The sequence below is a fragment of the Heloderma suspectum genome, chromosome 4, assembly GCF_057233095.1.
Source record: "Heloderma suspectum isolate Gila_16-S chromosome 4, 16-S_ref, whole genome shotgun sequence".
Taxonomy (NCBI): Eukaryota; Metazoa; Chordata; class Lepidosauria; order Squamata; family Helodermatidae; genus Heloderma; species Heloderma suspectum.
Genome location: NC_139461.1, coordinates 65,782,041 through 65,843,541, shown reverse-complemented (window position 1 = coordinate 65,843,541; position 61,501 = coordinate 65,782,041). Strand labels below are relative to the sequence as shown.

At 46.8% G+C, this 61,501-nt stretch overlaps 1 long non-coding RNA gene and 1 pseudogene across 2 annotated transcripts; both read left to right on the top strand.

The window, feature by feature from the left end:
- Positions 1-12,283: 12,283 nt before the first annotated feature.
- LOC146346958 (DGAT1/2-independent enzyme synthesizing storage lipids-like) lies at positions 12,284-27,417 on the top strand (annotated as a pseudogene).
- An 8,129-nt stretch (positions 27,418-35,546) lies between these two features.
- On the top strand, positions 35,547-48,743 carry LOC146346957 (uncharacterized). Of its 2 annotated transcripts, XR_014790111.1 has the most exons (3): positions 35,547-36,124; positions 44,820-44,880; positions 47,654-48,743. It is a non-coding gene; the product is annotated as an uncharacterized LOC146346957 (long non-coding RNA). The 2 variants fall into 2 exon arrangements; XR_014790112.1 differs by lacking the exons at positions 35,547-36,124; positions 47,654-48,743 and adding an exon at positions 46,694-46,841 and having other exon boundaries at positions 44,847-44,880.
- The last annotated feature ends 12,758 nt before the right edge of the window (positions 48,744-61,501 follow it).

Here is a 61,501-nt window from a genome sequence, read left to right as displayed (position 1 = left end):
CTGTTCCTTATTTGGTCGCTGTAGTCTACATAAAGATTTACGTAGACTACGGCGAAAATAAGGGCAACGCAAATAGCGGAGAATTTCTCCCCGAACAACCTTCAGAGGACTGAATGCGTTGGCACTCGGCCCCCCGAAGTTTCGGGGAGAAATTCTCCCCCATCCCTAATGCCAGCGTATTAGGGATAATGAGTTACAAGACCATGTAAAAGTAGCTACTCCATATTCCAAATTCAGAGATACAGGGCAGGCTTTCTTACCTGCAACCTATTTAACTGCTCTAACCATTCCAAAATACAGGAGAGCGATCACGCTGGCCAAGTTCAATGTGTCAACTTCTGCGCTTTTGGAGAGTAGATATAATGGTACTTTATACTCTGACTGTTTATGCCCCTGTGAAGCTGGCATGGTGGAGACTGTGGGCCATGTGCTGCTCCGTTGTTCCTTCTATCATGATTTTCGGCATATTCTTATTACTCCTATTTTACAAGGAATATCTGGGGGGTCTGATGTGGTCTATACATATTATCTGTTGGCTGACCAGAATTCTCAGGTAACCTCTAAGGTGGCTAGATTCTGCGCTGCTGCAATTGTCTGTCGGCGTCGGATGTTATCAGTTGTTTGATATTCTCTGAGTGCTGAGGGGTGCAGCTCTTGTATCTGTTTGGTTTCTTTTGGAATGAAGTCTCTGGAGCTTACTGGTGTTTTGTAATACTTCTGTTTGTTTCCAGATTTGCAGCTTGTGCATAAGTAGAGGCACACAGCTTAGCACACACTTCGAAGTGTACTGCTCATCTTCCAGCTGAGATATGCCCCAGCTCCAGCTCAGCTCCCTGATGCTGTCTTCACTACTTTCTGATGGACAATGCAGTCTCTAGCCATCTCTTGCCCTGCCTGGTGTTCCCCTGAACTCTCCTTGGACCCCAGCAGCACTCAAGTGACGTCATGGTGGAAATGGGGCTCCCTGGGTCAGCCTTCCCCACTGCCATGGTGCTAGAGGGGGAGAATGCCATGGGTGTGCTGTGGCGCCTCCTGTTGTCCTCTTGCAGCTTGTGCTGGGCCTCTGTAGGTGGAGACCACCTGTGTGGCTTTGGCTTTCTTCCCTGTTACAGCAAGACGTGAATGCATGGTTAGACAGCAGCCTCAGTGGTTGGAGTGGAGTACCTGGTCATGGGCCACAGAGAGCTGTGCAATACCCTTTTGGCCCTGAGACTGCAGAAAAAGCAAACCTTGCTGGCAGCTTGCAGTGCCATAGCATCAGTGTGGACGCACACGGGAAAGGATGGTGCTTCAGCAGTTATCTGTGGTGGCATGTGTTCCCCCTCCCACCAGGGTCAGCTGCTGAGGGTCCCGCTTCCGAGAGTAGAAGGTTGCCGTTTTTGGCTGTGATTCTGGTGGGATCAGCCGGTAGGTATCCTAAACAGAAAGGTGTTAGCAGAATGGATGATCACCCACGTGTGTAGTGACAAGGGCTTTTCTTTTGTTTCTCTTTTGCCAAGTCTGGATTTTGAGTGTAAATTGTTCCCCTGTCTTATTCAGGGCACTCTTTCTTCAATAGTTTCCCATCACAAGACTTCCCCCTTGTGAGCTCCAACTGTGAGTGGCATGAGGCCAGGGAGATGCAGCTTCATGCTATGCAACCTATCATCTGAGTTAAGATCTTCCTGTGTGGGTTTCATATACGTATTGTGATTGGGTCCAGATGTACAAGGCAATTTTTCTGAATTTCTCATTGAACTCGATAGGAGATGAACACAATGAAGCAAGAGAGAAGGGAGTTAGAATGTAGGTGGAGGAAGACTTGTGCTGAGTCCAACAAAACACAAATTAAAGCTTATTATTGAACGTAAGCTGTAGTGGTGAGGGTGGCAAAAAGGGGGTCCTTTCCCACCAGGATTGCATGTTCTCACTGTCATCCAGCAGAGCTCTTCCGAGTGGTTGTTGGCCTTTTGCAATTTGGGAGAGGGAGTGAGATGGTGGAAATTAGGCCTGTGCAAGGATCCCCTGCTCTGCTTTGGATGTTGCTTCTGATATTCTGAAGCAGTCCTGCTCTGCTTTGGACCGATTCAGACCCCCTTTGGTTCAACTCGGATCCAAATCCGAAGAGAGTTTCGGACATCCGAATCACTCGTTTTTGAAATTTTCCCATTGATTTGCACGGGAAAACACAAATGGCCATGACTTGTTCACTTTTCGTGATACATACATTAAATTTGCAGACCACGCAGCCCTGATGGAGGGGACTCCAACTGCCAAAGTTCAGACAGTTTGGCCCAGTAGTTTTTGTGCTAGGTGCAGGTAAATTAGATTAAAAAAAAAAAATCTCTTAAAGCAAAGAGCTATAACTTTTCACTGTTTCCAAAGAAGTGCTTGAAATCTGGACCCCTCTCAGCCCCCTGGACTGCATCTGACCTACAAAATCTCAGACAGTTTGGCCCACTAGGTTTTGTGGAAGGCGCAGGTAAAATGTGCTGTTCTAAGAAACTCAAACCAAAGTTCATAAAGGGATAATCAAGTTAGGTGTTAAAGCGGTGAGGAAGTCACTGTCCCTAAACTCTGCTGTAGTTTTGTTTGAAGTGGAAATAGTACTATTTTCCTATTTATAGTCAATAACCCCCAGGGTCTCTTTGGCTGAATTGCCTGGGAAAATACTGGCTGGTAGGCAGGAAGCAAACAAAGACAGCAACCCTGCCAGGTAGGCCCATTGATCTGAACGAAGAGCAACGACAGCTGTCTGCTGGAGTGATAGAGGCAGGAAGCAACACACCAACCCTGCCAGGAGGGCACAGCAACACCTCGCCCACCTCTGACCCTGCCAAGACCCGAAGATGCCTCATATTGGGCTGGCTTGCTTTGCAGCACAGTGTAATATTATATTATTTAAATAATAGCTGTTAATGTGTGTAGTGCTTTGCACACTGTTTTTGGATATGTGGACTGTGTGTACTCCTTTGACACACACTGTTTGCTTGTCCACACAGCACAAGCACGTGCGCACGCACACACACACATGCACAAGTAGGGATGGCAGAGAATTCCGCCACGGATCTTGGTGAGGCCAAATGCCAGTGCATTTGGCCCCCTGAAATCTGTGGTGGAACGGCCTGCCCCCCCGCCCCCCTGCAGATCCCCCCCAGGGCCAGACTTACCTGGGGTGGATCTTCTGGGCGGCGGCAGCTTCGGCGGCGGCTCCAGCTGCAGCGGCGGCAGCTGCGGCGGCTGGTCTTCCGACTGGCTGCCGCCACCGCCATTTGTCTTGTAAAAACAACAACAACAAAAAACGACGTGATAGGCTATGTAAAGATTTACATAGCCTATCATGGCTGGGTTAAAAAACAAAACAAAAAACCGCATATGCAAATGGCGGCGGCTACGGCCACCGCCATTTGCATTCTTTATTTTTGCCGTCTTAATCTATGTAAATATTTACGTAGACTATGACGGCGAAAATAAAGGGGAATGCAAATAGAGTAGCGGGTGCTATTTGCGTCCCTTTTTGATTCGCTGTTTTAACCTATGTAAATATTTACGTAGGCAAAAACGTCAAATCAAAAAGGGATGCAAATAGCGTCCACTACGCTATTTGCGTTCCCCTTTATTTTCGCCATCATAGTCTATGTAAATATTTACGTAGATTAAGACGGCAAAAATAAGGAACGCAAATGCGTACGCGGTTTTGTTTTTTCCCCAGAACCCTAAGCAGCCGGAAATCCGGCTGCGGGAGGCTCTGGCCTGACTGGGCCTGGCCGGCTGTTCTGCGGAGCTGCCGTGGAGCACAGCCGGCCACGGAAGATTCCGGGGGGAGGAACGGATCGCCTACCCCCTGTCGCGGATTCTGGGGGGAGGGACGGAACGCCTCCCCCCCCATCAACATAATCCGCGAAAGGTAAGTGACTTTCATACATCCCTACGCACGAGCAAAAGAAAAGCAAACACTAAAGTACAAGCAAAAGGGGTGGGGACTAATGATAATCCTAACAGAGGAGAAAGTGTTTTTAATCATTCAATCAATCATTTAATTCTTTAGGGAAAAGAGATCAAAAATGGGAAGGGAAGGAATACTGGAACTGAGAAGGGGAGGTGGAGGGGAGCCAAGAACAAGGATATTTATAAAAAAAAAACTAGACAGAATCAAAGTAAAGGCAAAGTAATGGTTGAGAGATAATTGAAAGGGGGGACAGGGAGATAAGCAACTACAGTGGAAGTTTCTGGATTTTTAAATGAACTAACAAGAATGATTGGTAAACCTATTACAGAAAGGTGGGGTGGGGAGACACTAACTTAGCTGTCATAGCATGGGAAGAAAGTAAAACAAGGATCCATAAAATAAAAAAGGGATCCTCATGATTTCAAATAATTTTTAAAGGTGAGACACCCCCCAAACCACCATCCAATCACAGAGCACATCTGCCTCCATGGACTGAACCAGAAAAACTTGTGGGCGCTGCTACGGCACAAGAACAAGGGTCCGAGGCAGGGATCCTCATGATTTTTACAAGAAAGATACCCCCAAACACCATCATATCACAGAGCACATCGATGCCTATGGATTGAGTGACAAAAAACACAGATTTGGGCTTCTTAGCACCATCATGCTATAAAGCCATGGGTAAGATGTTCAATTCAATATGAATCCTCTGAATTTTTACATTGCGTCCCCCCCAACCCCCCCTTCAAAGCACAGAACTCATCTTTGTCCAAGTATGCACACTAAGAATCCCAGATCTCCTGCTTCCCAGCAGATCCCAGATCTTCTGCTTCACCTCAAATAGTGTGAACCATTTATGCAAGGCGTGGATCCTGATAGATCATCTGGATTTTGTGGTGCAGCCAAAATTATAGCTGAATCACAAAATAAGTCCATGTTAGGGGCATAGATCCTATATTTCTCAGATCCAGGATGGCAAGAAAAAAAATGGATTCAAGATGCAGTTACTTATGGGTTCTCTGGTTTTTAATATAGTGTCCTCACAAATGGATGTGATCTGTTATTACATCACAGATAACTTCCATGGCCACAGAGGAAAGTATTAAAATTATTGATCTGGTACTTCATGGAGCAAGTATGATGTAAAAACATGAATCCATGAGAATGACACTCCCATGCTTCATGGGAACCACCATGGCATAAAAACATGGATTAGATTTAGTGCATGGGCATCTGTGTGATCTATGATTTGACCCTGGTTTCATGTGGATCACATATAAATGTCTGATCCATGTTTTTGTACTGTACCTGTGCCCACAAGCGGCGGATCTGCAATTTTTCTGGTTCAGTCCATGAAGGCAAATGTGCTCTGTGCTATGACAATGTTTTGGGGTAGCTTCTTGTAAAAAGCATGAGGATCCCTAAGGATCCCTTCCCCGAATCCAAGTTTTTCCACCGTGGCTATACCCACGAGTGGCGTATCCATGATTTTTCTGGTTCAATCCATGGAGGCAGATGTGCTCTGTGACTGGATGGTAGTTTGGGGAATCTGCTCTGTAAAAATCATATGAAATCAACAGGATCCCTGTTTTTGCACCGTGGCTGTGCCTGTGAGTGGTAGATCCATGATTTTTCAGGTTCAGTCCATGGAAGCAGATGCACTCTGTGATATGATGGTGGTTTGGGGGATTTGCTCTGCAAAAATCATATGAAATCAAGAGATATCCAGATCTGAATCTGAAGCAAAGCGGATTGGGTCTAAATTGGTCTGAAGTAAAGCGGGGCTGCTTCAGAAGGTCTGAATTGGCATCCAAAGTGAAGTGGGGGGTCCATGTACAGCCCTACTATTTTAAGACATTTTATTAACCATATACATTACATTAATCCTGCCAATATTTAAGCCTTGATTCTTTAACTTTTAATGGAATGTTTATTAACAAATACAAAACTTTTGGGAGCATGTTCATTTTAATTGTAGAGATCCTTCCCATTCAGGACAAATGTATAGGGGATAAACCAATATCCTCCATTATTTCTTGACAGAGTTTCCTATGATTTGGTTCTACTATTGAATCTATAACTTCCATTGGTCATATGCCCAAATCTTTAACCTATGCTGTTTTACATTGTATGTTGTACTGTGCAACAATACTGTCCCTACTCTGACTTGCCATATTAAACCCCATCCAAACTGATTTGGTCAAGTTAACATTATAGTAGGGCTGTGCACCGCTTTGGTAAAAACTCCAAATAATGAAGCGGGCTGATTCAGCGGTGCCTCGTTGTGATATGAAGCCGATCAGAACAGCACCGAGGTGCCCCAAGGCCTGCCAAGAGGGCATATTCCTTTATAGGGGACAATAGTGAGGGGTGACTGGGGTTAACTGCCCTAGGTCAAACAGCATGAGCAAATGAAAGACAGTCAGATACAGAAAGAAGTAAAGGAGTAACAGTGCGTCACTCATTGGGCCTTGAAACTGGAGAACGTGTAACACTCTTGTGCTGAGTAGGGATGGCAGAGAATTCTGCCACGGATTCCAGTTTAGAATCTGGCCCCCCAGAATCCGTGGTGGAACGACCTCCTGACCCCCCACCCCCCAAACGGAATCCCCCGGGATGGAACTTACCTGGGGTGGATACGGCAGATTCGGCGGTGGTGGCAGCGGTTCTGGCAGCAGCAGCGGTGGCGGCTGGTCTCCTGGCCAGCCGCGGCCAGGCTGCTGTGGCCGCCATTGCCGTTCTTCAAGCTGTGATAGGCTACGTAAGAATTTACGTAGCCTATGACGGCTAACCCCCCCCCCCCAAACTAGCGTATGCAAATGGTGATGGCTACGGCGGCTGCCATTTGCGTTCTCTATTTTTCGCCATTTTATCCTACGTAAATATTTACGTAGGCTTTTACAGCGAAAAAAAAGAAAAGAAACGCAAATAGCGCCCATTACACTATTTGCAGTTCCCTTTTTTCTGCCGCAATTGCCTACGAAAATATTTATGTAGGCTAGAATGGCAAAAAATAGGGAATGCAAATGGCGGGCGCCATAGCCGCCGCCATTTGCGTACGCCTTTTTTGGGGGGAGATGCTGTGATAGGCTACGTAAATACTTACGTAGCCTCTCACAGCAGCCTGGAAGGATGCAAATGGCGGCCACTATGGCGGACGCCATTTGCGTCCGCAGCAGTCCGTCCGCAGCTGGAAGTCCAGCTGCGGACGGACCTGGCCGGCTGCTCCGCAGAGCTGCTGTGGAGCAGAGCCGGCCGGGCGGGATTCTGTGGGAGAGGACCGGATCACCTCCCCCCCATCAAGGATTCCGGGGGGAGGGACGGAGCACCTCTCCCCCCAGTGGATGTCCCAACCAGAACCAGGCAAGTGATTCATACATCCCTAGTGCTGAGGACATCAGACACTTCTGACTTGTCATCCACCTGCCTGGAAGGAGAGATCCAGCTATGCCAGGAGGCCACATTGATTGGGCAACAAAGATGATAGCTGTCTTGATGGACTGAGGCAAGGGCACTGGCACATGGCTGGCAGGGAGAGGGACACACCCATGAGTGCAGCTAGGGATGTACGAAAGTCACTTACCTTTTCACTGGGGTGATTCGTGGTTGTGGGGAGGCGCCCCGCACCTCCCCCCGAAATCCTAATCCGGCTGGCTCCACTCCACGGAGATTCCGCAGAGCCGCCGGCCAGGGCCGCCCACAGCCAGACATCCGGCCGCTGGGCAGCCTTCCGGAAAAAAACAAAAAAACAACAACAGCATACGCAAATGGTGGCAGCTACGGCGGCCGCCATTTGCGTTCCCTTTTTTTCGCTGTTTTAGCCTATGTAAATATTTATGTAAGCTATTATGGCAAAAAGAAAGGGGAACGCAAATAGCGTAGTGGGCGCCATTTGCGTTCCTTCCCCCCCCCCCCCGCCGTTTTAGCCTACGTAAATATTTACGTAAGCTATTACGGCGGGAAAAAAAGGAACGCAAATAGCACCCACTACACTATTTGCGTTCCCCTTTTTTTCACCGTAATAACTTAAGTAAATATTTACGTAGGCTAAAACAGCAAAAAAAAAAGGGAACGCAAATGGCGGCCGCTGTAGCAGCTGCCATTTGCGTACATGGTTTTTTTTTTGCTTGCCGTGATAGGCTACGTAAGTATTTATGTAGTCTATCATGGCAGCCTGGCCGGACGCAAATGGCAGCCGCTACGGTGGCCACCATTTGAGTCCGCAGCAGCCGGACGAGAGACTAGCTGCCGTTGCCACCACCGGTGCCGCTGGAACATTCGCCCCAAGTAAGCTTTGTCCCGGGGGGGATTCCGCGGGGGGGGGCAGGGGGTGGGAGGCTGTATCGCCATGGGTTTCGGGGGGGGCCGAATGCCAGTAGCTTCTACGCTATTTGCGTTCCCCTTATTTTCGCTGTCGTAGTCTACGTAAATGTTTACATAGACTAAGACGTGCCAAAATAAGGAACGCAAATGGCGGCGCCCATGGGCGCTGCCATTTGTGTACGCGCGTTGTTTTTTTTTTTTAATCAGCCGTGATAGGCTATGTAAACATTTACATAGCCTATCATGGTGGTTTTTTTGCGTTTCCAGATGCAAATGGTGTAGTGGACGCCATTTGCAGCCGTAAAGCTGGTAGATTAGCCTAAATGCAGCCATTTATGGCTGCATTTAGGCTAATCCACCAGCTTTACGGCTGCAAATGACGTCCACTATGCCATTTGCGGCCCTGTTTTTTGACACGAGCTTTACAGCAGCTAATCCACCAGCTTTACAGCCACAAATGTCATCCACTAAACCATTTGTGTCCCTCCCTGTTTTTCCCCACGATAGGCTATTCAAATATTTGCGTAGCCTATCGCATGAACAGGGATGCAAATGGTGTCCACAACACCATTTGCGTCCCTGTTCACGTTATAGGCTACGCAAATATTTGTGTAGCCTATCATGGGGAAAAACAGGGAAGGACGCAAATGGTTTAGTGGATGACATTTGCGGCTGTAAAGCTGGTGGATTAGCCTAAATGCAGCCATAAATGGCTGCATTTAGGCTAATCTACCAGGTTTATGGCCGCAAATGGCATCCACTATGCCATTTGCATCTGGAGACTCACTTACCCTACCCCAGTGATACGGCACGGCAATGGCGGCTGGCTGTATCACCAGCAGAGCGGAGCCAGCGGCCAGCTCCACAGAATCAACACAACAAGGGAGCCGACCTGCATGGATTCTGGGGGGAGCCAGAGGTGAGTTCTCCATTCTTCCAAGGGCCCCAAAGGGGCCAGATTCTTGGAATCCAGTCTCATTGTGTCCGTGGCGGAATTCTCCCCCTTCCCTAACGTCCATAGCCTCAGCTGAAGGAGATGAAAAGGAGAAATAGAGCTGTGTATCATCAGCATACTGATGACAGTGTACTCCAAAACTCCAGATGACTGCACCCCACAGTTTCACATAGATGTTGAATAACATGGGGGACAAAACTGACCCCTGCAGAACCCCATACTGGAGAGTCCACGAGGCCAAGCAATATCCCCCAAGGATTTTAAATGGGCTTGAATTCTGACAAATCCAGTCCGTGGAATCCTCCTCAGAATGGGGTAGCCAGGTCAACTTGGACCAGAGCTCACGTGGACTCAAATTTTTTTTCTCTGCCAAAGGGAGGATTTTTCGAAAATAATTACGAAAATAAAAATGTAAATCGGAAATGGAGGAAGAAAGACCGTGAGCAGCTTTACCCTTTTTACGAGGCATTTTCCAGAGGGTTTCTTTCACTCGTGCTGAGTCATCCATGGAAATCCTCCATCTTTTCTGTTTATTATCTGTGGAGGTGAGGTGAGCTGAGGTGAGGTCAGGACAGCTTCAGTGAGGTCAGAACAGCTCCAGTGAGGTCAGGTGAGGTGAGGTCAGGTGAGGTGAGGTCAGGACAGCTCCAGTGAGGTCAGGTCAAGTGAGGTCAGCTGACCGGAAGTTACGCGGGGAATCCCTGCAAAGGGCTTTACTCTTACGGAGACCAAGGGTGCATGGAAAGGATTTTCCGGCAGGAATTACGAACGTATTTACATAAGTTCCGGAACTGAAAAAAATGGTGGGGGGGAATCCTGGGCAGGTAGATGGTGGAACAGGGCGGCCCTCGGCTCTGCGGCATTCTTGTGGAGCGGAGCTGCTCCACGAGGATTCTGGGGGGGAGGAACAGATCGCCTCTCCCCCCCCCCACAGATTCTCCACCGGGACGGACAGTGGGAAATCCATACACCCCTACTCCCTACGCCATTGTTTAAAGTGAATCCCTTTCCCTCCCTCCTGGATATAGCAAGCTCACAGCCACTGTGCTGTCCTTGTCTTGTGCCACAGCTCCCAGATCCCTTAAGGGGATCCACCATGGGGGAGCAGGGTGCCCAATCCCTCCTCCACTCCCAAATTGATCTAGCCCAATGCCTATCACACTCCACAAAGTTGTGACTTAATACAATTCTTAATTGACTGGAGAAGGGGTAATGTTGTTCCTATCTTCAAAAAGGGCAAACAGGAAGAACCCGGGAACTACAGACCAGTCAGTCTGACATCAACCCCTGGGAACATTCTGGAGCAGATTATAAAGCAATCAGTCTGTAAGTACTTTGAAAACAATGCAGTGATTACTCAAAGCCAAACGAATCAGATCTCATTTTTTGGTCAGGTCACCTCCCTTGTGGACTGTGGGAATTCTGTGGACATAATATACCTCGACTTCAGTAAAGCTTTCAACAAAGTTACCCATGATATCCTGATTAGCAAACTAGCTAAAGGTGGGCTAGTTGAAACAACTCTCAGGTGGATCCACAGTTGCCTATGGAATTGGACTCAAAGAGTGCTTACCAATGGGATCTTCTCAAACTGGGCAGAGGTAATGAGCGGGGTACTGCAGGGCTCAGTCCTGGGCCCAGTGCTCTTCAACATTTTTATTAATGACTTGCAGGAGGAGATGCAGGGAATGCTGATCAAATTTGCAGATGACACAAAATTGGGCAAGATAGCTAATACCCTGGAAAACAGAAACAGAATTCAAAGTGATCTTGATAGGTTGGAGATCTGAGCAGAAAACAATAGAATGAAATTTAATAGGGATAAATGCCAAGTTCTGCACCTAGGAAAAAGAAACCAAAGGCACAGTTACAAGATGGGGATACTTGGCTCAACAATACTACAAGTCAGAAGGATCTTGGAATTGTTGTAGATCACAAGCTGCTCTTTTGGGTTGCATGATATAGCTTCCAAATCCCATGAAGTACTAGTTCTCTTCTACTCAGCCCTGGTTAGGCATCCTCTTGAGTATTGTGTCCAGTTCAGGGCACCACACTTTAAGAAGGATGCAGACAAACTGGAGAGGGTTCAGAGGAGGGCAACAAAGACGATCAGGGGACTGGAAACAAAGGCCTATGAGGAGAGACTGAAAGAACTGGGCATGTTTAGCCTTGAGAAGAGAAGATTGGGGGGAGATATGATAGCGCTCTTCAAGTACTTGAAAGGTTGTCACAGAGAGGGGGGCCAGGATCTCTTCTTGATAATCCCAGAGTGCCGGACATGAAATAATGGGCTCAAGTTACAGGAAGCAGATTCTGGTTGAACATCAGGAAAAAAATTCCTGACAGAGCAATACGACAATGGAACCAATGACCTAGGGAGGTGGTGGGCTCTCCCACACCGGAGGCATTCAAGACAAGGCTGGACAGCCATCTGTCAGGGATGCTTTGACTTAGATTCCTGCATTGAGCAGGGGGTTGGACTCGATGGTCTTATATGCCCCTTCCAACCATACTATTCTATGATTCTATGAAGCTGGTGAACAGTGCAATGCTATGTATGCCTCCTTTGAAGTACGTCCCAGTGAATTAGAAGCCTGAGGCTGCAATCCTACACACACATACCTGAAAAGCCCATTGGACTCAATGATTATATGGACATGCAGTACAACCCAATATGTGTCTACTCAGAAGTGAGTAGACATGCATTGGATTTCACGGCACATCTGTATAATCAACTTCATATGAAGATGTTTTGGAAAGCATCTGAGAGTTATCACAAATGACTGCCCATGCTCTAAATGGAAAATTATCGTTATTTGCCTGCACTGGGAATACCCTTTGTATATTTATATCATGATGAATTTTGGAACAACATTATGTCCAAATGGAGTGCTGTATCACATCAAGAATGAGGGAAATGAGGATAATATTAAATAGCACGGCATTTCAGGTAATGAATGCTCCAGTATGATAATTCAGATTGCTGAACTGCATCTTCTGTTTTCCAGGTAAATAGTGAAAAATAACTTCACTTCTGAGGTGGGAAAAACATCACTTGATATCTTTGTTCCATTGATATGATAGCTACAACTACACCTGATGTTTCAGGACAGGAAAACATGACCTGGTTTATTCATGTGCTGGGAGACTGGACTGATTTTGCTCATCTACAAGAATATCTGAGCTATCTGATTTACCTTTTGTGGTTACTAGTGCCTCTGATATTGCTTTATCCAATCTATATGGGTGTATATGCTATTGCCTGTGTTACTTCATTTCTGCTCTATATTTACAAAAAATGGAATAACATACTTGAAGAAGATCTTTATACTCAATGTTGGGATAAGCCAAGGCAAGTGATGGCATGAATTGCCAGTTCATTTGGAAAGATATGGCATGGTAAGTGATATTTCCTTAAATACCAAAGATTCCAATCCTAAGAACCACTATAATTTCATACGATTGAGCTTTAGAAACTCAGGTCTGAAGCAAGGGTACAAGTGTTGCCACTGTGCACCAAGACCGGAACTCTAGCCCCAGTGCTGGTATCATAGCAGCCACAAGTTGGAGCTGGCTCCAGTGCAATCAGAAGGAAGCCAGCCATGTGACTTTCTGCGAATCTGCTGTAGTAATGAGGTCCAGAGTGTGGGACTTGCCCCGACGTATAATGAACAGCTAATTAACTGTCATGTATTGGGGGGGGGGGGCTATGGTGGCTTAGGTATTGTTTTGAACCTTGGCAGCTCCTGTAGAGTTGGGCGTAGCAACAGCGGGTGGAGCTTCTGCTAAGTTCTGCAGTTCTGTGTGTGATAACAAAAGGACAGTTGTGTTCAGAAAAATTAAAAACCTAAAATACAACATGATAAAACGTAAAATTGTTGAACATATAAAACAGAATAAAACCAGAGGAAAAACAAGCAGCAGCAGGATAAAGATCTAAAAATACAGCTTGTCTGTCTGAGGATGTTAATCGCTGTATCTACTTTTAGTTTAATCACAGAATTAAGATAGTGTAGAAAAGCTTACAATGACACATTTAAAACAAAACTGAAGAACTAAAAAGCTTGGGAAATTAAAAAGGTCTGCACCTGGCACCAAAAAGAGCACAATGTAGGCACCAAGTGAACCTCTCTGGGCAGGGCATTCCGCAGACAAGGTGCCACCATTGAAAAGGCCCTCTTCTTCATAGCCACCTGCCCTGCTGCATTTAGGGATGTATGAAAGTCCCTTACCTGAACCCAAAGCTTGATTTGCAGTAGGGGGGAGGCGCTCTGACCCTCCCCCTGAAATTCTGGCCGGGGGGGAGGTGCCCCGTCCCTCCCCCCCAAATTCTGGCCGGGGGGGGAGGCGCCCCATCCCTCCAACCGTGAATCCTCCTGTCCTGCCGGGACGCAAATGGAGGTGGCTGTAGCCACTGCCGTTTGCATCCCTGCAGTCAGCCGTGATAGGTTACGTAAATGTTTACGTAGCCTATCACGGCTGAGTGGGAAAAAAAACCCGCGCGTATGGAAATGGCGGTGCCCATGGGCGCCGCCATTTGTGTTCCTTATTTTGGCATGTGTAGTCTGCGTAAACATTTACGTAGACTACAGCAAAAATAAGGGCAACGCTATTTGCGTTCCCCTTATTTTCGCCGTAGTCTACGTAAATGTTTACGTAGACTACACGTGCCAAAATAAGGAATGGAAATGGCAGCGCCCATGGGCACTGCCATTTGTGTACGCACGTTTCCCCCCCCCCCACTCAGCCGTGATAGGCTATGTAAACATTTACGTAGCCTATCATGGTGTTTTTTAACATAGCCTATCATGTTTGTTTTTTGTTAGTTTTTTCAACTTGGAAATGCCGCCTCCGCACCACTGCCAAACTGCTGCTGGAGCCGCTGCTGCCAGGGACATTCGCACAAGGTAAGTCCCATCCCGGGGGGGGGCAGACTGTTTCTCCACCAATTTCGGGGGGCCGAATGCGCTGGCATTCAGCCTCCCAGAGATTCGTGGAGAAATTCTCTGACATCCCTAGTTTGGGGGCGGTACTTGGAGATGATCTTAGAGTCTGAGCAGGGATATATGGGAGGAGACAGTCCTTCAGATAACCTGGCCCAAGCTGTTTAGGGCTTTAAAAGTTAATACCAGCACCTTAAGTTAGGACCTGAAACAGACTAGTAGCCAGTGCAGATCACAAAGCACTGGCATAAGATGATCACATTGATCAGTGCCTGTTAACAGTCTCACTGCCCTGTTTTGGAACAATTGAAGGCAACTCCATATAGGGATGTCAGAGAATTTCTCCACGAATCTCGGGGAGGCCGAATGCCAGCGCATTCGGCCCCCCAAAATTGGTGGAGAAACGGTCTGCCCCCCCGCCCCCCCGGGACGGGACTTACCTTGTTCGAATATCCCTGGCGGCGGCGGTGGCGGCAGCTCCAGCGGCGGTTCAGTGGCGGCGGCGGTTCGGTGGCAGTGGCGGCGGCCGCTCTTCCGATCGGCTGCTGCCGCTGCCATTTCCAAGTAAAAAAACCACCACCAACAAACAAATGTGATAGGCTACGTAAAGATTTACATAGCCTATCACGGCTAGATTTTTAAAAAACACCGTGATAGGCTACATAAATCTTTACGTAGCCTATCACGGCTGACTTTGGGGGGGGGAAAGCACGTATGCAAATGGCGGCGTCCATGGGCGCTGCCATTTGCGTACGCGCTTTTTTTTTTTCAAAGTCAGCTGTGATAGGCTATGGAAACATTTACGTAGCCTATCACGGCTGACTGCAGGGATGCAAACAGCGGCGGCTACGGCCGCCGCCATTTGCGTCCCAGCAGGAGAGGAGGTTTTGCAGCTGGAGGTACGGGGCGCCTCCCCCCTGGCCAGAATTTCAGGGGGGAGGGGTGGTCCGCCTCCCCCCCGGCCAGAGTTTCGGGGGGGAGGGACGGAGCACCTCCCCCCCACCGCGAAGCAAGCTGCGGGATGAGGTAAGGGACTTTCGTTCATCCCTAACTCCACATGTAATGCGTTGTAGCAATCCAAATGAGAGGTTTCTAGAGCATGAATAGCTGTAGCCAGGCTATCTCTGTCCAGACAGGGTCATAGTTGGTATATCAGGCTATGCTGAGAAAAGTTGCTCTGCACCAGCGAGGCCACTGAGGCCATCTGTGACCATGACAGTGACAGTGCTGGATCCAAGACCAGCCCCAAACTATGAACCTGCTCCTTTAGGGGAGGGGAACACCTTCCAGAACAGGTTGAACACCATTAGCCAGGACCTTCATCTTGTACTGATTGAGACTCAGTTTATTAGCCCTCATCTAGTCCATTACCACATCCAGGCACTGATTCAGAAAGTCCACTGCTTCACCTAGATTTGATGAAAATGAGAGGCAGAGCTGGGTCTCACCCACATATCGGTGACACATTTCAGCCCACATCTCTGGATAATCTCCCCAAGCTGTTCCCTGTAGATGTCAAACAGCATGAGGGATAAAATAGGGCCCTGCAGAACCATGGCACAGAGCAATAATTCCCCGGCATCACTTTGTGGAATTGGATATCCAAGCAGGGGCAACACAGTTCCTCAAGCACCTAACCCATACAGCCTACCCAGAAGGATACCATAGTCGATGATACTGAACGCTGCTGACAGAGCCAAGAGAATCAACAAGAGAGGATCCCCCGTCCCTCTCTCAGCAAAGGTCATTCCATAAGCCAACCAAAGCTGTTTCCAACACCTGGCCTGAGGCTTGATTAAAATAAATCCAGATAATCAGTTTCATTCAAGAGGGTCTGGAGTTGACTAGCAACCACCCACTTGAGCACCTTGCCCAGGAAAGGGATGTTTCCCCAACCGTTAGCCTTCCCAAAGTGCGCTTTGGTCCATATGAATTGTGCAGTCACAGGGCTGCAGTGACAACAGAAGCCATGACTGACAGGGCTCTAGATATAGCAATCTTACATCCACTTTGCTTCTGGATTTCCAGTCCCCAGCCCTTCAGTTAAGTTACTGCTCTTCAGTTAAAAAAGTTTCCCAAACAGACTTACAAAATAGTTTGGAACAACCCAAAGACTTTAACCCATCTTAAATCAGATGAAAGTAGCAAAATACAGAGCATAAAATGATTGAGCTCTAAAAGGATATTCTCACCTCCTTAAAAGGATAGGAGGGGGTAAACCAAGTGGATATGCCAGGGTACGGTGTTCCATTATCCTGGGACTATGACAGATAATGTCAAGCTCCTACTGGATACCAGCCTAGCATCCAAAAGGGATGGAACCTATAGTAATGCCGTATTATCTGATCTTAAACTTCTGTTCTCTACCATTCTGTTTTCCTCTGCTGAAAGATTCTTAAATCCTTGCATAATTTTCATCAAGGCGATATTAATTTTTTGAGCTTTGTACTCTTTTCAGGCTATGAGGTTATTGGCATGGAACATCTACCTGAAGGACCTGGGCTTATTGTTTATTACCATGGAGCTGTTGTTCTCGACTACGCCTTACTTGTAGTTCAAATCTTTCAAAAGATGGGGAGATTTTGCTTTTCTGTAACTGACTATTCTGTGTGGAAACTACCAGGCAAATAATTTGTTATTTAAATTTACATCCCACCTTTCCACAGAATGGTGTCCACAGCAGCTAACGACAAATAAGATAAAATATTTTTTTAAATAATCGTATAAAATATAAAACAGTGGTTTAGATTAAAAAAATGAGTCATACTTAGAGTAGACCCATTGAAATCAATGGAACTTAAGTCATGACTAATTTAAGTTCCAGTGATGTCAGTGGGCCTATTCTAAGTATAACTATGAATCAAACCCATTATATAAAACAAGCAGATAAAAACTGAGAAATTAAAAGCCAGTTAAAAACAATAGCAGCAGGAATTATAACAGATCAACTCGATAGGCCAAATGTCTGTCTAAATAAAAGAGACCTTACCTGTCATCTGAGCACCAGAGAGGAGGCTTCTTTAGGAAGGGAGTTTCAGAACCTGGGTGCATCCACCAAAACGTCCCCACCAAATGCGCTTCAGACATTGTGGAGATAGAGGACCAAAGTAAACATTCCCCTAATCATGCATAGTGGAGCTATGCATAATTGTTTTCCCTACTTTCCTGCAAATGCGCATGGCCCCAACTTAGATTGGGACAGTAGTGATTTGGGAGAGGAGAGTTTAACCTTCCTTCCCCCAGTGTTTTTGTCCCAAAATTCCATATCCCCCATCAGGAATCAGTGGAGGCTTCCGCCCCCTTTAACCCCCATGTTATAAAACTTCGATTGATTCCAATGGAGGCTTTTGCCCCCCTTTTAACCTTCATTTTTAAAACCTCCATTGATTCCAACTGAGACTTGTTTTCTTTAAAAAAAATATCATGGAGGCCCACAGCAACAGAGAGCTGGTGACGGTGGCTTCTGTGAACAGCCCCACAGGCCGCTTTGTCGCTGTGGGCTCTTGGGGCTGGGGGCAGGGGAGGGGCACATTTTGCTGCTGGAGGTAGCAGTGGGCTTACTGGGGAGGGGGAGTGGCATAATTTGCTGCTTTTTCAGCTCTGCCGCCTCATGCTGGCCCCTCAGCCTGATTAATGGGTTGGCCGATTCTGGTGGTCCTTCAGGTAATCTGGTCCCAAACTGATTAGGGCTTTGCAGATCATGATAATTGACACTTTGAACAGAAGCATGCCTGGAAATGGACCTGTAGCCACTAAAGTTGTAACAAGGGAGTGACATGGTGATGAGATTTACTTGGTTTTGCTGTCCCCTGTTAAAAAGGCAGTTAGCAGAGAAAAACAAAAGGCAGAACAGAATGAGCATTTACCAGTCCCACATGCAAACACAAGGCTAAAAATAAGAGTCCACACCTTCTTTAGTGAAGAAAGAACACAGCTTTACTCACAAGTATTCTTGGACATGAGATGCAGGTACAGTGTAGGGTTTTGAAAGGCATTTGTTCAGTACATTTAGTCTTCCTTTGCAGAGGCAGGAATGAGAGCCATGAGCTCCCAGCAATGGAGGAAGGTTGAGAGAGTGAGAGAGAGAAAGAAGGGGAGGGACAGCGAGGAACCACACTGCAGGCTATAGAGATCCTAAGGCTATCTATACCCATGCATTAACTAACTGCAACACTGCCCCCCTCCTGTAACTTGCAGACTAAGTTTCAATATTCCCAAATACGGCTCCCTATAACAGTCCTCAGAGAACAGTCGGACTGCAGCATTCTGAACCAGCTAAAGTTTAAACCCTCGTCCGATGCAGCTCCACACAGAGCATGTCACAGTGAGATATAATTAAGGCATGTGTCACCGTGGCAAGATTTGACATCTGCAGGAGATGTGAAAGTAGTTTTACTCTACATTTAGGCTTAGAGCATGGCAAACTATCCTAATGACGTGAAGGGCAGCTAGCCACCAGCTGTGAAAAAGCTCAGAGATTTGCCAGTTCACAAGAAAAGGCATGTCCTGGAAGGGGTACGAGAGATTTTTATTGGGCAGGCAGTGGCCAGTTCTGGTCTGCGTGCACCAAGCTGAGTGCAGCTGACCAGCCATGAGAACTCCCACTTTGGAAGAAAGAAGAGGAGGTTTGTTAAGCCATACATGGCTGACGAGTTGCATTCAGTATAGTCTGTTACAAGGCAGTCTGATGGAAGCACATCAACTATTTTCCCAAGTGCTCAAGCTCTCTTCACAGCTGTTGAAGAATGCCTGGAATCAGCTCTGCCAGGACGGAAAGTCTGATCATGCCACTGGATGTTGGAGTTGACGCTTTGATGATGGTGCCACCAATCTTGTATGCTGCTTTCCCAGATGGACAGGCCTAAACTGACTCACAACACAAAAAACGGCAATACAGAAAAGAGGAATACATATCAAAACAATAAACTGGCAACTACCAATTTCTTTCAAGACATAATACGGCAATAGAAAGAAACACTTTCAACCTGAGAATGTTTCAAATTCTGTAAAAAGGTAAAGGTAAAGGTGTCCCCAACCAGTCGTGTCCGACTCTAGGGTGCGGTGCTCATCCCCGTTTCTAAGCCGAAGAGTTAGTGCTGTCCGAAGACGCTTCCATGGTCATGTGGCCGGCATGACTGAACACCGAGGTGCACGGAACGCTGTCACCTTTAACAGGAAATACCAATCTTTAAAAGATAATATCAATTGGTTGTATTGATTGATTGTTAACGTACATAAGCCAAAGCTGGATATGCTAAACTGTCTCATGCAGACAGGTATAAATAAGTATTATGAGCAGCAGCCAGTTCCTCTAAAGTGCAACATGCAGGAAATAGCCACCAGGCTTTTTATGGTTCCAGGAGAAAAAGTGGAGCTGTGCACCAGCCCCAAGCTTTGGCTCAGACCCTGATTTAGTGCTTTGGGAAATGGCCTGATTCAGCTCCATTCAGTTTGGAGTCTGTCTGCTTCAGCTCAGTACTGCACCTGAGTCAAGATTCAGAAACTCGAGGCTTCATGCCTCCCATTGACTATCATGGGAAATAAAGAAAAATGGCTATAACTTTTTTCTCTTTGAAGAACTGGAGGAAAGTTGCAGGCATAGTACCCCCATAGGAGGGAATTATGCCTTCCAAAATTAAGAAAAACTGGGTGCAGAAACTTTGGGCCTGTACACTTTTATATATTGATTTTTTTTGTTAAGGGAAATGCCAATAACATTGTTATTCCTTGGTGGTATTGGACAACATTTTGAGGAATAGTTGCCCCTTCTAAGGGGAGTTAGCCTGCCAGTTCTCAGATGAAGAAACATATGGGTGTGTGCAAAAGAAGTCTTGACATTCTGAGGCTCTCGAAAAGAGGATGCACTTATCCCTCCATGTTCCTTGTGGACCATTGTTTGGAAAATGACAGACAGCCTAGAGGTATCTATCAGTAACAAACCTGCAAAGTTTCAGAGGGAAAAGGTGTGGCAGTTCCTATGGAAGGGGAGTCCTCCAACTGCAGGGGGGGTTGGTCTCCCTCCCCCCCCCCCAGTTTGGGGGCAATTTGTATGAAACAGCACATATTACAGAGGTGTCTCCAGGGAAGAAACCTGCAAAGTTTCAAAGGAATGGTGCAGGGGCTAGGGAGTTATGGGGATTGCTCTCCTCCAAAGCAGAGTGATTGGACAGCTTCCAGTAAAATGTAACCTATGATTTTGAGTGACTGACAGGTGGACCTGTCTCTGTCAGTCACTCAACAGTACAGCACTCCCTGCCCTTGCTCAATCAGCCTGGTTGTTGTTGTTTATTCGTTCAGTCGCTTCCGACTCTTCACGACTTCATGGACCAGCCCACGCCAGAGCTTCCTGTCAGCCATCACCACCCCCAGCTCCCCCAAGGTCCAGTCCAGTCAACCTGGTAGCTTTAGACAAATGAAAGTCAAATATGCGCATGGGGGCAGGGGGGAGAGACAGCACCTGCCCCTCTGAAGCAGAATTGCGAACCAAGCCTCTTGGAGGGTCCAGTGTCAGTTCTGCACACTTCGGAGGCAAGCCAGCTTCACTCTGTGAAGCACCAGAATTGGTCCAAAAGGGTCCAATCCAGCTCAGGCTTTGACTGAATCTGATGCACATCGCTAGTAGAAAGCGCTAGATGCAGCAGTATCAAAACTCCAGAAGGCTTCCATCAGAAAGATGGAAATGCAAAAGTAGCTGCAAGTTTATTTGCTCGGCTTGTCACACCCATCACAAAGCCTCTCAGTGGGCTACACTGTAGTTTGACCATCTATGGCATCAGTGCAGCAAGTGGCTCAGGGAGCAGGAGTTTGTGGTATACCTGTGCAGGCTTAACCTGGAGTCAGACATATACTCTTGCCTGCCCTTCGGGCACTGTGCTCTGCCTGTGCTCTGGATCAGTAGACCAAAGGGAAACCACTCCAAGGCATTAAGGACTGAATTTCCATTGGAAATATCCACCAGAAGGACATTGTATCGTGCTTGGCACTTGACTTAGGGAACATTTGTCAAAAAGCAGGGAAGCAACCATTCCTGAGGTCCTTAAAGGTATGATGTCTGTGGAACAGTGTCACCTGTACGATACATAAAATGTGCTATTCTCTTCTGTGCATATTTCGACAGGTTTGCACCTGTGTCTTGATGTTGTTGGTTGCAACAGTTACAATAGGGGTCAGTGTGTGGAAGTTCTTAAGCAAGGGCATTTTTTGGGGATCTCACCTGGTGGACTGAAAGAAGGAAACTTCAGCGGTGAGTAGGGTTGGTGGAGAATTTCTCCCCGAAACTTTGGGGGGCCGAGCGCCAACGTGTTCGGCCCCCCGAACAGGTTTCGGGGAGAAATTCTCCGCACCCCCACCCCCCGCACCCCCCCCCGGGATGGGACTTACCTTTCCTGAATGTCCCTCCCGGCGGCGGGTCCCGGCGGCGGTTCATCGGGTCTTCGTCAGGGGCGGGGGCGGCAGCCGATCTTTCGACCGGCTGCCGCCGCCGCCATTCCAATAAAACTAAAAAAAACCCCCCACCCCCGTGATAGGCTACGTGACGATTAACGTAGCCTATCACGGCTAGATTTGCAAAGTCAGCCGTGATAGGCTACGTAAATCGTCACGTAGCTTATCACGGGTGACTTAAAAAAAAAAAAAGCGCGTACGGATAATGGCGGCCCCCATAGGGAGCCGCCATTCGCGTTCCTTATTTGGTTGCTGTAGTCTACGTAAAGATTTACGTAGACTACAGCGACCAAATAAGGAACGCGAATGGCGGCTCCCTATGGGGGCCGCCATTAGCGTACGCGCTTTTTTTTTTTTTTTAAAGTCACCCGTGATAGGCTACGTGACGATTTACATAGTCTATCATGGCTGACTTTGCAGATCTAGCCATGATAGGCTACGTTAATCGTCACGTAGCCTATCACGGGGGTGTTTTTTTTTTTTTTTTTAAACTTTGGAGTTCGCGGCCGGACGAGGCGGGAAGCCTCCTCCCCGGCCTGAATTTCGGCCGGGCGAGGCGGGAAGCCTCCCCCCCGGCTTGAACTTCACGGGGGGAGCAGCGAAGCGCCTCCCCCCCACCGTGAACAAGCTTCGAGGACAGGTAAGTGACTTTCGTCCACCCCTAAAGAAGAGGGGAAATGTCATATATTACAATCCTGGATAATAAAATCGTCTTGACCTGGTACTAGGGATGGCGGAGAATTTCTCTACGAATCTTTGGGAGGCTGAGCGCTGAGGCATTCGGCCCCCCGAAAGTGTTAGGGAAATTCTCCGCCAGCCCCCCGCCCCCCCCCCGGGATGGGACTTACCTTCAGCGAATGTCCCTCTTGGCGGTGGGTCCCGGCGGCGTTTCGGCGGCGTTTCGTCAGGGGTGGGGGCGGCGGCTGGTCTCCCGACCGGCTGTCGCCGCTGCCATTACAAAATAAAAAAGTAAAAAACAAACAAACACACACACCTGTGATAGGCTATGTGACGATTTATGTAGCCTATCACGGCTAGATTTCCAAAGTCAGCCGTGATAGGCTACGTAAATCGTCACATAGCCTATCACAGGTGACTTTGGAAAAAAAAAAAAAGCACGTACGCAAGTGGCGGCGGCCTATGGGCGCCGCCATTGGCGTTCCTTATTTTGGCACGTCTAGTCTACGTAAAGATTTACGTAGACTACAGCAAAAATAAGGGCAACGCAAATAGCATTCCCTTATTTTTGCCGTAGTCAACGTAAATGTTTACGTAGACTAGACGTGCCAAAATAAGGAACGCAAATGGCGGTGCCCATGGGCCGCCGCCATTTGCGTACGCGCTTTTTTTTTTTCCCCAAAGTCACCCGTGATTGGCTACATGACGATGAACATAGCCTATCACGGCTGACTTTGGAAATCTAGCCGTGATAGGCTACGTTAATTGTTACGTTGCCTATCACGTTTTTTTTTTTTTTAACTTTTTCTTTCGCGGCCGGGGAGATGGGGCGCTTCTCCCCAGGCTGAATTTCGGCCAGGCGAGGCGGGGTGCCTCCCGCCCTGGCCTGAATTTCGGCCTGGTGAGGCGGGATGCCTCCCCCCACTCGCCTGAACTTCGGGGGGGAGAAGCGAAGCACCTCCCCCCCACCGTGAATCACCCCTGCGAAAAGGTAAGTGACTTTCGTACATCCCTACCTGGTACCCAAAAGGTCAACAAAGCTGGTGCCATGAGAATGGCTCTATGAAGTGTAATTTACAACTGGACACCATAACAGAAAACACCTTTTCTTTGGTTGACATCCACTCAAATCAGCCCAGAAATGCCACTCTACTGGGCAACAAAAAAGGTTTTTTTGCTAACTTTTCAGGGTGTGGAGAAAATTTGCTCCAATTATGGGAGGCAATGGTGATGGTGGCGGCAGCACTAGCTTCTTTCCAGATGCATTTTTAAAAAACATAATTTTGCCTTCAAAAATAGCGGAAGCAACAGTAGACTTTTCCACTTGGTGGCCTGTCCACCATTTTATTTCCCTCTTAATGCCTAAGATGTAGTATTGTTCTGGGACACCGTGCAAATAGTGCCTGCAAGAAATGACAGCCCCCCCCACTGAAGACCCCTGGCATCACAAAACACAAGACCCCACCCCCCAAGAATCAAAGGTTCTGAACAGTATTTTCTGTGTCAGAAGGGGAGAAGTTGAAAAAAATAGATTTATCTGTGAATAAGAAATATTAGGAATTATTTGTCTCTTTAATGCCCATTCCCCCAGCTTGGAGAGAACCCTTGGGAGATCTACGCAATCCCTTTGTTTCAATTAGCCTAAACAACTTAATGCCATCAAAAATCTGGCTACCTCACTGCTCACCCCTCACTCCCAGGGAGTTTTCAATCGAGGCTTTTATGGTGCTATTCACCCACTTCATTTGCTGAATTTTTAAGGGATCCAGATGACATCATCTTTAACTTCTAACCCTCTCATGCATTTTCATTGCTTCTTCTATCTTTCCTCCTACTACAGAAAATCCATTTAGAAAGAAAAGATGGAGCAGATGCACAATCCCATCACAATGGTAGTGCTAGGAGCCCTCCCTCTAGAAGCACCACATCTCATTGATGAACTAGTTGAAAAGCACCAGTCCCAGTACATATCCTTGTCAGCCCCTTGATTATGAACCCATAGCATTTATTTCTATTCTTCGCTTTTTGTTCTTTAAACAGTAATGATCCACTAGAAGACCTCCCCTCCATGATTACCAAGTTTGCTTAGGAGTCATTGGTGAGGGACTTTGTCAAAAGCCTTTTAGAAATCCATGTAAACAACGGCGGGTTTGCATGTCACCTGCGAATACGCAATGGTGGGGTGGTTGTTTGCTGACCATCAGGCTTGCCATGGCTTATTCTCCTCCTCCTTCCCACCCGGTCTTCCAGCCAGCTCGGGCACACCATTGTGGCAGAACTCACCTTGTCTCCTCATCCTGGCCGCCTCCCCGCTCCGATCACTACCCCTTTTCTTTCACACCTTACTTTCCCCCCAGTGCTTTGGGAGTGTGCAAATGTGTTCATTTTTAAAAAATTCTTATTCCCCCCCCTCCCCCTGCTCTTTCGCAAATGCACAAGAGCACGCTTTTGCCTGTCCAATATGTGGTCTTGCCTTGTATGTTGCAGCTGTCAATGGCAGCACCAGTGGAGTAGGTAACATACAAGGAAATTGGCAAGGCAAGACTGCAGATAAGCTAATTTGTGCACAGTTGGCAAGCACCAGGGAGAAAACAATACTAAGGAAGAGGAAGAACCCATCTGCACCGTCGAGAAGCACCAAAAAGGGGGGGGCGGAGATGTGAGAACAATAGGTTTGTCAAGGGGGGGGGCAATATGTCCCACTTGGCAATGTAATCCTCTCGCTTTTAAGTGCTCTACTGACACTTGCAACTGTCCTCTTCCCATTCAACACCTCCTGGAGTCTCCAGCAAGTCCAAAAAGGTGAGCCATTGGCTGTTCCCCCTTTTCATGGCTCCTTTTTGGAGCAATTACTGCAGTAACTGCAGCAGTAACTGTCCATTCACCAGTTTTGTTTTGTTTTGTTTTTAAAAAAGCTTACTGTCTCTCTTGCAGAAGTGGTCTGGATTGACTGACAGGAGCTGGGGACATCATGCTAAATTCCCCCACATTCTACTGCTCTGCCATGATTCTTGCCTAATTCCCCCATTCTGTCAATGTCCTGCTCTATGTCATCATCTTCCACTTTTGGCTCCCGCCCACCACTTTCTGTGCCCCCTTTCTCTGCCCTGAAAAGCCCCTTAGGCAAATTAGCCTATCTCCAGTCTCACCTTGTCAATTTCCTTGTATGTTACCTACTCCCCTTAGGTGCTCCCATTGACAGCTGCAACATACAAGGACATTGACAAGGCAAGACAACACATATTGGACAGGTGAAAGTGCGCACTTGGGCAATTGTGAAAGCCCAGGGGGGAAATACTAAAAAAAGAATTATGAACACATCTGCATACTCGTGAACACTGAATTATTTTTTTATAAAAGAAGCGAACAAGTGGCGTTCTCTCTGAAGGGCTGTTTCAGCATTGGTGGAGGGGCAGACACTGGCGAGGGAGGCTTGGGACAGGCAAGATCGCTGGAAATGGCCACAGGGCTCAGGAGGAATTCCTGCCCCCCATCCACCACCTGAGGAGGCTGCCTCAATGAATTGCAGAGCCAGCCTTGGCAGCTGTCATATTTGCTTGGCTGCACCACTCTGAAGAAGAACAAATGTGCCTCTTAATTCCTGACAGTTTTTTTTAAAAAAATGGTGTAGAAATAAATTAAATGAATAAACACAAATATAGCCATCATATTTCTCAAGTGTGGATGTGTCTAGTGCTGTGCTGAAAATCCCTTCAACATTTTTTTAATGCTTCTCATTCAATTTAATAGAAATGGTTTTCAAAAACAAATTCAAAGGAGAAGACCATTTCATCGACATTCTTGTGGGTGGGAGTCAGGGTTCTTCTGCTTACCTTACTTGTGCGGTGGTTGAGGAGTGTGTGAGGGTGTCCTGTCTTTCATTGTGCCATCACCTCTCCAGCAGCCTGTGAAATGGTCCCCCAGTTTCTCTGCCCACACATAGGGTGGATAAGTGTGAGAGGGCATTGGCACACAACTGTGAGTTTGTCTGACCTGTCTCTGTGTCATGCTGTAGCTTTTGGCACCCCTTCTCACTCAAGGTGATCACATAAGGGGTCTCGCAAGACACCCACCCCATACACGTAGCTGACATCTGGAGGCCCCCCCCACCAGCCCCATCCCTGAGGTTTGCGCATTTCCCAGGCTTGCCCCAAATCTTCATGCAATGAGTAGAACATTCCCAAAGTAGCTTATGCATGAACAGATTTTTGCATCAGTGGGAATCTATGTTTTTTCTGTTTCATATGCAAGGCTGATGTGGTGGCTGTATGAGCATTTTAAGTATATACTCTTTCCCATATTTAGAGTGTTTCCAGTCAAATTACACACTTATATTTGAGAACCCATCCCCACATGATCCTAAAATAACTGCTACAGAACTGGCTTAAAAAGTCCGCACTCAAAATGGAGTTCCACATATATCGGTTTCTTGTGCAGTACACACTTCAGTTCTGAATCATATTCTGAATACTGAAGGCTGAATGCAACAGTGCCCTTCCACCAATGAAAGGGGAACCTCTGGCAGAAGAGATTCCCATACAACACCCTCCACAGCCCCCGCAACTCCTGAAATCTGCTCTGGAATGCTGGGAGACCTGTTGTGCAAGCTGAAATCTAATTATGTGAGTAGATCTCTGCTCACATGCCACTGGATCCGACCCTGAGTTACTTGAGACCACAATTGGGATTCATTTTATGTTGATTGTGGACAGTGTCATCACTTTGCCTCTCTCACACTCCTCTCTAATTCATTATCTAAATCAAAGAGGTCTAGGATTATTAACTGAATGGGCTACCAATTCTACATCTACAGTACTTTAAGCTATAATTATAGCTTGCACAGAAATGGTTGTGCTCTTAAAGGCTGCTTTACACAAAATAATTCCATACCCAAATTGACATGGCCCTTCTGTGTAAAATAAAAGCATTGCACTGTAATATATTAATATATGACAAATGCATGCATGGCCTTTTGGTTGCATCTATATATGGTGAAATAGATCCAAGTGTTTTTTTCATGTGTACCTTTTCACATGAGTGGATGTAAAAACTCTCTACGAAAACCCCTTTCTGTCAAACCAGCCAAGGTCCATGAGATTCAGTACCTTTCTGCCATCCTCATGTTTGACTTTTCCAAAAATGATTAGGAAATACATTGATGTTTACACAGCATAATGCCCACTGAATAAATGCACTTGGTTACAACAGGAACCATACAGAAAAATAGTGCCTTGTATGTTACCTCCTCCCCTTAGGTGCTCCCATTGACAGCTGCAACATACAAGGACATTGACAAGGCAAGACAACACATATTGGACAGGTGAAAGTCCAGTATGTGTTGTCTAAGACACATATTGAAGAAGGGGGCTAAGAAGGGGGCTTAGCCTTCTTATAGCTAAGAAGGGGGACTCTGCCATTTGTGTCTTTTGCTTGTATATGGGATTTCTCTCCTTTACCATTACTGATATCCCTGTGAATGGGTTGGATCCAGACTTAGTTATGCTTAGAGCAGACCCATCGGAATCTATGGGACTTAAGTTAGTCGTGATTAACTTCTTCCATTGATTTCAATGGATCTACTCTAAGCACAATCAAGTCTGGATCTAACCCAATATTTTCTTTAAAAAACTGAATATAACTTCATGCTTTTGGTGGGTGATGTCAGCATGACATACAGCTAGCAAGATCTTGAGGCAACAAGCAGAGCAGTTGGGCTTTCTGCTGCTCTTGTCAAGTGATTCGGTAGCCTTTTGGCACAAGCCATCTTTTTTTATTTTAGTTTTTCCAGTTTTTTTTTTTTTACTATACATCCATGGATTTGTACATACCCATAGCAGTGAATATATATGAAATGCATATATATGAAGATACAACTTTCTAACAATTATACATAAGCTTTAACATAAGCTTATCCAAATAAATATCCATTCAAGGGCAGCATCGATATGCCTCCTGTTCAAATACTGAAAGCATTGTAAGGTCTTCAATTCATTGCATTATAGGAAGTGAGCATTTGGCTTTCCAATATTGTCACATGCATCTTTTAGCTGACAAAAGGGCACTGAGAATCCCTTTATGCTGACCATTCTTTAATTTCCATGTAGCAGGTAAATAATTGTAAAGGGTGTGTACATCAACAAGTATTAAAGACTGTTCCAGTACAAAGTCTACCATATAATAACCTCTTCCCCCAAAGTAGCAACCACTGGATATTGCCAAGACATATACAACATAGGAGAAGCCATGCTGGATCAAACCAAAGGCCTATTGATTTCAGCATTCTTTTGTTGAGAGGCCAACCGGCAGCCTGTGAGAAGCCCACAACTGGACATGAGTGCAACAGTACCCTACAGCTTGTGTTTCGCAGCAACTGGTATGAAGAGGCATACTGCCTTAGATACTGGAAGTTATATATCACCATTATGACTACTAGCCATTCAGAATGGCAAATATGTTCTCTTGTCCCCCAAGTAAAATCGCAGTCAGGTGCAATGCATGAACATTTCCATTGCCTAACAGATATGCAACTTCTAGTTCCAACGTTTTTTAATTAAGATGGCGATATTCTGTCCAGGTGGGAGAAGAAAGGTTTAAAAGTTCAGAAAGACAGGAGACCAGATCTAAACTGACTTCACAGCAAAACTCTTCAAAATAGCTCTGATAGGAGAGAAGTAATAGGCCTTCTGTCTGTCCCATCAGCCAGGACAGCTAGGCTGGTGAGGACTAGGGAGAGTGCCTTTTCTGTGGTGGCCCCCACTCTGTGGAATTCCCTCCCTAGTGACCTCCACCATGCCCCCTCTTTGATGAGCTTCTGCCAGGCTTTGAAAACCTGGCTGTTCAGGTAGGCATTTAGGGTGGGTTAGGGTGTGTTTTTTTAGAGTTCTTTTCTTTTCTTGTTCTTTTCTTCTGTTCATTTGTTGTATTTTGTGATGTTATTTGTATTGTACGCCGCCTAGAGTGGCCGGGTAGCCAGGCAGATGGGCGGCTAATAAATCAAATCAATAAATAAATAGTTGGGGATATGTATTTATGTTATTTATTTATTTAAAACATTTCTATCCTGCCCTATATCATGAAGATCTCAGGGCGGTGTACGGATAAAATTAATTTAAAAAGTATATATGGGACGGTGTAAAAGCCGGAAGAGAAAAGGCAGGAATGGCCCCTTTATATTAAAAAAGCATGCCAGAAATAGTTGCATGTGTTAGAAACCCTTGAGAACAATATTTTGGGACTAAAACCCTTGCAATAGGGTATTATTATTAATTGCATAATGACCAGAACACATCCGGAACGAATGGAATGGCCCGGAACAGATGCCTCCAAATGAGCAAAATCAGCCAAACTAACCAGTCACACATAACTCCATGGCAGGGATGCAATAAGCCACAAAACGTCCACAGAAACCATATTCCGATACCCATTCCGGGCCATAGTCCCTATTGAAGAAAAATGGCCCAGAACAGCAACTTCCCAGGGAGCCAAATCAACCAAACGTACCACTCACACAGGACTAGATGGGACTGATGTAATAAGCTCCAAAACCTCCGCAGAAACCACGTGTCAGTAGCCATTTCGGGCTACGGTCCATATTGCGCAAAAGAGTTCGGAACGGCAACTTCCAAGTGAGCAAAATGACCCACAAACTGTTGTGGGGAAACAGCCCAGCCAGAATGGCAACTTCTGAGTGGGTGAAATTAACCAAATACACCACTGTCATTTTACTAGATGGAACTGATGCAGTTAATCATGAAAGTTCTACAGAATCCAGAGGGAAGATCTGCAAAGGCCATTTCCAAAAGAAGCCCATAGACACTGCTGTGTGGTTTACTGCTTAAAATATCAGACTAGGATGGGGGAGTCCCACTCGCTCCTAAAGCTTACATTGACCTTTGGCCATTCACATCCCTCAGCTTAACTGACCGCGCAGGTTTGTTTCAAAGAAAAAATTAGGGATGTACGAAAGTTCCGCCATGGATCTCGGGGATGCCGAATGCCAGCGCATTCGGCCCCCGAAATCGGTGGTGGAACGGCCCCCCACCCCGGGACGGGACTTACCTTAGGCGGATCTTCCTGGCAGTGGCGGCTGTAGCGGTGGCAGCGGCGGCTGCGGTGGCGGTGCGGCTGCGGCGGCTGCGGCGGCTGCGGCGGCCGGTCTTCCAACTGGCTGCCGCTGCTGCCATTTCCATGTAAAAAAACAAAACAAAAAAAGTGATAGGCTACGTAAAGATTTACGTAGCCTATCACAGCTAGATTTAAAAAAAAACCGTGATAGGCTACGTAAATGTTTTAAAAAAACCCCAGCTGATTAAAAAACCCAGCTGATTAAAAAACACCACTATAGGCTATGTAAATGTTAAAAAAAACCCAGCTGATTAAAAAAACCCTGCGCATACGCAAATGGTGGCGCCCATGGGCGCCGCCATTTGTGTACATGCGTTTTTTTTTTGTTTGTTTTAATCAGCCATGATAGGCTACGTAAACATTTACATAGCCTATCATGGCTGACTGCAGGGACGCAAACGGCGGCGGCTATGGCCGCTGCCATTTGCATCCCTGCTAGTCAGCGGCCGGATGTCTGGCTGCTGGCGGAGCCGGCCAACGGCTCCGCAGAATCCCTGCAGAGCGGAGCCGGCTGGCCAGGATTCCAGGGGGGGAGGAACAGAGTGCCTCCCCCCCCAGCCAGGATTCCGGGGGGAGGGACGGAACGCCTCCCCCCCAGCATCAGCGTAATCCGCGGAAAGGTAAGTACCTTTCGTACATCCCTAGAAAAAATTGGGGGAGACTATTAAATTTCACCATGTGCTTCTTGAAGGTAGGTGGGATATAAATGTAGTAACTAAATAAATATGCTGCCAGAGGCATGAGGTATAGACTGGGTTCAGACATCACAATAACCCATGATGGGTTAAAGAAGCCACGATGGCTTACTTAACCTAGTGTAGGTTACTGTCTTGTCTGTTGGGAATTTCTTTTAACCCACAATGGCTTATTTGGCCAAAATAACTCCCTCTGCTAGGCCACAGTCTACATTAGGGCTTATTTAACCCATCATGGGTTATTGTGTTTTCTGGTGGTCAGCAAAGGGCTGGATGCGCTTGATCTCATCTGATCTCAGAAGCTAAGCAGAGTCAGCACTGGTTAGTAGTTGGATAGGAAACCGCCTGGGAATCAAGCTTCCTGCACTGAGCAGGGGGTTGGACTCGATGGTCTTGTAGGCCCCTTCCAACCCTATAATTCTATGACTATGACCATGGATTATTTTGGTCCCCTATAGAGTTATGTAACAAGAGTGTTTGAGATCACTGCTGCTTTGCTCCTTACAGGCATCCTCTATTTGTTGCACCTGGGATTTTCCCTCCTCTGGGGTATTTGTGCGGGGTTCTGATGGTGCATCAGGTGCCTCCTGACCAGGAGAGGCTGAGTGTGAAGTTTAGTCCCTATCCTGCAAACCTCCAACTGTTTATTTGTGCCACCCCCTTTTTGGCGCACACCCGGATTTCGCTCCTTGTAGCCCCTGCTGCGATGTAATGAATGGGCACAGTGGAAAGTTAAATTGTTTGGGAATGTAGACTATGGCATGGAATGGGTATTGAAATGTGGTTTCCATGGACGTTATGGAGCTTCTTACAATAGCCCCATCCAGTAATGTGTGACTGGTGAGTTTGGTTGATTTGGCTCACTGGGAAGTTGCTGTTCCGGCCTGCTTTGCCTAATACTGACTATGGCCTGGGACAGTATTGAAAATTGGTTTCTGTGAACGTTTTGTGGCTTACTGCATCCCTGCCACGGAGTTACGTGTGACTGGTGAGCTTGCTTGATATTGCTCATTCAAAGTGTCTGCTCTGAGCCATTCCGTTCTGTTCCGGATGCGTTCTGGTCCTTATGGGGTCAGTAATAATATAATATTGCAAGGATTTTAGTCTTAAAATATTGTTCGCAAGTGTTTCTAACACACGCCACTATTTTCGGCATGCTTTGTTTACTATAAAGGGGCCATTCCTGCTTGTTCCGTTCCAGCTTTTACACCATCCCCACATATATTGGTGCAGAGCCGAATTTACCCTCCCATTATTGAGGAATTTTTCACCCCCTGCTAAAAAAGAAACGATTTTTCTCCCTCTTTCGTGGTGGTGGGTCAAATTTCTCTAAAATTTCATGGGGGGGGGGGAGATTGTGCTTCCCGCTAATAATAAAACATACAGAGCCACGTGGGTGCTCTTTTTAAACTGAAATCCTTCTCCACGGTTCCCAAACGTCTCCCCTGTGGTGCAGTAATCTCTTTCAGCAGCGACACTTGGTTGTCCAAAAGAAGGCTGTCTCAGATGTGCCTCAGAGATAAACAATGTGTTTAAAGCAATTCCTTTTGAAAGCAAGCAAGCAAGCAAGCAAGCAAGCAAGCTTTTAAAATGACCATGCCAATCCTTGGAGCCCTGCACGATATATTCTCTCTGCTAAGCAGAGGGAGGGGAAAAACAAGTTCAAAAGCATAATAGCCAGAGAATCCCAGCTTTCAAGGCTTCTTTGTGCCTGGCTGAAAAGTTCCTACAAGTGTTTATATAAGCATTCTGGTGTTCAATGGGATCTTTGAGAGCCTTGGGGCTTTTTAACTGATCTACAGCACATGTCTGCTGCATGTTCAATGGGACTTACTCTCAAGTAAGTATGTATAGTTTCAACCACACACATTCACACAACCACTTCTTGCTCTATTGGCTTCCAGAGCATTCCTACACACGTCAGCACCCCACATTGCCCCCAGCTCAGCTTCGTATTTCCACATTTCCAAACTTCCTGTTAGGTTATTTCAGAAGACCCTTGGGTGAAGGGGATGGGGGGAGCTTCCAGAGAAACAGCTGGATTGGGGGAGAAAGTAACCCCCCCACACACACATGTTGTTGTTGTTCAGTCGTTCAGTCGTGTCCGACTCTTCATGACCCCATGGACCATAGCACGCCAGGCCTTCCTGTCCTGCGCACTCTCCCGGAGTGTGCTCAGGTTCATATTCATTGCATCAGTGATGCTATCTAGCCATCTCATCCTCTGCCGTCCCCTTCTCCTTTTGCCTTCAGTCTTTCCCAGCATCAGGGTCTTTTCCAGAGAGTTTTCTCTTCGCATTAGGTGGCCAAAATATTTGAGCTTCAGCTTCAGTATCTGTCCTTCTAATGAGCACTCAGGGTTGATTTCCTTTAGGATGGACTGATTTGACCTCCTTGCAGTCCAGGGGACTCGTAAGAGTCTTCTCCAGCACCACAGTTCGAAAGCATCAATTCTTCGGCGCTCAGCCTTCCTAAGAGTCCAGCTCTCACAGCCATACATTACTACTGGGAAAACCATAGCTTTGATTAGACGGCCCTTTGTTGGCAAGGTGATGTCTCTGCTTCTTACTATGCTGTCTAGGTTTTCCATAGCTTTCCTCCAAAGGAGCAAGCGTCTTTTAATTTCATGGCTACAGTAGGGGTGGACGAAAGTCCCTTACCTTTCGCCGAAGCTTGTTCGTGGTGGTGGGGAGGCGCTTCGCTGCTCCCCCCGCGAAGTTCAGGCCGGGGGGGGAGGCTTCCCGCCTCGCCCCAGCCGAAATTCAGGCCGGGGAGGAGGCTTCCCGCCTCGCCCGGCCGCGAACGCGAAAGTTTTTTTTTTTAAAAAAAACACCCCTGATAGGCTACGTGACGATTAACGTAGCCTATCAGGGCTAGATTTGCAAAGTCAGCCATGATAGGCTACGTCAATCGTCACGTAGCCTATCATGGGTGACTTTTAAAAAAAAAAAGCGCGTACGCTAATGGCGGCCCCCATAGGGAGCCGCCATTCGTGTTCCTTATTTGGTCGCTGTAGTCTACGTAAAGATTTACGTAGACTACAGCGACCAAATAAGGAACACGCTATAGTGTTGCCCTTATTTTCGCCGTAGTCTACGGAAATCTTTACGTCGACTACAGCGACCAAATAAGGAAGGCGAATGGTAGCTCCCTATGGGGGCCGCCATTTGCGTACGCGCTTTTTTTTTTTTTTAAGTCACCCGTGATAGGCTACGTGACGATTGACGTAGCCTATCACGGCTGACTTTGCAAATCTAGCCCTGATAGGCTACGTTAATCGTCACGTAGCCTATCAGGGGGCCTTTTTTTTTCTTTTTCTTTTATTGCAATGGCGGCGGCAGCAGCCGGTCAAAAGACCGGCTGCCGCTCCTGCCCCGCTCGAACACCCGCTGAACCGCTGGCCGGACCCGTCGCCGGGAGGGACATTCGGCGAAGGTAAGTCCCATCCCGGGGGGGGGGGTGCGGGGGGCAGGGGGGTTCAGAGGATTTCTCCCCGAAACTTGTTCGGGGGCCCGAACACGTTGGCGCTCGGCCCCCCGAAGTTTCGGGGAGAAATTCTCCGCCATCCCTAGGCTACAGTCACCATCTGCGGTGATCTTGGAGCCCAAGAAAGTAAAATCTGTCACAGCTTCCATTTCTTCCCCTTCTAGATGCCAGGAAGTGATGGGGCCAGATGCCATGATCTTAGTTTTTTTAATGTTCAGTTTCAAACCAGCTTTTGCACTCTCCTCTTTCACCCTCAACAAGAGGCTCTTGAGATCCTCTTCGCTTTCTGCCATTAGGGTGGTATCATCTGCATATCTGGGTTGTTGATAATTCTCCCAGCAATCTTAATTCTGACCTCTGATTCATCCAACCCGGCATTTCTCATGATGTACTCTGCATATAAGTTAAATAATCAGGGTGACAATATGCAGCCTTGTCGTACTCCTTTCCCAGAAAGTAGTTTTTCATATTACCTGGTATGTTTATTACTTATTTTTGTCATTCCCTGAGCATGTGCGGAGTGTGCTTTTTATTCAAACATCAAAAAAAAGCCTGCTAATCTTTCCCTCCTGCCACATTTGTACAAGTGCAACTACTTCAGAAAGAACTTTCCATTTTACTGTCTCTCTGTCATGAGTTTCATAACACCAGTGTGGTGTAGTGGTTAGAGAGCTGGACTGATGGAGTGGTTCGAGTGTTGGACTGGGAGTGAGGAGGTCTGGGTTCTAGTCCCTACTTGGCCAAGGAAGCTCACTGCGTGACTTTGGGTCAGGCACTGACTCGCAATCCAACCAACCTCACAGGTTTGTTGTGAGGATTCTCCCCTAATTCAGCTGTTTCTCCGGAAGCCCCCCCTTCACCCAAGGGTCTTCTGAAGCAACCTAACAGGAAGTTTGGAAATGTGGAAATATAAAGCTGAGCTGGGGGCAATGTGGGGTGCTGTAGGATTGCTCTGGAAACCAACAGATCAAGAAGTGATTGTGTGAATGTGTGTGGTTGAGACTATGCATATTTACCTGAGACTAGGTCCCACTGACTTCAGCAAAGGAGATCGTTACCCACTGAACTCAATAGGACTTAGTTCTGAGAAGACATGCAACAGGCTTGTGCTGTTGATCAGTTAAAAATCCCCAAGGCTGCTCAAAACTTCTACTGAAGACAACAGTGCTGACATCTGACATGTAGGAACTTTTCAGCCAGGCAGAAAGAAGCCTTGAAAGCTGGGATTCTCAGGCTATTATGCTTTCGAACTTGTTTTTCCTCTGCTCTCAGGGCTTCGAGGACTGGCGTGGTCATTTTTAAAGGTTCTTTCTTTCTTTCTTTCTTTCTTTCTTTCTTTCTTTCTTTCTTTCTTTCTTTTGAGTTGCTTTAAGGGAACAGTTATCTCTCAGGCACACCTCAGACAGCCTTCTTCTGAACGCCCCTGCAAGGAAGTGCTGCTGCTGGAAGTGATCATGGCTGGGTCGCTGCCCCGGAGGCTTGGGATTGCCGGCGAAGCGGCGGAGGAAGAACACGCACCTTTGCCTGCCCCTAAACAGCTCCTCACAAGGTAAGCACCAAACCACCCCACTGATGAGAATTTATCTAAAATTCTCCGCTGTTGGGTGAATAATTTTGAACGAAGTTCTTTTTGCTTCTCCCTCCCCAGTGAATGCTAAAAAAAATAGGTAACAAAAACTTCCAGACTGCACTAACAGGCGTACAGGTGAGGGCTGGAAGGGGCCCCAGCAACGCCTGTCATTGCTGCGCTTTGAGGAGCGTGTCTCCCTCCTTTGCTCTTCTTCTTTTATCTCGGCGTGCCTGGGCTCTGGGAGGAAGGCCAAAGGCAAGCATTGCTGAAGCGGCCCGGTCAGCAGCAGTGGGTGAGCTGGTTGGCGTTGTCCGCTAAGTCCTCCGTTCTTGCTAGCCTTCGAAGCATCTGCCAGTGCCCCCTTCCTCTCCCAGTCGCCCTCGCCCCGCTGCCTGCCGCCAGACAGCTGAACGTGGAGCCTAGCGAGAAGAACAAGGCGGAGAGGAGCGGACGGAACGATCCCCCCGTGCCTCTCCTGCCGGCGGTCTCCCCCGAGTTTGGAGGCGGCCGCCTGTCGACTTAGGATTGCGCCCTAAGGACATAATTTCGCCCCTGTGGGTTTTTCAGAGAACTACTTCTAAACCGAATTTAAACTTCAGGCCGTGACTTTTGGCGCCTTTAACATTTTCAGTTTCACATTAAAGGTTTTGTGATTATGTGATTAAAGGTCACATTTTCCGCTTTGGCCTGATGGCCTTCCTCATACCGAGGGGTCGGACTGTCGGCTGTCAGATCGTTGTGAGGTGTTGCCTGCAGATATCTACACTGGCAGCTCCTGCTTACTGAAATCGTAGTGAAGCTTCCTGGTGTTTTGTAATGATATTTCTTAACCATTACACAAGGCACATTTTTTGCCTTGGTTTCACACATGCAGCTTGTGCCCAGGCGGAGGCTTGCAGCTTAGCACACACTTCAAAGTGTGTTGCTCCAACCCGGCTCTTTGATGCTGCCCTTATCTCGCTCTGGCTCCCACTGCAGTCTCCTCCGTTTGTTTTATTTGATGCCAGAGTTGGGAACCTTTGTTCTGCTGAGGAGATGTAGGTTGGCAGTGGACAGGGCAGAAGCCAGCAGTTGGCACAGCCACCCTCTTCCTGCCACCCTATTTCTCTCTCTCTCGCTCTCTCTCTGACTGCACCCAGCGGGCTGCTGACTTGCAAAGGGCTCTTGAACGGAGGCTGCTGGCCAGCTAGGTCAATCCTTGTGCTAAGTCCACATGTCCTGTGACCCACCCGCCGCACTGTTGCCACAATGCAGCCCCCTCCTCCCACCTCATGCCTGACATTTCTGTCCTGCCATGCACGTGTAAAAAGAGCTCACTGCCCTGCTGACTGCTCCCTCCTTCTCCTTGCAGTCCAGCCCCCAACACCCATGGACTTCCCTCCTCGTCAGGCTCATGGGATGGGGGAATCCCACCTCTGTCCATCTCCTGCCCTGCCTGATCTTCTCCTGAGCTCCCCTTGGGCTCCAGCAGCACTCACCCCTCCATGACTGTGTCTTCCCTAACCTGGTCCCTTGAACATGGTTCACATTGCAAATTCAATCAGCAGCCAGGGCCAATGGTCAGGGATGATGGGAGTAGAAGTCCAAATTATCAAAATGGCCATGGGATAGGGAAGCCTGGGATCCCTGCCTAGCTAGGCTCTGGGTACAAATGAAGACAGCTCAAAAGTCACTGGTCTTTACTGACAGCAACCTCAGGAGAGATGTGGTCTCTGCCAGGAAAGAAAACCAGACAGATGGTTTTCCAGGCTGCAGGGCTCCTGAGGCCGTGTATAATGACCAGACAGACCAGGGGGGTAGCAGGTGCAGGTCCTTTGTGGGGCTGGAGTGTGAAATACCATACCTGTGGCATAACTGTCTGTTCTGGGGGATGCAAGGCTACAGGAGCCTGGATGAAAGGAGGTGTTTGGCAGCAGCACCTGGCGCAGTCGGAATACATTTGGTGTATGTGCTGTGCAGGCTTGTGGATGGGCCTCTGCCTTCAGTGCCACCGCATGGTAACTTGAATCAATACCTGCTGGGCAGCAGCCAGTGGAGAAAAGGGGAAGAGAAGGCATCAAGGAGCCAGCAGGCAAAATCTCAGACTTATTACAGATGTAATAAATAAATAAAGCATAGTGGTCCTGATTGCTGCGGGCAGGGCAAGGTTCAAAACTCTCTGCAAAATCCAACGCAAGTCTTACTTAAAGTAGACATTTTGAAATGAATGGGACTTAAGTTAGTGATGAGTAATTTAAATCCCATTCATTTCAATGGGTCTATTCTAAGTTGGACTTATGTTGGATTTTGCCCTCTTTCTCCTCCTCAGTGATGGTGTGCATGGGAATGGCTTGTCTAGAATAAAACCATCCAGAGACCCCTCATATTGCTAAAAGGTCCAGCGTCATTTATCTTAGCATGCCTGGTGTCTGGGAGGAAGTCCAAAGGCAAGCATTGCTGAATGGGGTCTGTTCAACAGCAGTTGTTGAGCTGATTAAAGTTGTCCACTAATTCCTCCATTCTTGGTAGCCTTCAAAGTCTCTACCACATGCTACTTTTCCCCCATCAGAAATGCATTAAAAACCTGGCAGTATCCAAACAGAGTTTTTACTTTGATTGTGAGCATTTTTCACAAGTCATTCCTGACAATACCATCCTTAATCATGACTAAGGATATAATTTCACCTGCAACTGCAGTTTTTTCAGCAAAGCGGTTATACATTTAGACATCACACTTCCCCTTCTAAACTGAATTTTAACTTAAGATCATAATTTTTGATACGTTTTGAATTTCACATTAAAAATACAGCATTTTGCTTGTTGGCCCTCCTTATTCTTCTATTGGGGATATAGATAACTGTGTGGTCTACATGTACATGAAACAATACTGAAGCCATTTCATGTTGTAGCATTTACAGGTTATGAGGTGTGCAGAATAGATGACCTGCCCAAAGGACCACGGGTTCTTGTTTATTACCATGGAGCCAAAGGAGAAGGGGACGGCAGAGGATGAGATGGCTAGATAGCATCACGGATGCAATGAATATGAACTTGAGCACGCTCCGGGAGAGAGCGCAGGACAGGAAGGCCTGGCGTGCTATGGTCCATGGGGTCACGAAGAGTCGGACACGACTGAACGACTGAACAACAACAACAACAAGCCATACCAATAGACTGTTGCTTTATAGATGCTACAAAAACAGAGTCACAGGAAGATTTTGCTATTCTGAGGGGTGCTGGAAAAAGCAAAAGACGCAGAATAACAATTATAAATAAATAACAAGCAAGTGAGGTGATTGTGATCTGATTATTGGGAAATGGCAGGAGCAGTCATCTCTGTGGCACCCCTCTCTGCATGCTAGAGCAGAGCAGGGATTTACTGGAACTCTGCAATAATCCTCTTATCCATTCCCAGGGGACAGTATGCAAGGAAAGAGTTGGAAGCCTCTGTGCCAGAATACTGTTCAGTTTCTGCAGTCTAGGTCTTGTGTACTGATATAAAACGGTAGCCAAAGGAAAAATGGGAGTTGTTGTTGTTCAGTCGTTCAGTCGTGTCCGACTCTTCGTGACCCCATGGACCATAGCACGCCAGGCCTTCCTGTCCTGCGCTCTCTCCCGGAGCGTGCTCAAGTTCATATTCATTGCATCCGTGATGCTATCTAGCCATCTCATCCTCTGCCGTCCCCTTCTCCTTTTGCCTTCAGTCTTTCCCAGCATCAGGGTCTTTTCCAGGGAGTTTTCTCTTCGCATTAGGTGGCCAAAATATTGGAGCTTCAGCTTCATTATCTGTCCTTCCAATGAGCACTCAGGGTTGATTTCCTTTAGGATGGACTGATTTGACCTCCTTGCAGTCCAGGGGACTCGTAAGAGTCTTCTCCAGCACCACAGTTTGAAAGTATCAATTCTTCGGCGCTCAGCCTTCCTTATAATCCAGCTCTCACAGCCATACGTTACTACTGGGAAAACCACAGCTTTGATTATGCAGACTTTTGTCGGCAAGGTGATGTCTCTGCTTCTTACTATGCTGTCTAGGTTTGCCATAGCTTTCCTCCCAAGGAGCAAGCGTCTTTTAATTTCATGGCTACAGTCACCGTCTGTGGTGATCTTGGAGCCCAAGAAAATAAAATCTGTCACTGCTTCCATTTCTTCCCCTTCTAGATGCCAGGAAGTGATGGGGCCAGATGCCATGATCTTAGTTTTCTTAATGTTGAGTTTCAAATGAGCTTTTGCACTCTCCACTTTCACCCTCAACAAGAGGCTCTTGAGATCCTCTTCGGTTTCTGCCATTAGGGTGGTATCGTCTGCATATCAGAGGTTGTTGATAATTCTCCCAGCAGTCTTAATTCCGACCTCTGATTCATCCAACCTGGCATTTCTCATGATGTACTCTGCATATAAGTTAAATAAGCAGGGTGACAATATGCAGCCTTGTCGTACTCCTTTCCCAATTTTGAACCACTCGGTTGTTCCATGTCTGGTTCTTACTGTTGCTTCTTGACCCTCGTACAGGTTTCTCAGGAGACAGGCAAGGTGGTCTGGTACTCCCATCACTTTAAGAATTTGCCACAGTTTATTGTGATCCACACAATCAAAGTCTTTAGCGTAGTCAATGAAGCAGAAATAGACGTTTTTCTGGAATTCTCTTGCTTTCTCCATGATGCAGCGAATGCTGGCGATTTGATCTCTAGTTCCTCTGCCTCTTTGAAACCCAGGTTGTACTTCCGGTAGTTCTCGGTTCGCATACTGCTGAAGCCTAGCTTGTAGGATTTTGAGCATCACCTTGCTGGCATGTGAAATGAGCGCAATTGTGCGGTAGTTTGAACACTCTTTGGCATTGCCCTTCTTTGGAACTGGAATGTAAACTGACCTTTTCCAGTCTTGCGGCCATTGTTGAGTGTTCCAAATTTGTTGGCATATTGAATGCAGCACTTTAACAGCATCATCTTTTAGGATTTTAAATAGCTCAGCTGGAATACTGTCATCTCTGCTAGCTTTGTTGTTACTAATGCTTCCTAAGGCCCACTTGACTTCACTCTCGAGGATGTCCGGCTCGAGTTCAGTGACCGCACTATCATGGCTATCAGGGACATTCAGATCTTTCCTGTATAGTTCTTCTGTGTATTCTTTCCACCTCTTCTTAATCTCATCAGCTTCTGTGAGGTCCCTGCCTTCTTTGTCCTTTATCATGCCCGTCTTTGCACAAAACGTTCCCTTGAGATCTCCAATTTTCTTGAAGAGATCTCTAGTCTTTCCCATTCTGTTGTTTTCCTCGATTTCTTTGCATTGTTCATTTAAGAAGGCCTTCTTGTCTCTCCTTGCTATTCTCTGGAACTCTGCATTCAGTTGGATATATCTTCCCCTTTCTCCCTTGCTTTTCACTTCCCTTCTTTCCTCAGCTACTTGTAAAGCCTCATCAGACAGCCACTTGGCGTTCTTGCATTTCATTTTCTTTGGGATGGATTTCGTTGCTGCCTCCTGAACAATGTTATGGACCTCCATCCATAGTCCCTCAGGCACTCTGTCTATCAGGTCTAATCCCTGAAATCTATTCGTCACCTCCACTGTATATTCATAAGGGATATGATTGAGGTCATACCTGAATGGTTTAGTGGTTTTCCCTATGTTCTTCAATTTAAGCCGAAATTTTGCAAGAAGCAGCTCATGATCTGAGCCACGGTCAGCTCCAGGTCTTGTTTTTACTGACTGTATGGAGCTTCTCCATCTTTGGCTGAAAAGTACATAAACAATCTGATTTCGATATTGACCATCTGGTGATGTCCATGTGTAGAGTCACCTCTTGTGCTGTTGGAAAAGAGTGTTTGCTATGATCAGCGTGTTCTCTTGGCAAAACTCTATTAGCTTTTGCCCTGCTTCATTTTGTACTCCAAGGCCATGCCTGCCTGTTATCCCGGTGATTTCTTGACTTCCTACTTTAGCATTCCAATCCCCTATGATGACGAGGACATCTTTTTTGTGTGTTAGTTCTAGAAGGTGTTGTAGGTCTTCATAGAACCGATCAACCTCAGCTTCTTTGGCATCAGTGGTTGGGGCATAGACTTGAATTACTGTGATGTTGAATGGTTTGCCTTGGATTCATACTGAGGTCATTCTATCATTTTTGAGATTGTACCCCAGTACTGCTTTTCCCACCCTTTTGTTGACTATGAGTGCTACTCCATTTCTTCTAAGGGATTCTTGGCCACAATAGTAGATATGATGGTCACCTGAATTAAATTCGCCCATGCCTGTCCATTTTAGTTCGCTGATTCCCAGGATGTCGATGTTCAATCTTGTCATCTCATGTTTGACCACCTCCAGCTTACCTTGATTCATTGATCTTACATTCCAGGTTCCTAAACAATATTGTTCTTTAAAGCATCGGATTTTCTTTTCACCACCAGACACATCCACAGGTGAGTGTCCTTTCAGCTTTGGCCCAGCCGCTTCATTCTTTCTGGCGCTACTTGGAAATACCCTCTGCTCTTCCCCAGTAGTATATTGGACACCTTCCGACCTGAGGGTCTCATCTTTCGGCGTCATATCTTTTAGCCTTGTGATACGTTCCATGGGGTTTTCTTGGCAAGAATACTGGAGTGCGTTGTCATTTCCTTCTCCAGTCGACCACATTTTGTCAGAACTCTCTGCCATGACCTGTCCATCTTGGGTGGCCCTGCACGGCATAGCTTATGGCTTCACTGAGTTACGCAAGCCCCTTCGCCACAACAAGGCAGTGATCCATAAAGGGGGTCCTCATTCCTACTTTTCTATATTTCTCATTCCTTGCACCAACTTTACAGAGGTAACGATGCAGATAACTCCACATGGTTGTGTATTTTGAAATTCTGGAATATTTGGTATATCATCTCCATATTTAGCTTAGGAAATAGTCCAGCCAACCTTGTGAATAAGAGGCAGAAAAGCTACCTCTGAAATGTGCAAAAGTTTAAGGACCAGGGAGCTCCACCAGGGAGTGCCCTTCCTGCCTTCCTCAACTTCTCACACCAGGGAATGCTCTAGAGACCCAGCATTGGGAGGCCCGCAAAATGACCTGGAAACTCTGGATGCGGTGCGGGGTGTCCTCAGAGTCTCCTTGCGCAGCCTCAATTAGAGGCCCGGGGAGAAGGGTGGAATGGACTTCTGCCCGCTCCCTTCAGCCTTAGAGCTACTGCAGAGGCTTCTCATGGGTTCCGGAGATGAATTCATGCATCTGTTTTAACATGCTTTTGGCCCCCTTGGGGCTCTTTCAGAAGGAATCTTCACCATCATAAGGCATTTCCTGGCCCTCCTGACAATGATGCCTTCCCTTGGGAGCCAGGGCAGGTGTCAGCAGTGTGCTGTCTTTGAGCACAGCCGTCCCAGCATTTGCCTAAGGCTGACAGCATCTTTCGGAGGCACCAATCAGCCTTGGCAAATGTGGATAAAGGCTGTACGGCCAGAGAGTATAAAGAAAAGAAAAGAATCATGACAATTTCTTTAGATTTATCTTTAGGTTTTAAGTAAGCTAAATGTACATCCCCCTTGTGGATTGAGGGTTTATTTGTGGTGTAATTTTGTTCAGCCCTGTTAATGATCTTCTCAACTGCAGTGTGTTCCTTTTAATTCACCTCCTGTGCAGGTCCAGCCCTTCAACTGATGTACTTATTAATTTCTTTACCTGTTCAGGCAGGAAGCAACTTCATTCAGAACAAAAAATTCTGTTTAGCGATGACAAAGAACGCTGAACTGTGGCTGGTGTTTTTTCAAGTAGGAGGGGCTGTCGCTCAGTGTGACAGAGCACATGCGTTGCATGCAGAAGGTCCCAGTTTCGATTCTCAGCATCTCCAGGTGGGGCCAGGAAAGAATTCTGCCTGAATCCCCGGAGAGCTGCTGCCAGTCAGTGTCAGCAATACTGCGCTAGATGGACCAAGGATCTGACTCAGTATAAGGCAGCTTGCTATGTACCTATGAAGTGGCCAGAGATTTATTCCTACTACATTAAATCCAGGGAACATAACACCAAGATAAGGTCCAAAGATACATTTTATCAGCTAGAAAAGCAAAAATGCCATTAACATGCTGCCTAGTTTGGTACCAAGAAAGAAGTCAAAAATTATGTTATTTGTAGGGTGCTTCCAGATGGGGCTTTTATACTGCCAGTGGCCTGCCTCATTCACAGAATTTTATGGGCTGTCCAGATGACAAAATCTTCAGCTAGTACCCCTCCTGTATTTCCCCACCACTTCTTCCATCTTTTTACTTATTGCAGAAACTCTGATAAGACAGAAACAACGTTATAGGGGCATGATGCCTTCTTATTGGAGGCAAGGGGAGGGAGAATGAGGGACAGCTCTGTCCTGTCCCCTGTTTCCCGGTGCCAAGTCCAGTTCAGTGAGCCAGGAACTGAGTGTCCAAACCAGGCTGTTAAGTGTGACTATGCCACAGCCAGGTTCAATTTTGCAAACCTCAGAAGCAAAAGAGGAGTATCTCCATGGAGAAGGGAGGTAGCAGGATGTCTGTGGGGGACAGGAGCCTGGTCTGCCATTCCCCATTCACTTCTCAAAATAGCCCTTCAATACACTTAGCTGGTGACAGAACCCTAGAGGATATCTCATCAAGTTTCTCCTCTCCACGTGTCCAAACCCTGCATTTTCAGTGATCTACATGGGCTGAAGTGACAACAACAAAGTTGTAATAATGTCTGTCTTTTGATCTTTAGCCCATCGTCCCTATATTTACACAAAATCTGCAAGAGGGATACAGGACATATGGAAAGATACGTAAGTTACACTTCATACTTTCTTAGGAGCATGTTTTGTAGATAGCATACCTATGCACCCTTAGTTAGGAGTAATCCTTGCTGAATACAGCAGGACTTACATCTGAGGGAAAAAAGCAAGAGGTCAGGTATTTTTTTTAAATCTAGTTTATGCATACAAAAATTTGGTAGGCTTTCATATCTATTCTGAAAGCTGATTGAAGGGTGGTATATATAGGTTTTCCCTTCTCCTACATTTTTATTATGGAGAATGGCAATGGATGTGATGCAAAACTTTACATGTTCTCAGGGGCTTTCCATATGTTTCTCTGATGAGAAATACCTGTGAATGCATCAGTATCCATGCTTTCTATACACAGAGCTTATAGACTGCATCCGTGATATATGCGGTGACTCATGCTAATTTTCTCAAACTTTTCATAACAGATGCCTCATGTGCAAGCAAAGCCCCAACTAATTTCAAAAAACCTCTCTTTGCAACGCCCCGGCTAATTTCAAGAAGACTCTCTGCAGTCTGTCAATATGTGATCCCAAGCTTATCGTAATTTCATATACAGGTCTAATGAGATGGCTTAATGGAAAAACTGGGCTTATAGGCTTTCCGGCATATGGATTCTTACCAGTCAAATTTCGTACACATATTGGACAACCAATTCCATACGATCCAGATATAACTGCTGAAGAACTAGCTGAAAAAGTAAATGCTCTAAGATTCAGGGACACCATGAAGGGAAGGTCATATGAGTGTTGGGCTCAATAATCTCCAATATGTTATTCATTCATCACACATTCTCAGTGCATGACCAGTGCAAGGCTGCACCTCGGGCATTTGGGCTTCCAACCCAAAGTGGTTCATAAATAGACCAAAGCGTATCTTCAATAACAAGTCTTACAAAATTCATGAACGCATTGGTTTGTTAGTCTTACCAGTTGAACTTGCAGCATAGGCTCATGTGAGATCAATTGGGTTGGGCTCCCAGCTCCAGTTTGGCTCCAAGTGTGGTGCTGAGTGTGGACACACTCCATGTGACACCAAGGCACACGCTGAAGTGCTGGCCTCCGCTGCCATGTTGGTTTTATGAGGGGAGCGACCGGGAAGTCGGCCTTCTGGGAGACCAATCCTCCAGTTCCTCTCTCTGATGCTCTCCTTCTCTCTAGTCACCCCTTCCTCTCCGGATGGAGTCGTGGGGGCTGCCGGTCCCCTAGGCGGGATGGACAAGGCGGCGCTGGCATTGGCAAAGCTCCTGATGCAGTGTCAGAGCTCATAATTTTGAATTTAGAAAGAATTTCAATTAATACTAATTATAGTAATTTACTTATAACTAATTTTCTTGGACAAAGCAATTTAGGAATCAATATACTTAAAAGCACCAGCTGTACATTCTTGACATTTGATTCATTTTGTAGCTAAATGAATTAGTTGCAGAATTAATTACTGACTGCTATAGCTATTTCAAATTGAATGGAAACAGGCTCTACATCTGGAAAATCATGCATTTTTTATCATGGGTATTAAGGAAAAAAAGTAGAAAAGGATGAAGATGAAGCAAAGACATCTAGTCATTAGCAGAGGAAATCAAGGCACTCATAAGCAAAGAATTTAAAGAATTTGAAGTACGTGCAATAGAAGGAGTTAAGGAAACTGAGCAAACACGATTGCAAAGGACAGACGAGAAACAGAAAGAGGGGGAAGAATTACTAAGAAATATTAGATAAACACAGCCGTAAACGGCAGCAATTTCTGAAAAGTAAGTGGTTTATGGCTGCAAATGGTATAAAATATGCCATTTATGGCTGTAATTTTCCTGTGATAGGCTAATGACAGCCACCATTAGCCTATCTCATTTGTTTGAAAGCTGGAGAGCTGCCCCATGGGAAGACTTGTGGATGCAGAGGGGAGTGTGGCTGGTCTGCTATGGACTCCAGAGGTCATATTCTTTGGAATCCAGCCTCCTTTGAGTCTGCGGCAGTTTCTGCAGCACCCCTAATGATGAGCTCTGTCAGGTGAGAGATGGGGGAAGTGTGACCCTATTGATTCTCCTTGATTTCTCAGGGGCTTTTCAGCACTATCAGCCATGGTATGCTTCTGGGATGACTCTCTGGCCTGGCAGGGCAGAGTCCTTGAGGTGGTTTCATTCCTATCTGGATGGTCAGCTGCAGAAGGTGGTGCTTGAGGGATATTGCTCAACTCTGTGACTTCTGTTCCACAGGGGTCAGTGATAATTATCACTCTCTACCAGTACACAACAGCCAATGGTGGCATGATTTCTCAAACATAGGTGAAAATTGGATTAGAATAATAAATTGTATTGATGGGAAAATGGGAAGTTTAAATGCCTTGTTATATTTATGGTCTCTTTTATAGCAAAGGGCCATGGTGGCTTAGTGGTTAAGACGCTGAACTGCAGACTGGAAGGTCGGCAGGTCAGCAGTTCGAGACCCGAGTGCTGCGTGACGGAGTGAGCTCCCGTCTTCAGTCCCAGCTTCTGCCAACCTAGCAGTTCGAAAGCAAGAAATTGCAAGTAGATAAATAGGTACCGCCTCGACGGGAAAGGTAACAGCGTTCCGTGCACCTCGGTGTTCAGTCATGCCGGCCACATGACCACGGAAGCATCTTCGGACAGCGCTGGCTCTTCGGCTTAGAAAGGGGGATGAGCACCGCACCCTAGAGTCGGACACGACTGGTTGGGGACACCTTTACCTTTGATAGCAAGGCTTGAAGTATATCTTTGATTCTAACCTATGGGCTTTTTTCCCTCTTTCCTCCTAAATAGGCAAAAATTGCAATGGAAGCTTTGCGAGACAAACACCAGAAAATACCCGGAAGTATACTGAGAGCCCTTGGGGAACGCTTTGGGAAGCGTCACAAAGATGAATAGTGTGAATAATGACCTGCATGGATATGATCTCTCTGCAGTGATCCTCCCAAGCAGTTTTAAATGGATTCAGATGGATTCCAGAGGTCTCTGTGGGTTTTCCTGCTGTTATGTGCTCCTGTCGAAGCCCTGCACACTCGTGGAATGCAGAGATGACTAGGAGCTTTTCTACATGAGGCCTTTGTTGTGTGCTTGTCATTCCCTACTTATGAGTGTTTATAGGTTTTTTAAACAATGGTGTGACCCTTCAGTTTTGCTTCTGTTTGTAATAGTGCTTTCTGCAAGTTTTTTAAGACCAGGGAAAATGGGGTATTATTTCTGATTGTAAAAGAAAGGGTGATTTCCTCTTGTGTACTTGTGCTATTTTGCTATACTACAATGCCATCTAGAGGTTATGTAGTGGAACAGCGGTAAAGGAAACACTCCTCATGTAGTGGTTTAATCTCAGTTTTTGCGAAGAAACCGAAAGTCAATGCAGTGGATTAACAGGCTTGTGTAGAAAAGCCATAGGACAGTTCACACCATTGCTCCCAAGCACCCTCTCCCTCTGAGGGAGCTCCCCACCAGAGCTGAGGACAATGAAGTAAGAGGGAAGATGGCTAGAATGCAGGTGGAGGAAAACTAGTGCCAAAGCTGACTGAAGCCAGGCTAGAACTCATTATCAAGCCAAATTTGTGGCGAAGATTATGGCAAATAGCGAGTTCCTTTCCACTAGCATTGCATCTTCTCAGTGTTGTGCAGAGGACCTTTTCCAAGTGAAGTTGATGGCCTTTTCATTTTCCCCAGACGTTTTAGCCCTTCAATTTTGAAAAAAACAAAAAAACAAAAACGTGTTAATGTGTTTTTAGATCTTTGCACTGCTGCTGGCTTTTTTCTTGGTTACTATTTTGGTTTTATTCTGTTTTACTGTGTTACTGCATTTTATCATTTTAAGCTTTATCTTGTAACCACCCAGAAATGTAATAAATAAATAACATGTGCAGTTGTTCTCTCACACCTTTGTAGCATTGGGACTTGAGTGGATAGTTCTCAATACTTGATACTTTCACAAATCCTTTTCAGAACCAACCTAAACTCAGCCTCTGCATCCCTAATTCACATTCTCAGTCCTCAACCTCTCCCTAATCCCGACCTTGTTTTTGTTTTTTCACCAGACTGTAAACTATCCATGAAACCAATGGCCTGCAGAGCCTTTTGGAGCTGACCTACGGCCTCTGCTCCGTGCCCATGCTCACCCCCACACAGCAATGAGGTTTTGAAAAACGAAGGAGTTGCCATTGGCAACAGTGAGATAGCAGCCAGGGGTGGGTGGGTCTCTGGGATGGCAGCTGGGAGGGGAAGGATGTGTTCATGATCAAGTGTGACAAACGGACACGTGTGTGAGAAAGGGCATGGAGTGTGACCATCTCATGTTAAGATGGCCCCCCTGCAATCGTTCTCTCTTAAGATCATCATCTTCCTACACCTACTCTCTGAAGAGGTGATGTTCTAGAGCAGAGCTTTCCGAACTGTGCGCCGCGACACATTAGTGTGTCGCCGGCAGCGTGTAGGCATGTCGCGTGAAATGCAGAAAGTTGTGCGGAAGGGCACCGCGGAGCTCCCTTACTCGCGTTTGCTTCCCTTGGCCCCTCCCCCGGAACTTCCTAAAGCAGCTGATGTTAAAGCAGCTAAGCCTTAGCAGCTAAGGCTTAGGCTTAGCTGCTTTAACATCAGCTGCTTTAGGATCGTGTGGTGTCTTGACGTAGGACGCACGTGATTGGCAGTGTTGGAGCGGTACGGCGAGGGGCGTGGTAACGCTGGCCGTACAAGGAGTGTGGAGAATTACTGAGTAATTCTTGTGTTGTCTAGAACTTCCAATGAGAACTAGAGGTGAAGATATATTTAAAACTTCAGATTGCTTCATGAAGGAAAATAATTTGCAGTGGTTAAATTGTGTAGGGATATGCACAGATGGCGCACTCTCAGTGGTTGGTTCAACAAAAGGTTTTATAGCTTTAGCAAAGAAAGAGAATGAAAATATTATAATTACTCATTGCTTTTTACATCACGAAGCACTAGTTGCGCAAACCATCGGAAATGAATTAAGAAAAGTTTTGGACAAAGTGGTTCAAATGGTCAATTACATTAAAAGTAGACCTCTTCAATCAAGATTATTTGCTCATATTTGTGAAGGAATGGGGGCAAGGTTTCAAAAGCTTCTACTACACACAGAAGTTCGTTGGCTCTGAGGAGGTCGAGTGCTTTGTCGTGTATACGAATTGAGGGAAATGATGCTTAAACTTTTTGAGGAAAATCAGCAAAATGAATTCTGCGATCTAATTTAAAGCAAACTTTGGTGCACAAAATTGGCATATCTTGCTGACATATTTGAACATTTGAATAAAATAAACACCAGTATGCAAGGAAAAGGAGAAAATATCTTAACAGCGGTGGATAAAATTTGTGCTATGAGAGACAAAAGAGCAATTTGGAAAAGGAAAGTGAAAGAGGGAAATTTTGAAATGTTTTCCAAAACTGCTGGGTGCCAGCTAAAATGTGATATCAGCTAGCTAATTGTTGACCATTTAACATTGGTTGGAGAGAAAGTTCATCACTACATGCCAAATGTTGAAATGATTGGATCAGAACTATGATTGGATTAGAAGACTATGATTGGATCAGAAATCCATTTCTTTCAACTGCAACGAGGAACTTTTCACTTATTGAAGAAGAAGAATTAGCTGACATAAAAAATGATCGAAATCTGTTAATGATGTATGAAGAGGGTGACTTAGACAGCTTTTGGTTTGCATTTCAAAAATGCATCCAAACATAGCTAAAAAAGCATTAAAAATTATTCTGCAGTTTTGTATTACATACGTTTGTGAAGTATCCTTTTCAACAATGGCAAACTTAAAGACACTGAAATGTGGAAGCTTAAAAATGCTTGATGATGAAATGCGAGTGTCTTTATCTAATATTCCACCAAATATTGAAAAGCTGTGTTCATCCCATCAACCTCATACATCCCATTAAAATGGTAAGTAGTTATTGGTGTTATTCAACTTTTTTTAATTCTTGCACATATTTACATACTGTTATTCATAAATGGCAACAATGTACGTTATTATCTTACAAATCATATATTAAAAAAATATAAATGAAGGGTTTTCATGAGATATGTTGTGTCCCTGTGCATTTCGTTATTACAATTTATGTATGTGTCCGTATCTGTTATAACGGGTTAGTTTAACCTCCAGTTTGCTAGTAAAACTGAATTACTGTGTCGCGAAATGTTGCATGTCTAAAAAGTGTGTCACCAACATGAAAAGCTTGGAAAGCTGTGTTCTAGAGAGACAGACACACAGAGGGGTGGTGGTGGAGGTTCTGGCTCCGCCCAGCTCTGGTATGCAGCCCCCAAAACAGGCCCTTGACAGAAAGTTTCCCCAACAATACTGTAAAACACCTGAACAGCGTATGTGTCCCTTGTGGGTAGGGCTGTGTGTGGACCCCCAAGTCCAACTCGGAAGCCACTTCTGGGCTTCTGAGGCAGGCCCAATTTGGCTCAGGCTGATTTGGGGGTGGGGGGGTGGGCTGACCCTCCTTGGCCTACAAAGCCAAAGTGGGATTTAGATGTCCAAATCCTGCTCCCCCCCCACACACGCATGCATGGTGCCCAGCCCCAGCTCCATACCTGGGCCCTTGTTCTGTGTGCGGGGAGGGCCTCTCTCACAATGAGCAAACGGAGGCTGGCTCACAGCAAAGTTCCCTCCTCCTCCTCCTCCTCCTCGTCCCTCTCCTCTCCCCTTCCCCTGCCTCTCCCAGTGGCTGGGTCTCTTTCAAATGGATACATTTGGCGCCTTTGCATCCTCTTCCCTTCCACCCTCCCTCCTCCTCCTCCTCCTCCTCCTGCCCCTCCACATGATCTTTCAGAAGTTGATACATTTTGGAGACAGCCTGTCTGTGCTGCTCAGAAGGATAAGAAGAGCTCCGAATATACGAGGCAAATGGGGTGCTTCGTGGAGGAGCTGCTTCGCTTTGGGGCACCTCAGTGCTGCTTTGTATCACAATGACGCACCTCTGAATCATCCTGCTTCACCTTGTTATTCGGGCTTCATAATGAGGCAGTGCACAGCCCTGCTTGTGGGTTCTCCACAGAGCCTCGCACCTTGTTAGTGCTAAATGTACTATCAATAGTATTAATTCTACTCAGTTGTTTAAGATTTTCTTCTTGTATTCTTTTCATGTGAGATGCCTTGGAGTTGAGCTGAAACATCTAGCCTGGCCTATTTAAATCAAATACTTAAGATACATGTAAAAATAACACGGACTTCATTCACATGATGGAAAAAAGCCATGGTTTGTTAACTATGTTAATGAGAGAGCCGGAGGTAGGGATGTCGGAGAATTTCTCCACGAATCTCCGGGAGAACAGCCTTGAGCCAGCATGCTCACTTGCATTGGCATTCGGCCCCCCGAAATTAGTGGAGAAACGGTCCACCCCCCCCACCCCCCCCACCCGGGAATGGGACTTACCTTTGCCGAATGTCCCTGGCGCTGGCAGCTCCTGGCGGCGGGGCGGCGGCGGCAGCGGTGGCGGCCGGTCTTCTGACCGGCTGCCGCCGCCGCTGCCATTTCCCAGTAAAAACAACAACAACAACAAACGTGACAGGCTACGTAAAGATTTATGTAGCCTATCACGGCTAGATTTTTCAAAAAACACCATGATAGGCTACATAAATCCTTACGTAGCCTATCATGGCTGACTTTGGGGGGGGGGAAGCGCGTATGAAAATGGCAGCGCCCATGGGCGCAGCCATTTGCATTCCTTATTTGGGCACGTGTAGTCTACGTAAACATTTACGTAGACCACGGCGAAAATAAGGGCCAGAATTTCGGAGGGAGGGATGGAGCGCCTCCCCCCCACCACGAAGCAAGCTGTAGGATGAGGTAAGGGACTTTCATCCATCCCTAGCCGGAGGAAGTGAGCATGCTGGCTCAAGGCTGTTCACCTGCTTCTGGTGTGTTAAACAACCCAGGGTCACTCCATCTCTGGGTTGTTCTCCATAATGTCTACACACAAAATTCTGGATTCTTGGGGGAGAAACACCCCAAAGTTATAACCCAAGAACAACAGAAAGGGATTATAACCCAGAATTCCTGGTTCAGACATCATGGAGAGCAACCCGGGGACAGCGTGTCCCTGGGTTCTTTAGCGCATCGGAAGTCGTCAGGAGCCAGCATGCTTGCTCGCTCCCAAACAACCCACAGTTAACAAACCATGAGTTGTTTCATCATGAGCACAAGGTCGTTGTGTGCGGTTCGACCACTGGCGGTAGACAATTAAAAAACAAACAAACATAAGTACTAGGGCTGTGCATCACTTCGGCTCTGAATCCTGAAGCAAACTGGGTTGCATCGGGGGTGCCTCAGTGAGATCTGAAGGGGAACAGAACAGCACCAAGGTGCTCCAAAGCGAAGCGGGTCACGAACTGCTTCAGAGATTTGGAGCTATTCTGATTCCTTCTGAAGCCCAGACAGCCTGTCTTCAAATGTATCAACTTGTGAAAGATCAGGGAAGGGGAACGGAAGAAGAGGAGGGAGGGAGCTTTGGCAGCTGAACTTACTTCAGCAGCATCCAATCAGTGACAGTATTGGGGGCGGGGGCGGGAATACTGTATATATTGGAGAGAAAAGCCTGTGTTGTTTCCTTGGGAGAGAGAGAGAGGTGGTTACTGGAGAGAGCTGTTGGTTAGTTAGTTGGCTAGATCTGTTTGGAGTGTGTGTGTGTGTGTGTGTGTGTGTGAGAGAGAGAGAGGGAGAGAGAGAGAGAGAGAGGGAGAGAGAGAGAGAGAGAGAGAGAGAGAGATGTACTGCACTGCACTGCACTGCAGCTTTGTTCTTATTCTTTCCCACCCAGCTCCTCTCAATTCAACTATTCCCTTGAGTTCTTTTCTAGATTATTTATTTAAAAAACCAAAAACATTGAGTACTTTAGTAGTTTAGTTTCCCCCTTGCCTTTGCCTTGTTTCTGGCCTCCCTGCCCCCCCTTCTGAATTATTCATACATTCTTATTAGTTCTTTCTTTCTTTCTTTCTTTAGTTCTTTCTTTCCAGATTCTTTATAAAAATACAAGAGAAATTTAAAAAGCAGTTTACTTGCCTTGCCTTGCCTTGCCTTGTTCTTTGGCTCACTCCCCTGCCCCCCACCCAAGTCAACTCTTCATAGCTTTCCAGCTAGATCCTTTAAAACACACACAGACACAAATTTAAAAAGTACTTTGCTTTCCTTGTTCATGGCTCTCCCCACCTCCTTCTTAATTCCAGTGTTCATTCACTTCTCATTTTATTTATTTATTTATTGCATTTATACCCCGCCTTTTTTCCTCTTGCAAGGAGCCCAAGGCAGCTTACATTCTCCTCCTCCTCTCCATTTTATCATCACAACAACAACCCTGTGAGGTAGGTTGGGCTGAGAGTCTGTGACTGGCCCAAAGTCACCCAGTGAGCTTCCATGGCTGAGTGGGGACTAGAACCCGGATCTCCCAGCTCCTAGTCCAACACTCTTGCCACTACACCACATTTCCTCTACTGGAAGACCACTGTATTCTGAGGAAATAGGAGAGTGGCATGCCACAATTGTTCCTTGCATGCCTGAATCCCTGGAAAACTTTAACAACCTGCCCACCTTAAGGGGTCTCAAGCCTCTACGCCTCTTGAGCCTCCTCCTGCTAGCTGCTTGTCACAGAGGGAGCAAGGAGAAAGCTTCAGGCCTGGCCATCTGGGAGTTGGTAACCTGAGAAGCACGCCTACCCATATCTGAACTGGCTTGTGAAAAAGCCTCCCCCAGGTCTGGCTGCTCCTCTTCTGAAACTGAGCTGCTATCTCCCTCCATTCAGAATTAATCCTGACAGCTACAGTGTGGACTACCATACCTGTGGCATAACTGTCTGTCCTGGGGGATGCAAGGATACAGGAGCCTGGATGAAGGGAGGGGTATGGCAGGGGCCCCTGAAGCATTCAGGGTACACTTGATGTCTGTGCTGTGCAGGCTTGTGGATGGGCCTCTGCCTTCGGTGCCACTGTATGGTAACATGGATCCATACCTCGTGGGCAACAGTTTGTGGAGAGAATAGGAAGAGAAGGCAACAAACAGCCAGCGGGGAAAATGTCTGACTTATTAGAGACCGAATAAATAAATAAATAAATAAATAAATCATAGTTGTCCTGATCATTGGGATAAGGCAAGGTTACAACCTCTCTGCAAAATCCAACATAAGACCTACTTAGAGTAGAGATTTTGAAATGAATGGGACCTATGTTAGTGATAACTTAAATCCCATTCATTTCAATGGGTCTATTCTAAGTTCTACCTATGTTGGATTTTGCCCTCTGTCTCCTCCTCAGTGATGGTGTGTGTGTGCATGAGAATGGCTTGTCTACAACAAAACCATCCAGAGACCCCTCATATTGCTAAAAGGTCCAGGTCATTTATCTTAGCATGCCTGGTGTCTGGGAGGAAGTCCAAAGGCAAGCATTGCTGAATGGGGTCGGTTCAACAGCAATTGTTGAGCTGATTCAAGTGGCCACTAATTCCTTGTTCTTGTTAGCCTTCCAAGTCTCTACCACATGCCTCCTTTTTTCCTATCGGTAGGGATGTATGAAAGTCACTTACCTTTTCGCAGCTTGGCTTCACGGTGGGGGGAAGGCGCTTCGCTTCTCCCCCTGAAGTTCAGGTGAGGGGGGGGAGGCGTCCCACCTCGCCCGGCCGAAATTCAGGCCGGGGGGGGAGGCGCCCCGCCTCGCTCGGCTGAAATTCATGCCGGGGAGAAGCACCCTGTCACCCCGGCCGCGAAACAAAAAGTGAAAAAAAAAACCACCCGTGATAGGCTACGTAATGATTAACGTAGCCTATCACGGCTAGATTTCCAAAGTCAGCCGTAATAGGCTACCTTAATCGTCACGTAGCCTATCACGGGTGACTTTGGGGAGAAAAAAAAAAGTGCGTAAAAAAAGTGCCCATGGGCCGCCGCCATTTGCGTACGTGCTTTCCCCCCCCCAAAGTCACCTGTGATAGGCTACATGACGATTAAGGTAGCCTACCACGGCTGACTTTGGAAATCTAGCTGTGATAGGCTACGTTAATCGTTACGTAGCCTATCACGGTTTTTTTTTTTTTACTTAATTTTGTAATGGCGGCGGTGGCAGCCGGTCGGAAGACCAGCTGCTGCCCCCGCCGAACCGCCACCGGGACCCGCCGCCGAGAGGGACATTCGCAGGAGGTAAGTCCCATCCGGGGGGGCGGGGAGGGCGGAGAATTTCACCGCCAATTTCGGGGGGCCGAATGCGTTGGCATTCGGCCTCACTGAGATTCATGGAGAAATTCTCAGAAATTCTCTGCCATCCCTACCTATCGGGAATGCATTAAAAACCCGACAGTATCCAAACTGAGGTTTTACTTTGATGGTGAGCATTTTCACAAGTCATTCCTGATGGTACCTTCCTTAATCATGAGTAAGGGTATAGTTTCCCCCCTGCAGGTTCTTCAGCAAAGCAATTGTGAATGTAGACACCACACTTTCACTTCTAAACTGAATTTTAACTTAAGATCATAACTTTTGATACCTTTAACCTTTCAAACTTCACAGTAAAGGCGTAGCATTTTACTCTCTGGCCTTCCTTATGCCTAGGGATTGGCGAACTCTGCAGGGGCCGGGTCGTGCACCGCTGGCCAGCCCCTGCCGGCTGCCTGCCCCTGTTCACTGCATCGTGTGCTGAGCTGGGTGGTCTGTGGGTGCCCAGCCTATGACCACCCACTTCCTCCCGAGCCATCATTTTGCAGAAATGGCAGCTTGTCTTTGTTTGTAAATGTCCATGTGCACAAATGGCAGCATTAAAAGCATAAATGGTCCATTTATATTTGTAATCTTGTGTAAATGGTCCCTTTATGGCCAGCATTTGCACAGATGGACATCTGCAAACCAGGATGATCCACTGTTTTCCTGCAAAATGATGGCTCAGCAAGGAAGAAGGCAGCCATGTACTTGCCCGGCTTGGCACATGCCAAACCAGGCAAGCGGGGGTGGGGGTTGTGGACTGGCATCCAGGGGGCCAAGCTGGCAATTTCTCACTGGGCTTCAAGCCCCAGCCAAACCCCCATAACATCCCTACTTATACCATCCTCTATTCTTCTATGAAGGATATAGATAACAATGTGGTCTACATGTACATGAAACGATACTGAAGCCATTGCTGTTTGTTCCATTTACAGGCTATGAGCTTTGCAGAATAGAAAATCTACAAAAAGGACCAGGGGTTCTTGTCTATTACCATGCAGCCATACCACTAGGCCATTACATTGTTATTATTTTTTTCCGCATCTAGAGAGTCACAAGAAGATTTTGCTATTTGGGGTGAGTGGGTGGAGGAGGAGGCAAAAGCAAAATAAGCAGAATAACGATGGCAAGTGGGGGGATTGCGGTCTGATTATTGGGAAACAGCAGGAACAATCTTCTCTCTCTCACTCGCTCTCTTTTGAAATTGTACCCGATTTAGCTGATAGAGGATTACAGTCTGCCTTAGTAGTGCGTACAATCTTATGTGCAGGTCAGCCTTCCCCAACCTGGTACTCCCCAGATGGTTTGGACCACAACTCCCACTGTCCCCAAGAATTGCCCTTGTTGTCATGGGGTGATGGTAGTTGATGCCCAAAACATCCGGAGGGCACCAAGCTGGGGAAGGCTGGGGGAGGCGCTTGCTTTTATCCATTCTTTGTTTTCAAACAGCCTCTTTCTCTTCGGTTGGCATGGAACAACATAGCATGCAGGGAGAAGGAAATGCACTGGAGGTTTCCCCCATACGAACTGCTGTACAAAAGGACTTGTCCAAATATGCCATCCCTGTTTTTGTGTAGTGGGTTAAACTAGAGGTAGCAAATACAAAAGGAGTGTACAAAATGACCTAATACTACCAAATACTATCAACAATTTCAACCATATAAAACACAATCAAATTTATCAACAAAACCAGCAAATATCACAAAGTTCCCAATAACACAAAAGGCTGTACATTCTCTTGATCCTTGTTACATCAGTACATTATAAATGAGGACCACTTTTCTGTAAATCTATTATTTTGCTGTCTTCCCTCTCTAACCCTTACTATGTTAGTTAACTTAACCTTACAAATTTTACTGAGAGCATTGACAATTCAGAGGTAGATTTCCCAACTTGTAATCCAGAAGGTGAACGGGGGGGGGGGTATTTCCTAGCAAAATTTCCTCCAATGTGGGCAGTCCCTCTTGTTGAAGCCTGTTGCAGTGGGGGTTTGCTTGCTGTACATTACAGTGTCCCAGAGCTATAGCACAAACTGTCCCAGAGCACAAAGAAGCCAACAGTTTCAGGACTGTGAATGTGTTCTTAAATGGTCCAATCTGAAAGACAAGGGCAAACGTTAACGTTAAAGAGTGGAATTTTTAAGATTATTGGCTATTTACTTGGGTGACATCATCAGCTGAGAGGAGATGGTGGTGATTGTTTTGGAGTGTTTAGCATGCTACTTTGTCTCTGACTGCCCAATCAGAAAGATAAAAGGCATGATCACAAGGTGTTGTTGTTGTTATTTCTATACCACCCCACAGGTGTAGTTCTCTGGGCGGTTTACAAAAGTTAAAGCATTAAAATACAATATAAACAGTTTAAAAACCATTTACATAAAACATACGGACAATCAACATATAACTAAAAACGAACTTGAACTTAAAAAAAATAGTTTTAAAAAAATCCAACAGTAAAACACAGCTTGAAATAACACTGTTAAAAATAATTGCTATGAACAAGTAATCAATTTCTGTACATTGTACATAGAACGGGCGTTTAGTTTACAATTTACGTTCAATTCCTATAGTGGCCACGCTTAGATGTCACAGTAACCCATGGTGGCTTAATATGCTACTCACAGTAGTTTAGTTTTTAAGTAGTCCATGATGTCCTGCCACATGACTGGGCTAATAAGCTACTGTGAGTAGCTACAGTGAGTAGCTTATCAAGCTGCTGTGGGCAACTTGACTCACCCCTCCACGCCTCCCCCCCCCCCCGGCCCTTGTCCTGCTGCAGTCCTCCTGCCTGAGAAGTGGCACTGCTTCACCTCTAAAGCGCTAGAGGTTTGCAGGATCAGGACAAAACGTCATACAGAGCCTCCCCCAGTCAAGAGGCACCCAATCCACCATGAAAACCCTGTGCGATCACTCATCAAGTCAGTAGCCCACACGGATGCTGTGTCACCGCAGTCTGCTAGTGCTAGCATGGTTTTTCTTGCAGCAGTCTCGGAGCCAGAAAGGCATTGCACAGTTTCCTGTGGCCCACCACCAAATACGCCACCCCAGCCACGGAGGCTGTTGGCTTGCCATGCATTCCTGTCTCACTGTAACAGGTTGCTTCCAGCTACAGAGACCCAGGTTGTCTCCAAGCAGGTCGTCGGCACCTGCAGAGGCCCAGCACAACCCACAAGAGGGCAAGAGGAGCAGCCACAGCACGCCCGCTGCCTTCTGCCCCTCTGCCCCCCATGGCAGAGGGGAAGGCGGATGCGCTGACTGCTGCTCCCAGGTAGCCCCATTTCCACCACATTATCTCCTCAAACACGCACTGCCCAGGCATGCTGACACCCATACGATAAACCACAGACGTTGCCTGCTGCTCCTTGGTGGCTTCCCTTCCCTTCCCTTCACTCCGCAGACCGCTGCCCAACAGGTGTGCGCCCAAGTCACCATGCAGTGGTGCTGAAGGCAGAGGCCCATCCACACGCCTGCACGGCACAGACACCAGCAAGCTCAAGGGGCTGGAGCAACGCCTCTGCGAGGGAAGGCTGCACGAGATGGGATTGCGTAGCTTGGGAAAAGAGTAGGGAGGACTTAATGCAGGTGTACAAAATCAGGCACGGTGTGGAGCATGTGGATAGGGAGGCATTTCCCCCCTCTCTGAATGCTCGAACCCGGGCTCATCCCATGACGCTGATGCGCGGGAGATCCCGGACAGAGAGAAAGAAGTGCTTCCAACTATGGAACTGGCTACCACAAGAGGTAGTGATGGCCACCAATTTGGATGACTTTAAAGGGGCTCGATGCATCCCTACAGGGGAAGGCTGCCATTGCCTACTAGTCCTGATGGCCCTCTGCTGCACCCAGTATCAGAGGCAGTATGCCTATCTGCACCAGTTGCGAGGGAACTGGAGGGGGAGGGCTGCCGTTGCGCTCATGCCTTGTTTGGGGGCTTCCACTGGCAGCTAGTTGGCCACGCTGTGAACAGAATGATGGACTGGATGGACCCTTGGTCTGATCCGGCATGGCTCTTCTTATGTTCTTATTAGGGATGGACGAAAGTCCCTTACCTGTTCTCGAAGCTTGCTTTGCGGTGGGGCGGTGGCGCTTTGGTTCTCCCCCCGAAGTTCAGGCCGGGGGGGGAGGCGCCCCACCCCGCCCGGCCGAAATTTAGGCCGGGGGGGGAGGCGCCTCGTCCCTCGCCGCCGAAATACTGGCCGGGGGGGGAGCGCCCCGTCTCCCCGGCCGTGAAAGTTCTTCTGCCGGGAAGAACGAGGAAGTAAAAAAAAAAAAACATGTGATAGGCTACGTAAAGATTTACGTAGCCTATCACAGCTAGATTTTTCAGTCAGCCGTGATAGGCTACGTAAATCCTTACATAGCCTATCATGGCTGACTTGGGGGGGGGGAAGCGCATATGCAAATGGCGGTGCCCATGGGCGCCGCCATTTGCGTTCCTTATTTGGGCAGGTGTAGTCTACGTAAATATTTATGTAGACTACGGCAAAAATAAGGGCAACGCTATTTGCGTTGCCCTTATTTTCGCCGCAGTCTACGTAAATATTAACAATCACAATGTAATTGTAAATATTACTTTGTGATTGCTTACGTATTTCCTCCGTAGGGGGGAATCCCCCCGTTGCTTGTGCCGTACTCACCCCATTGTGGATTGCCTTGGCCAGAACTTTTCCACTATTTTCGTAATTATTTACGTATATTTTTTCGTTGCTGCCCGAAATATGTTTCCCGCCTTCTGTGTGCTCCCCCGCTGTCTTGTTTTCTCGGACAGGGACAGGGACTGTGATTTTATTAATTTCTGTGTATTTGTGCTTGATGATCCTCGCATTTACTGGTCTTGTTAACCTAACCGCCTCACAATAAAAAAAAAAACGGGGCTGCAGCTCCGCTTCCGCAAAATCTGTCGTCAACTTCCTGCTAACTTCCTGAATGTCGTCTGCATTTGCGCTTGCATCTGCGTGGGGATTTGTGGGTGGAGTTCTGTTGTGTGGTGGTGGTGGTGTGTTAGTGGTGGTGCTTAGTGGATTTCCTGTTGTTTGTTAATTGTGGTGTTTTTGTCCGGTTTGGTCTGTGTGTGTGTGTAGTTAAGTGGTGGTTGTGCACGTGGCTGTCTTGGTGTGTGTGTGTTTGTGTGCAAAATGGCTGCACCAGTGCGTGGCAGGAGGTGGGACCATGAGGAGACCAAGGCCCTCCTCATCAACATTAAGAGCAGCGAGGTGGTGGCAGTGCTGTTTGGCAGCTCCTCCTGCCGCAATGAACTTTATTGGGCCCAGACAAAGAGGAGGATGGAGCAAGCGGGCCACCATCACACAGTTGGACAATTGAGGTCAAAACGGAAGGCACTAAAGCAGTCCTTCGTCAGAGAGGGGATTGCTGCTGCCGAGAGGAGGGCACCGCTGTCCAACCCCCCGCCTACTACTGGCGCATCCACAGAGT